At 63.4% G+C, this 52,386-nt stretch overlaps 4 protein-coding genes across 4 annotated transcripts in view; 2 read left to right on the forward strand and 2 right to left on the reverse strand.

The window, feature by feature from the left end:
* Positions 1-4,736: 4,736 nt before the first annotated feature.
* Positions 4,737-11,405, reverse strand: CDK5RAP1 (CDK5RAP1 mitochondrial tRNA methylthiotransferase). The gene is made up of 13 exons (XM_086474634.1): positions 11,177-11,405; positions 10,410-10,513; positions 9,918-9,952; positions 9,168-9,268; positions 8,794-9,004; positions 7,844-7,964; positions 7,330-7,560; positions 6,975-7,072; positions 6,827-6,882; positions 6,580-6,710; positions 5,569-5,718; positions 5,062-5,202; positions 4,737-4,917 (listed from the first exon to the last, which is right to left on the reverse strand). Exons 1-13 carry the CDS (start codon positions 11,403-11,405, stop codon positions 4,762-4,764), a joined length of 1,764 nt encoding a protein of 587 aa, XP_086330760.1. The 3' UTR covers positions 4,737-4,761.
* Positions 11,406-12,124: 719 nt separating this feature from the next.
* LOC104353160 (bactericidal permeability-increasing protein) lies at positions 12,125-21,447 on the reverse strand. Its single transcript, XM_086474673.1, has 15 exons — positions 21,333-21,447; positions 20,293-20,407; positions 19,590-19,718; positions 18,746-18,901; positions 18,207-18,270; positions 16,172-16,235; positions 15,594-15,685; positions 15,252-15,428; positions 14,943-15,002; positions 14,653-14,820; positions 14,170-14,237; positions 13,916-13,958; positions 13,475-13,538; positions 12,860-12,936; positions 12,125-12,178 (listed from the first exon to the last, which is right to left on the reverse strand). Exons 1-15 carry the CDS (start codon positions 21,445-21,447, stop codon positions 12,125-12,127), a joined length of 1,446 nt encoding a protein of 481 aa, XP_086330799.1.
* Positions 21,448-30,103: 8,656 nt separating this feature from the next.
* KIAA1755 (KIAA1755 ortholog) lies at positions 30,104-40,330 on the forward strand. The gene is made up of 15 exons (XM_086474675.1): positions 30,104-30,185; positions 30,606-30,673; positions 30,793-30,990; positions 31,464-32,751; positions 32,861-33,025; positions 33,700-33,823; positions 34,074-34,167; positions 35,160-35,246; positions 35,892-36,008; positions 36,372-36,470; positions 36,689-36,837; positions 37,799-37,937; positions 38,223-38,345; positions 39,070-39,261; positions 39,344-40,330. The coding sequence occupies exons 1-15, from the start codon at positions 30,104-30,106 to the stop codon at positions 40,328-40,330; spliced, it is 3,912 nt and encodes a 1,303-aa protein (XP_086330801.1).
* Positions 40,331-50,171: 9,841 nt separating this feature from the next.
* The window catches only part of TGM2 (transglutaminase 2), a 13,084-nt gene continuing 10,869 nt past the window's right edge, over positions 50,172-52,386 (forward strand). The window contains exon 1 of the mRNA XM_086474990.1: positions 50,172-50,196. Coding sequence (XP_086331116.1) covers positions 50,187-50,196 — 10 coding nt within the window. The 5' untranslated portion in view covers positions 50,172-50,186. The remainder of the gene's footprint in view (positions 50,197-52,386) is intronic.

The raw sequence follows: 52,386 nt of genomic DNA on the forward strand, positions 1-52,386 counted from the left end.
CAATGCCTCTCGTCACCTGCCACCGCTTCAGCAGGGCCGAGGGCTGCGGCTGACCTAAAGCAAACCGTGCTCACGAGCTGCTGTCAGGGAAAACGTCGCTCTTTCCCTCCAACTTCGTTGGTACGCAGAGGGAAACCAGATCATGGACCACTGGGGGTTCTGGGGAGGGACACAACACGCCGCAGCCAGCCCTGGAGCCGGGAAAAACCCAACTGCTCGGCCCGAGCCACCAGAGAAGGGAGCAAGGCTGGGCAGGGGAGGGGTAGATGGCGAGGGGCGTCTGTGTTGAGCTTGTCTTTAGGCCAACACGGCAGCGATGAGCAGAGGAACGCTGGCTCAGAGTGCCCGCTGCCGTCTGTCCCTCCTCTCCATAAGCCCGGCCAAGACCTGAGGACAAACGGATTTGCTCTTTAGGGCCGTGTGATGGGGTTCCAGAGAACAAACGGGCTCTTGTTCTCTCTGTCTCCCACGTGAAGCTGTTTGTGTGTTCGTGGTGGTGTCCAGCCTCTCTCCACCCACCCTGTGGGCAGCCAAGGAAAGCCCCAGGTTGTGCGTTATGAAATCCCGGGGCCAGGAGACGCCTCGGGGCACGGCTGGTGCTGGAAGTAAACGTCATCCCAGCAATTTAGATCTGTGCTCGGAAAACTGAGCTGCCAAATGCCTCATTAGGTGTTTGCCCATGGGTGCAACCAAGGCACGACTGGCTGGATGGAGGCAAAAAAAATGTTTGTGTGTTTTCCAGAGGGACTCTGGGACAAGCGCCTGGGGAGGAGAGAGCTGCTGGAGAGGCGAGGCTGGGCCGGGCTCTGCTTGCCCCCGAAAGGACTGGCCGAGCCCTCCAGGTGCCCCTGCACAACGCAGACTGTCCAGCACTGGAGACAGGAACCACACCAGTCCTGACCCTTCCAGCGGTGGGACAGGCTGGAGGGACTGATGGGCCTCATGGCTCGTGCGAGCGGCCGTGGGACAGGACCCAGCGCGGGCGCTGCCGTCGCTGGGAGCTGCCGTGTGACACTACGACCCGTCTAACGCGCACCTACAAGCCCGGCCCCGTCCTGCTGTGCATCAGGGGTGGGTGAGGGAGTTGGGGTGTGAAGGAGAAGGGGTTCCCAGAGCTGATTTGCTCCGGCAGCAGCGGTTGGGCTCAGAATGAGACTCCGCTTTAATCAGAAACTGGATGAAACGAAGCGAGTGGCTGACGTGGCGGGGCAGGGGCTGCACAGCCCGGCAGCACCGTCCTGCGCCTGCGGCTCCGTCACTGCGGCCAGCGGGGCTGGGCAGGGGGGACAGCACAGACCTGTTCCCAGCAGCACTAAATCCCAGGTTTTGTCGCCACGTACCGGTAATGCTGGACTGGGCTGGAGCCGCAGTGACGCCCCGGGGTCCCCGTGTGCGGCTGCTTTGCCCACACAGCTACGGCCGTGACCGGACTCGGTGCCGCAGCCCGTGCCCGGCCCGGCAGGAGTCAGCAGGAGCATCCCGAGGGCTGTTTGGTGTCTCGCTTGTGCAGCCCCAGAGGCTGGCGCGGGCTGGGGGCTGCCTTTTCTCTGAGCAGAAGGAGTTCAATCTGCTTTTCCAGCAGGTTTGGTCCTTTGCTGGTGAGCTGCCACCTTCCCCTGCAGCCCCCTCGGCACCCAGCCCTGTGGAGGGCAAATGAGGGTCCATCACCTCGGCCACGGGCTCCCCCTGAGCCTGCTCCGGTCCAGCACGCGGCAAGGGTGGCTCTTGGGCTCCTCACGGAAGGTGTTTCCACCGATGCCCCGGGCATCTCACGCACATCCCATCAATCCCCTGGCTCTTACCCAATCTGCCCCAGCAAAGGGCCAGGACGCAGATCGCTGCTGTCGCTTTTCCTGCGCCCTTTCCCGGGCGTGCCCCGAGCACAGCATCTTGTGGGAAGGGTTCAGGGCAGGGTTACAAGGCGGTTGGTCTCCTGCACTTGGGAAATCCACTCTGCCCAATTCTGGGACTATGAACTTGGAATCATAGGAATATAAAGAGCAGAAAGAGCAAGCAGACACCCCCGAAACCATCCGAATAAAAACTTCCATTGCTCTGACGTGGCTTTTTTCCCTTTTTTTTCTTCCCGAGGCTGGTGACTTCTGGTCTGCTGTTGCTCTCGCCAGCAGTTTCCACCCCAAGCAAGTGGACGCAGGAAGGCTGAGCACACGGAACAACATGGGCTGCACAGGGAGGAGGGATTTAGAGTTGTGGTTCTGACCTGAGGAAGACTCCTGAGACACCCCTAAAACAAAATACCATCCACCCGGTCGTGTTTTGCTTCTGAGGAGCTTCTACACCCAGAGGCACGTGGGACCTGGCAGGGCCTGACTGAAGCTCTTTTCCAAAAGAACAGCACCAGGATCCAGCTTTCAAATTACAGCAGGGCCGCTGTCTCCTGGGGTGCCCCAGGACCACCCCAGAGCTGGTTCCCAGAGTTTGGGGTACTAGAGGCGAGCACTGAGCTTCCTTACAAACGTATCTCATGAGGACACTTACAAAATTGGTTGAAATTAAGGCTTCTAAACACCACACTCTGGATAACAAAAGCTTAGGAGGTCTCTTCACTGGCGGGCATGTTCCTGCCAAGGCTGGGTGCCGATCCCTGGGCCCGTGTTTCTCTGCAGAGCAGAGATCAGCGCATGTTCCCCCAACCAGTATTTTGGTTTGGAGCCACAGTCGTCTTACAGCGGCAACCCCAGCAAAACAACTCCCTTCCGTCGCTGAGGAACGCCGCAACACGTCAGCTTCCAGCTGCAGAAGGCACAGGTACAAACCAGCGCGCGAGGTTTAAAGTCCTGCGGAGCTCAGGACTCCTGCTCAGGCTGGGAAAAGAGACGGGCAGGAACGAGCACGAGGCAGAACAAGGCCAAGACACAAGCTCTGCCTTCGCAGCAGCCAGATTCAGGGAGCAAACCTGACAGGCGATACAGACACCGCATCCCACCCTCTGCCCTCGAGAAAAAAAACCATCCCTGCTTCCAGGCAGTGCGGAATGAGGAACGCGGCCCCCAAGGTCACTGTCGGCACTTCCTAACAGACGCTTCGCTGCCTGAAAGCCTCAGCCTCCATTGCCGAGGCCTATAAAAGCTAAGGAGGCGAGGCAAACGGCGAGCGCTACGGCTCCTTGGGGACTCTGTGCAGCGAGTGGCATCACCCTCTCATCAAAACGTACGGCCCAGCTCTCCTCCTCGTTAGGCTCTTGCTCGTAACGTAACGGCTGCAAAACGACGGCAGCTGGCCTGGAAGCCGGACGGAGCCGGGAGGGCACAGGGTGGTCCCGCCGCTCACTGGGGATGGGTGCTCGGGGGAGAGGGTCACAATGAGCAGCCAAGGGTGGGTGTCAGCCCCGTGCAGGGGGCGCTGGCGGTTTGATGGGAAAAACGAGCCCAAAGAGCCGCGGCAGGGCAGGTAAAACTGGGCCACTCACCCGCTGCGGTAATTAGCCAGCCCACGCAGCTTCGGTGCTGTCGCCTCTGAGGGACGACGCTGACACCCCCCTCCTTCCTCTGGCACTGCAAACCAAGCTGCTGCTCACCGCCTCTTCCTTAACGACCCGCGGGGCGAAGGCTCACGCTGACCCGGCAGCTGAGGTCCCAGACGCGGCTTGTGAATTTGGGCCTAGGGCACCCTCCCGGTGGGAGGCAGGAGAGCAGAGCGGCCCGTGGGCTGGCAGCGCCTCAGAGCCCCCGCGGCCAGCGCTGACGGTGCAGATTCGCCTCCATGAGAAGAGAACCGGCTCCGAGACAGCAAGCAACGGGTGCTTGTTTCTTTAGACCAAGGTCTAATGAATATTCAGCGAACCACGCTGTTTTCAAAGAGATACAATAATATCCCAGAAAGAGCTGAGAGAAGACTTTCTAGCAAAACCCTTTCATGTTTATTTAAAAATTCTCCAAATTCATGTCGTGACTGCTCTGTTAAAGCTGGATCAGCTGTTCCTTCAAAATGCATCGCCGGACAAAGCCTTTTGCAGTTATTTCTTTTAACAACGTGGCTACCTCTACCAAAAGGGGTGGCTCCTTCTCACATCTCCTAAGAGAGTTTCCTCACAAGTGAGGGTTACAGGGACTCGTTTGAATTTAGCAGACCAGGCTGGAATATGGCACAACGCCACAACCTCTGACCCAGACCCAAACGGCCCGGCACAAGGGCGAGGCTGCGCGCCCTCGGCCTCGCACACAACAGACGAAGCATCACCCCTGCACTTCATCACCCTTTTACATTCCCCAGCTCAGTGCCACATTCCAACACGTGGGCACGGTGCAGGTCCTCACTCCCCTTTTCCAAGTATTTTGCAGACAGGGAAGTCACCAGCATTCAGAAAGAATCCACCACCATGTTCTCCTGCCTTCCAGCTCTTCGCCCCCTCCGGCACTACTCCTGCCACCTCCAGCAGCTCCCGGAGCTGTATTTGGTAGGCACCACCAGTTTCTGCAGCTCCTGAATTCAGCTGAGCCAGCAGGAACGACCCGCTCTGCAGACACACATTTCTCAGGCCGGGCTGCTTTCGGGGACGTGACCGAAGCAGCGGGCAGAGCTGCAGCGCGGCACGGGCGGGCCAGGCCTGAGGGCAAGGGAAAACACAGGATCACAGAGCGCTGGGGTTTGGCAAGTCCGCGCACAGCTTCCATCTCTTTTGCCTACAAACTTGCACAGATCTATGAGGGGAGGTTGTTGCCAAAAGAGAAATATACATATTTGATTATTATTATTTCATATATATATATCTCTATCTATCTATATCTGCCTGTTCCTACCCTATCTCCTGACCAAACTTCCTTGTTCCTTCCCGGAGAAAACGTGCTGCTTCTGTCCACTGGCAGCAGGAACACCCTGATGAGAAGCCGCGGGGCGGGAGAGGGTGGTACGGCAGAGCAGAACTCCCTTCAAGGTCTGAGAGCTGGCAGCGGTTACCTGAAAGAGCAGCACAACAGTCCTCAGGAGCAGACAGGCTGAGGAGGACCCACTCTCATCTCAGGCTCTCCTGGCAGCAGCTGCTCTGGAGAACAGCACCAGACCAGCAAAAGAGCCCGAGGAAACCCAGATGGCAGAGGTCACCTTCACCAGCACGTAGTCCCCCGGCCGGGCTCTGACCAGAGCCCTGCAGCCCGCAGCATCCCCGACCTCGGCATCAGGGAAGATCACCTTGATGTTGCCGTCATTCCTCCCACACAGCTCCGCGGCAGAGCGCTTGCTGGGCTGAAAGCAGGACAGGGAACGTCACCGGCATGGCAACAGCTCGGATTCACTGCGGGGCTTTACGGCCTCGGGAGTTAACTGAGCCCTGATGCCAGAATGAAAACCCACATTCCGCGCTCAGAGCTGCTGGGCTCACACCCACACGCCACAGCCAGCGCTGCCAAGCCTGCACGAACGCGGTGCTGGGCAGAGACGCGGCTCCATCCGTCCCAGCCCCTGGGCTCAGCTCAGCGCTCTGGAGAAATCAGCCTGTCTGCTTAAGCGTGAAGGCACGGGGAAGGCGAGAAGGGGAGGCAGAGGCGAGGATGGCTGCGTGCAGCCGAAGGGCCTCTTGGCCGGCAGCAACCCTGCGCCAGGCACACTCACCCCCTCCACCAGCACCAGCTGAGACTGGCCCACCATCGCCTCGTTTGCCCTTGCAGCCTCCTCTCGAAAGACAGCGATGAGCTCCTCCAGCCGCCGCTTCTTCACGGCGGCAGGCACGTCATCCTGCAGCCGGTGGTGCGCCCGGGTTTTCTGCGAACAGACAAAGCGCGTGTGGCTCCTCCACAACCCGACAGGCTGAGATCAGCACCTCCTCTGACCCCAGCCAGCCTGGCTGCTCTTCGGGCAGCAGCTTTCCACACATCAAGTTTGCATCTACAATCTCAAGGACCGCTTTCAGGTGCTAAGCACCAGCCACATCCTCGAGCTCCTCATTCTTTCTGCACCACCCTTCTGGCAGAAGGTCTGACGTAGGGCGCTGAGCATCGGCGGCTGCGTGCCGCAGTTCTGCGCCTGCCGCCTGTCTGCCGCAAGGACAATTGTGCTGCTTCTAGTCCCACGGGCTAAGGGGTGATCCGAGTGCCTTTGCTTCCCTGTTTCCCAACCTCCTGCCCTTCTCCCCCTCAGCATCTCACACCATGGGAAGCATTCTAAAGGAGATGTGTCAACTATCCACACTTCTCATGGAAATACCTTGTGAAAATTCCCCAGTTCTCTCTAGACTCGATTGACAGAGCCCCTGTAGCTGGAGCCCAGCTACCTCAGCACCATTTCTCACCAGCACAGGACAGTGTGCCTGCAGCCAGCTCTGCAGACACGGCTGCTTCACTGCAGTCGCTCCGGAGCACCTGCAGCACCAGGTCACCCCATCAGTAACCAGCCCTGACACAGGCATGAGGGAGCTGGAAGCCTTTCAGGCACAAAGGCGGCTCTTGCAGCACCACGTACCCTTGAAGGGCTGTACACCAGCAAAAAATCCTACCACTATAACAAGCCTTTAGGTATTATTTTCAATAGATTTCTTTTTTTAGCATCTTATTGTGAGAAACAGCACTCAGGAGCTCAGCGAGATGCCCGGCGTTAAGAGTCTTCTCCACCAGGTCCTGCACTCACCTGCCTCATGCTGTAGGCAAAGAGGAAGCCCACGTTGTAGCGGACTTCCCGCAGCAAGGACACGCTCTGCTGGTGGTCTTCTTCCGTCTCGCCACAGAAGCCGGCAATGAAATCGCTGCTTAAGCTCACCCCTGTAACAGAGACGCAGCTTTACACCTCCCCCAAGGGAGAGGGGAACGCTTCGCTCAAGGAAGGACAGCAAGTGACAGCGGTGCTGAGCTCCGACCAAGGCAAAGGGAGCCCCTACCTGGGATGGACTCACGCACGTGCTGCACAAGCTCCAAATAAGCTTCTCTTGTGTATCTGCAAGGCACAACACGTGGATTCGCTCATCAGAAAACTGTGACTCCGGTGAGGAGAAAGCAGCGCCCGGGCCTGGCCAGGCGGTCCCTCACCCTCGCCGCATGGCCTCCAGGACTCGTGTGCTTCCGCTCTGGGCGGGGAGGTGAAGCTGTTTGCAGATGTTGTGTCGCTCCTGGATAAGCTGTAGGACCTGTGACGGGCAAACGGGAGACAACGTCACAGACAGCTCAACTCCACCAGGGAGCCGAGGGGAAGAGTCTTCCCTGGGCAAACGCCAGCAAACCACAAACCCGCCAGCTTCAGCGCAAGCACTCCCCCTCCCAGGAGCTGCTGTTCCCATCCCGTGATGCCTCGCTCCCTTTGGGAAGGAAGCGCAGCCCACACCCGGCAGGTCAGAGCTGCCGGCCCGCCCGCAAGCACAAGTCCAGGTGTTTATTTCACACTTGCCTCGTCGGGAAAATCCTTGGGGTGTGGCGACGTGAAACGGATCCTCATTTCTGGATCAATTCTAGAAACCTGGTCCAGAAGATGGGCAAAGCGCAAGCCTCCCTGTTTAGCTTTGTAGACTGTGCTAAAGCCACGACTGAGGCCTGGGGCAGCAGCTGACTGAAACTGCACCTCAGACATGTCCCGAAAGCTGTTGACATTCTGACCCAACAGGGTCACTTCTTTCACTCCCTACAAAAATAAACAGAGAGAAGAAAACACAGCTGGGTCCGGACGGCCAAGCTGCCCGGGCAGCCATGGTCTTACTCTTGCTGCAGGGAGCAGCCTCCAAGGGAAGCCCTCCCTTCCCTGCCGGTCTCAGGGTATGACAAGGGGGATCTGAAAGCCACCGGTGGAGCCCTGTGGCAACCTCCTCTCCCAGACAAAGGCAGCGCCATCCGTCAAAGGCGCCACCGAAAACACTTTCACCAAGAACCACCCTTCCGCCCGCGGTTTGGGACAGGCCGTGCCTCACCTGATCCGAGAGCATCCTCACTTCCCGCAGGATGGAGGCGATGGGGCGGCTCCTCTCACGGCCGCGGGTGAAGGGCACGATGCAGTAGCTGCACATGTTGTCGCAGCCCCGCATGATGGACCTGCCGGGGGGCGAAGCGCAGGTCATGCTGCGATCGCTTCGGAAGAACCACCCACGCTGCATCCCGCCCTGCTTCCAGCTGGCCCAGCACCGCTGCCTTCGGCCAAGGCCCTGGGCCTGCCGTGCCCCCAGCACCGGCTCCGAGCTCAGCTCTGCTCCTTCCCCTGACGCGCCGCGCCCGCAGAGCTGGCTTCTCTTTGCCCCTGGCTAACACCCGACCTTTCAGGCCCATCTCCAAGGAACCTGGGAAGCAACTAACGAGGCACAGACTCGCACTGCGATCTGGCAGGGATGGAAGAGCCTTCTGCACCCTGTTCCTGCAGAGGGTGACACTGCCCTGCACTCTGCGACCACACTGAGCAGAGCCCGGCTTCACATTTGAGAATCTTCTTATCGAAACTAAGCAAATGGAAACTAAAGTGACAGAAGCCACCATGCAGGGAGGAGGAGAAGGATGAAACAGGAGAACCTGAGGCAGGGCATAGCAGAAGGCAGGGGATGAGAGAGGCACAGGCTTTAGAAAGGCACAGATGTCGGCGGGACAGAAATCACTCGGTGCAGCGTCGGGCTTAGACAACCAACGCTCTCGAAGGGGAGAAGCCTGCAGACAGCCAGAGCACGGGGCAGACTCTCCAGGGCTCAGTCAGACAGCGAAGCAGCAGCAAGAGCAGAGTCTGGTAGACTCACGCCTCCGGGCTGCCGGGAGCGAGTGCAACCAGGCATCGCATCTCCGGGGTAGCTGCTGTCACTGACATGTCTGTTCCGCACAGCAGGACTTCCACGCCAGAACCACAGAAATGTGCACAGGAAAACAAAAAAAAGGTACTTACACAAACGCTGTGGTGCCTCCCGCGCTAGTCTGGACAGGCAGGATATCTGCGTAAGTCTCGTCCAGCGAGAGCAGGACGTTAGCAGCTTGCTGGCCAGACTCTGCCACGGCCAGCAGCCGGGGAAGGTCACGATAGGCATCAGGGCCTGCCACAACATCGACCAGCTTCTCCCTGTGCAGAATCTCCTCCTTAAGCCTCTCCGCCATGCACCCTGCCGCCAAAGGAGAGGGTCCTTGTGAGGAAGCGCCCACCCTCCGTTACACCCCTTCACCCTTGGAAAAGGCCTGGTGCGGCCAGAGGGGAAGGGGAAGGGCAGCACGGCGGGACTCGGCAGAGCAGCGAGCGCCGCCCGCCGCCGCGCTCCCGCCCGGTACCTAGAAGCCCGATGCGGAGGGGGGAGCGAGCCTGCTGCCGCCGGGCCTTCAGCGCCTTGAGGTGCCGCAGGCGGTTCCAGATCGCCTGCTCCGCCTTCTCCCTGGGAAGCCAGGAAAAGAGCGGGTGTTCCGACCGTCGGGCCCAAGTGCTTTGGGAGCAGAACTCGTCTAAAGATAGGGAATGGTCCCGCTGACGGATCTGAGGGAGAGCGTGGTTTGTGGTGTGTGGATTGTGTCTTGACTCTGTCCTATCTGCTACGGTTTCGCTCGCTTGGGAGCACCTGCACTGCAGGAACAACTCCGGGGCCAAGCTCTGGCGGAGAAAGCGTCTGCCTTAGCCAGCCGACTGGAGCTACCTCGCAAGCGACGCCTTCTGCGTTCAGAAAAACGCAAAGTTCCCTTCATATGTATATCCCAGATGGCCCCTAAACGTCTTTCCCAAACTTTCGAAGTACAGGGCCTGCACTAGAGAGGCAGTCAGTTCCAGAGAAGATGGATTTTTAAAAAAATAAAATCATTAAAGCACAAATCTGTGCAGGTCTAACTGCCCACGGCACACACACGGAGCTCACACTGCCACATAGCACAATTCATGTTGTACATCGCAGCACCAGCTAGCTCTACCCGCAGCTAACAGGCACTTTCAGATCTGCACGCTCTTGTCCTCACACAACACATTTATCGCCTCTGTTTTCAAACGGTAACTCCTTAAAAACTGTCCAAAAGCAGCAGTGACAGAACATTCCTTACCTCACGGAGCAGGTGACGAGGAGAATCACATCTGCCTAAACCACAAACAACAAAAAAGGAAGAAGAATTTGTAAAAGCCAAACGGCGAGCACCCACGCCCTGAAGAGGCAGACTATAAAACTCGCTTAACTCAGCGAAAAAGATCTGCCCAAGCATGCGGTGGGTTTCAACAAACAAAGGTGCAAGAAACGAAGAGAAGCAGAGCCTTCCACTAAAGGACAGAAGTAAACTCAGACAAAGATGAGCCAGGAGCATCCCGCTGTGCCCAATCCCTCTCCAACTGAGAGGGAACCCAGCAGTTTAAAGAAAAAAGACAGCCCACAGCTTTAAGCCACTCGTTAAGTAGCTTCCTTTACTCCACAGAGCTCAGGCTGCAAAAACGGCAACGTCCTGCAGGGCTGCACTCCAGACAAGAGCTGGGACTCACAGGCACGGCAATCGTGTGACGCCCTCACAGGCCTGCGCTACAGGGGAGCTGCCAAGGCGCCTTACCTCCTCCAGCTCCCTCGTCCTCGTGTAGCCGCTCTTCTGCAGGATGGCCCAGGCGATCTCCGTGTCGTTGACGTTCATCTGGCAGCCGTACGTCTCCAGGTACACTGCAACAAAGGCGGTGTGACGCAGAGGCCTGCCTCAGCGCCCGGCTACAGCCTGTCCCTATGACCTTTTCTATCGGGAGGAACCGTCAGTCCCAGCACTGGAGAGTCAGTTAAGCAGCGCAAAGGCTGCCCTCGCCTGCAGCCCGCACAGAAAGGATAAACCCAAAAATACAGACGGGCTCTGGGGAAGCCGAGTGCCTCAGAGCGCGTCTCTCCAACACGACAGGTCTGGGCTGGGGCTGGCCGAGAAGCAGAAGCTGTTACTGAGACACAGGGCAGGGAAACCCCCCTCCCCTGGGCACCACGGCCCGAAAGCTCTGCCACAGCCCCGGCCGGCACCCCTCGGTCTGCGGAGAGGTGCCAGAGCAACGCTGCCTTCACGGCGCAGGGGGTGAGACCCACCAGGGAGCGTGTGGCCAACGCGCCGGCCTTCTCCTCACGCCAAAATCCCCCTCAGGGCTCCCAAAGCCCCCGAACGACTCGCTCCCCCCCGCTCACGCCGCACTGCCTCTCCGCTCCGGCTGCGGGGCCCCCACGGCAGCCCTCGGCCCGGCAGCACCGCCACGGCGGCGGGGCACGGCTGAGCCCCCCCAGCCCCCCGGCACCCGGCCCGCGGCGCAGGGCTCAGCCCCGGAGGGCGCACGGGAGACGGGACACACAGACCTTTCCCGGCCCCGGGGGCAGAGCCCGGCTCCGGCTGCGGCTCGGGCCGTGGCTCCCCCGCGGCGGCGCCTCTCAGGAAGTGCCGCAGGTCCGGCCCCGGGGGCAGCGCGACCCCGCGCCCCACCGGCCGCTCGCCCGGCCCGCAGCGCGCTCGGCGGGCGGCCCCGGGGCGGGGGAAGGCGGAACAGAGGAGCCCCGCCGCCCGCTGCGCTCGCCTCCAGGGCAGCATGGCCGCGCTAGGCCCCGGGGCCAGGCCGCGTTGCCACGGCGACGGCCGGCGGGCCTCTTTGCGGGACGGACGAGGCGGGAAGCGGCGCGGACGGCGTGGGGGTGTGCGCCGCCAAAGCGGTCCCCGCCGCCTCCCCGCCCCTCGGCGCGGCGTTCCGCCCCACCGCGGTTCCGCCCGGCCCGCCGCGCTACCGGGCCGAGCCGGGGACCTCGGGAAAGTGCCCGAAGAACGAGAAGGGAGTTTTCCGTGGTGCTTCGCCACGACCGCACCCATCGAAATAGCCGAAACGGGCGTTCCCGGGCGCCTGCCCTCCCTCGGGGGGCGGTGCTCCTGGCACCCCGCGGCCGCGCCCCGGGCCCGGTGCGAAGGGCCCCGGGAAGGTACCGGCGGCTCGGACAGTGACAGCGCCACCACAGCCGTGACCCCAGCGCCGGCCGCCTTTATTGCTGCCAACAGCCCCCGGCAGAGGGGACTCGGGAGGGGGCCAGGGTGGGGTTGGGGTAGGGGACCCCCAGCTCTCAGCAGCGCCGGGGGAGGCCCCATGGGGGGACGTGGGGTTCAGCCCCCGGGGTGGCTTCTGCCCCCGGCCGCGGTCCAGGCCGAGGCGGGGGGTGAGGGGCACTGTGGCAGAACCGGTGGTCTTCAGCTCCGGCGGTGGGGCCAGGGGGAGGGAAGGGGTGACGGGGGCATTTTTGGTGCTCGGGGTCCCTCTCGTCGCCCTATCGCCATCCCCGGGGCTGGTAGCGAACGTCTGCTCCGAGCAGCAGGAAATTCTGGGAGGAAGAGAGAAAGTGCGGGGCTGCGACAGGCCCTGGCAGCCGCGTTCTGTTGCGGGCGGCCGCGCTCCCCCAGCACCCGCCGGGGGGTCTCGGGCAGGGGGTGGGCACGTGTGGTTCTGCCACCCCTGTGCCTGATTTTAGCCCTGGAAGGGCTCTGAAGGCGTTTCACGGCCGCGCCTCGCAAGCGTTCAGCATCCCCGCCATGGCACCCCTCCGGGGCTTCCCCAAGGCCCCCCACAACAGGGGCTTCCTCCGCTCCCCGGGAGCTGGCAGGGCTCCTTCCACCGAGTCTGGCAGGGCTGCCTGTCCCGCCGCAGGCAGATGTGTCCGGCAGCAGCTGCTCCGCGCCCACACGGGCCGGGGAAGGTGGGGGCTCGGGGCCGACGCTGCCGCAGAGCCACGCGGGCTACAAATAAGCGTCGTGGGAAATTCAGGCCCCGGGTTTAGGAACGGGAGGACGATGCAGTGCTGCCCCAGGGGTGCAGGGCCCAGACCCCCACCGTGCAGGCGGGATAAGCGGGGCTCTGGTTTTGCAGCGGCGCTGCTGGGACCCCGGCTGAGCACACCCTCCTGCCCTGGGTGGGGGAACTGGTTCTGTACGGCACGCTGGCAGGCGGGGGGCTCGGGGGTGGCAGGACAGGCTCCAGCTGGCGCTGGGTGCTCCCCCTCACTCACCTGGTGAAACCTCACGAGGATGTTGGAGAGCTGTATTCTGTCGGGCAGTGGCAGAGGGAAACCCTGCCCTAACCTGCCTGGAAAAGACAACATGCACGGCCGTGTTGGGATGGGAGCAAGAGGGATCAAGGCCGTGCAAAGCAGGCGGCCACCTCCTCCTCCCCCCCTTTCTTCGTCCCTGCTGCTCCCGGGATAGGCAGAGGAAATTCCTCCCAAGCTCCACAGAAGGGCTGGGGGCTGCATGTTTTGCTGTGCCACCCCCCCCAGGCCTCCAGCAGCCACCAGCCCCACTCTGGCCCACGCTGCTGGGGAGTCCTGAGAAGCAGCGAGTGGGGGAGAGGGTCTGGAAAGCATTAGGATGTGCGTCGTGCTCATTTTTTCCATTGTGTTCACTGCTGGATGCATGTCACGGCGCCGAGAGGCTCCCGCACGCTGCTGCTGCCCGCAGCCTGCCTCCGCCGGGTGCTTTTACTGCCGTCTCCTGCGCTCGCTGCAGGCTTTACCCACCGATCAGGCTTGGCAACAGGGATTTAATTAGTGAGCTGGGCTTGCTTGGACAGAGCGACCTGGCCGGTGACTACTCCAGCACCCCCATTCCCCCCAGCAGGTTCTCACCATTAACACGTGGGAGCAGGATACTGGAAGCATAGATGTTCATTATGGACTGCAGCATTCGCACCTGGGGAACAGGGAGAGGGGGAAGGAAAAGAGCTTTAGCCTGCAGGAGAGGAGGTGACCAGGCACTGGAGGATAATTAGGAAAAGAAAAAGAGATGAGGAGCTGGGACAGGCACATCCTTCACCAGAGACCAGCAGCTTTGTCTGGCTGTGCTGGCAGGGTAGGAAGCGCAGGGGTGAGAGAGGCAATGGCATCTGGCTCTGCATCCTCTCCCAGTCTTGCAGGCTGAGGCAGGAGGTGTCTATGGGGTCAGCATGGGGTCCTGGGTGCACCCCCAGGTCCTTTGCTGGGGGTCGGGGGGAATGAGCCCACTCCTTGGCCCCCAGCAGGCTCTCGCCCCCATGCTGGGGGCTCTGGTCAGAGTCAAGGATAACTTACCTGGAAAGTACCAACATCCGAATGCTTCAAAGAGAGCTTCATCCTGCACAGAGACAGAAGCCGTCTGAGGGAGCACCCGCCGATGGCCGTGCAGATCCCGCTCCCTCCAGCCCCAGCTCACTACCCCGGGACCTCCCCACCTCACCTCTGTCCCCGGGAGCCCAGAACAGAAGCCCCCCCAGCCACCCCTGCCCGGTGGTGGCTGTGCTCAGGGCAGTGGGCAAGCGAAGCCCCGTGCTGCTCCCCCTCCGTACCTGCCCACCTTCAGGCTCCCGACGATGTGGCCGGATTTCACGTCGATGACGGCGGACACGTTGCCTGTCTGGGGAGAGAGTGCAGAGCTCTGGCCGTGCTCAGCCCACCTCACCCCAAACCAGGCACCCGGGGGAATGGCTCCGACCAGCTGGAACGCAGTGGGACTGCTGCCCATCCAGGGGCGTGTTCGCGTGCAGCGTTAAACCTGGCATTTGTCAGCTCGGGTATTTTTCGGTTGGGAACACCCCCGCTGCTCCAGGACTGGGCTGGTTCTGGCCAGCAACAGGCACCTCCCCTGGCAGGAGCTCCTTAGCAATGGCTCAGCGTTGCTGAACGCAGCAGGAGGACGATGCACAGCTCAAACTCCCATCTTTGCCCTGGGGAGGTGCGGGGGAGGACTCCCCGACGCACCGCGTCAGCTAGAGCTGTGGCTGCACCCGGAGGTGCCCAGCTGGGACTGCGGTCACTGTGCCCAAACTCACCAGGCTGAGGAGGAAGAGGGGAGCCAGGCTGGAGCTGGGAAGGATGGCGTAAGCCTGGATATCCACGACAGGCTTGAGCGAGAGTCCCTCTGGTCCGATGCTCAGGAATGGGGCCGAGGGGGCGGACAGCCTGAGCTTCATCAGCATGTTTGGGTACATCTCCTCTAGCTGCAGAGGAGCAGGGAGAGGGTAGGGACAGCGGCACAAATCCACGTTCCTGGGGGAGACCACCTTGCACAGAGCAAAGCCTGTGCGGGGCAGGAGCTCTGTGGAGGCGCTGGACCACTCACCTGGGGAACAAAGGCTGAGAAGGTGGAGGTGTTCAGGTGGAACTCAACGTCTTTTGGGATCTGCGGAGGGACAACAGTCACACCGGGGTGACGTGGCATGGCCGAGCCCACGGTGGGATCAGCCCTCCCGCCCCCACACACTGCCGTGCCCGGCGGCCCCGGCCCCATCCGGCAGCCCCCAGCTCGCAGCCCCCGGGTAGCTCGCTGCGGGAGTCCTGCGGGGCCGCAGCTGCCACCGGCGCTCCTCTGCAGACCGAACCCGCGGCCCAGAGGCGCAGGGACAGCCCCTGTCCCGCCTACGCTGCTCACCATGGAGTCCGTGATGTCGAAGACCAGCACCCCGGCTGCGTGGTAGGCGAGGCCGGCGGTGTTGAAGAAGTAGCTGGAGGCCCCGAAGTAAACCATGCGGTCGTGGTCCGGGGGGAAGGCCAGCGGCAGCGGAGGGAAGGGGACGGCGGAGCGGTGGGCCAGGGAGAAGAATTCGCCCTGGGAGGAGGCGAGAGAGGTGAAGCAGGAGAGCAGAGGGTGGTGGGACTCGCCCGCGGACGTGGGCTGGCAAACAGCGCTTGCAGGAGGCGCCTAAACCTGGTTCCCCACCCGCCCGCGGTGATGGCGTCAGCCAAATCGAGCTTCAGCGGCACAGCCTCTCACCTTCAGGTCCGCGTCCAGGGACTGGGCGGTAGCCGTTGGGGGTGCCACCAAGGAGTAATCGATCCCAGCCATGGCATCTATCCTGGCCGTGACTGTAAAACACGAGGCAGACGGATGAGCGAGAGGGAGATGGCGCGGGAAAGCCGGGAGCCGATTGCCTCTGCCGACGTGCAGGCAGTGCCGTGCCCGGGCTTCCTGGTGCAACGGCTTCATACCAGCTTCATGTGTGCTCGCTTCTGTTTAGAAGCAAAAATTCCCGTTTCCCTCCTGACTCTGCTCCTCAGCCGTGCAGCCTAACTCCTGGACCCGCGGAGTGGTCTGGGTCCCCAGGCCAAGCCAGCCCGCGCCCCCGCCAGCTCCAGGGCACGGCTCGATGGAGGCTGCGCGCAGGCGAGCGGTCCCTGCAGCCGGACGGGGTGCACAGGGACAAGTCTCTGCTGATGTGTGCTGCCCAGCTCCCAGCTTGGGTGCCGAAACAGAAGGAAATGGGGAGCGGGCACAAGGTACAACGCTGTCCTTGCGGCTGGGAAATGTGAGGAAGAACTGCTCCTAACACCCTGTGCAGCCCCGCCTGGTACCTGGCAGGGTCCGGAGGTAAGGCTGGAGGTCGCTGCGCACAGAGCTGGCCGCGGTCTCACAAACCTGCGGGCGGGAAAGGCAGCGAAGCTGAGCAAGGGCAGCTCTGCCAGGGGCGGCCAGTTCGCATCCCCCGGGTCAAAGCCTCGGCTGCGCTCCCTGCTTTGCTGCACGGTGCTGGTTTTATTCCTTGCAGAAGCCTGCGTAAATACAAGAGCACACGGTGGTGTTTGTCTGCTCGTCAGGCAGCGCGTTAATTAAGTGTCCCAGATAGAAGCAAGGTTTATACCTGCCAACGCCTGCTTGCAGCCAGCTCCCCATGCACGGTTCAGCTCCATGGAGGCCCTTGGAGGGAATCTCACGTGTGCCCTCAGAATTTTCCTACAGCCCATGCTGGAATGAACTGTGCTGAGCTGCCGAGGCTTAGCCGAAGCAGAGCAACTGAAAGAGTCAACCCAGCCCCGCAGGGGCAGGAGCACTGATGGCACCGACAAAGCAGAGCTGCCCCGAGTCCCTACACCTCCGTGCTGCCGGGACGCAAGAGCAAATCCCTCTGCCACTGCCATCCACGGGTGAAGCCTCGGCAATAGTGAGGGATTTAATTGCAGGCTAGACACTTGCCCAGGAAATTTACTGCTGGGCACAGTCCTGCAGACGGCTGAGAGGATCTGCACAAGCTCTCTTCCAATGCCTCCCCCGTAACGGCACAGAGAGCACCCGGCAGGGTCAGGCCATCATCTGTCTGACCGGGCATCCAGCCTGCAGCAGCTGACGGCGAGACGCGGAGCTCCGGAGGAGCAGCGACCACGCTGACACCAATGCAGCCGCTGGCTGTGCAGCGCCGGGGAGGAAGAGGAGGGTCAGAGCCCTGGGCAGGGCCTTATCGACAGCGGGTGGCTGCTGTTCCCTGTGCCCAGCCGATATCCGTCTGCCTGTGCTGGAAACGCCCCATCGCTGCCCGGGAGGACGGAGCTGCAGATGGGCAAACGCAGCCTTGATCCCAGTGACTGGGATCTCCCAGTGACTGCGTCCCCCTGGCACTGGAGGCACGAGGGCTGCCCAAGCGAGAGCAGGAGGCACACACGGGCTGCCAGGGCTGGCTTGGGACTGGGCTGTGCCTCGGGGTGCCGGTGCAGTGCACTCCCACCCCTGCCCTCTCCTGCCCTTCGCCCCTCGCACCGTCTCACACACCGAGAAATGTGCGGGGGGCAAAGGGGGCTCGGAGCAGGTACAGAGGGCACCAGGGGTCCCCTTGGAGTCCCAGAGCTGCCCTCCTTCCAGGAGACAAAGCAGCAGAAGAGGCCTTCGAGCCCCGGTCTCCCTCCTGCTGCCAGCCCATCTGCCGCCACAGCCCCCAAGGGTCTTGGGAGAGCCACTACATGGCATCGGGAATAGCGCCCGGGCAGGACGGGGTCTGCTGCGGGAGTGGGATTTGCCTGTTCTCCAACTGCCTCCTTCCTGAGCAGGGTTCACATCCAGGGAGGCTGCAACTCGTGCCAGTTAGCCTTGTAGTAATTATTGCTAACAGCTTGTTTCCATGTCTTGTTGCAGTCTCCTGCATGTAGGCTGTTGTACCGGGCGGCCGGCACGGGGCCTCCCTGACGCACCCCATTAAAACAAGACGGGAAGTGTCTGAAAGCCAGAAATGAGACTCTCCCCCCGCAGTGCTCCCCCAGGCACACAGGAGTGCCGCCGTTCCCAGGACAGCTCTGGTCAGGTTTCCTCTGTTACAGCGAGTTTGGCCGAGGCATAAGATCTAATTAACTGACCACATGGAAAGAAAAGCCTTTGTTAATTAGGAACCAGTCAGGCTGGGCTTTGGCAAAGGCTGCAGGTTTCAAAGTCAGCCTGAGCCACACGATGCTACGGAGGCTGCAGTTAGCGATGCCCGTTCCTCCGTTTTTCACCAAACTGGCAGCACCCCGCTGTGCTCTGGCTGTAGTTAAATCCCTCCGTGTGCTCCCATCCTTCCAGCACGTCAGCTACACGCGAGGGCTGAAGCCCACCAGAAGAGCCCTGCACCGCTTCGCCTCGTACCTTTCTCTCCAGGATATTCCGGAATCTGGACTCAACAGCGCCATAGAAGAGGTTGTAAAGCCATCTGCAGAGGAGAACAGAGAGGAGTCCTTCTGGCTTTGGCTGAGAGGCTGCTGCAGAAGGATTTACCCAGAAAAGGGAGGCACTGGAGATGCGGGACACTGGGGGACATCATTCCCATACCAGTTTGGCTCTGGCTTTGCCTCAGGGTTTACATTTGCAAACAGACCTGCTTGTCAAGTACATGCACCAAGTCTAGTGACCGCCTTATCCCTTAAACGTGCGGCCACAGCAGGACAAACCCAGGCTGGATTTCAGTCCCTCCAGGTGCACATCTGGGTGAGAAGGATATCACAAGAACCCAGAGGCAGCTGACCAGCGGTGTGCCGGTGCAGGCAGCCCGCGGGCAGGACGGGCAGCCTCCAAGGGACCGCAGACGTGCCAACACCTTCCTCCTTGCCCCAGGGCCTGGAAGCCGCGCTCCCATGGCAGAGGGGCTAACACGCAGCGTTCCCAGGCCTCGCAGTGAAGTTACGTACCCAAGCTTGCCCGAAAAGTGTACCCGGACTTTGGAGATGCGGGTGCTGCAGTCAGAGGTGTCAACGGTGGGTTTCCCGGAGGCGTCGCTGCCCAGCTTCAGGTTGATTTTGATATAGACATTCTCCACCTTCAGGTCAAATGCACCGTGGTCCCGGCTGCAGGGGGGGGGAGGACGAGACGGGGACACTTCTCAGTGCTGGGTCCTGGGGAAGGGACCCCAAACCAGCTGTGGGATGGACCTATCTAGCTCAGGCTCTCCCTTGTAGTGAGCACTCAGAAGAGTTTTTAAACTCGGGGAACCCAAATTTCACTGGAACATAAACTAGGAGAGGTAACCGTTAAACAGAGAGGATCAAGAGCAAGCAGGGGGGATGGAACAGAGACAGGAGAGTTCATGCACCGCTCCTCCATCGTCCACCTTGTCCTCGCCTCCCTCCCTGCTTGATCCACCTCAGCGGCCGTACGAGTGGCACCTCTGCCCACCCCCGGTCCCAGCTCAGGTCTGTCCCTGCGGGTGCTCAGGAAGGTGCTCCCCAGCGCGAGCAAGGACGAGGGACCGTCCCCCACACCCCAGGTGCCACAAGAGGGGAGATGGCTTTCACCTTGTCTCCCCAACAACCTGCAAGCAGGTCAAACCCTGCCTGGCCAGCTCCGAGGGCTCCTGGTGTGCACCAGGAATACAGCGGCTCCAGCCCGGCTGCAGGAGAGACAAGTCAGCACATCTGGAGAGAGCAAAGCAACAGCTGCCCAGACACAAGGGAGAGGAGAAAAAAACTCTGTCCAGACCCAGAGAAGAGGCAGAGCGAAGCGCCCGAGCAGGGAGAGGGGGAGCTGGGCACGCACATGAAGTATATCTTCACCCGCCAATTCCCATCCACCTCGGCGAAAGCATTGGAGATGGCGACCTGCAGGCCCACGTTGGGGACCAGGGAAATCCATGAATACGGCAAGTGGAAACTGCGAAGGTCCAAGCTGAAGATAAACAAATAAAAAATAAGAGAAAAGGCACTTGAGGCGGGGTGCCTCGCCCCTGGGCACGCGGCTGGGGAGGGAGGAGCAGGGCCACCACCCTGGCAGCATCCCCAGCTCCCATCCTGCCGTGGCGAAGCGATGCCTGGCAGGGACACGCAGAGCAAAGCTTTGGAAACGGGGTCCCTGCAGCCCCCCGGACAGCAGCGCGAAACCCCGCGCAGCCGGAGTGGAGAGGTGCAACGGGGCAGCGAGGAGCTGGGCTCTCCGCAGGGGCTGGGCTCCTGCTCCACGTGGGGGACGGGCACCCTGCTCCCGCCGGCAAGGCCACCTCGGCTTCGATTGTGCAAAATCCGCCCGCACCCAGAGTGCCACCACCCCAGCTCCCTTTTTCCCCTTCAGGCAGGGAAGGAGCAGCGTCTCTGCCTGCACTGATGACAGGGCCAACATTTCTGGGAGCTGTGGAGGGGACAGGATGGTCCTCGCTGTGCCGGGGGCTCCTCGTCCTCCCCCACCCCCCCTGCCCCTCGCGTGGGCTGGGGGGCAGCGAGCCGCTCCGGGGTGCCGCAGGGCTCACCTGGAGATCTCATAGTGCACCTTGCCCACGTGCCGGATGCGAAAGTCACCCGAGATGTCTGGCAGCTTCAGCTGGGCCAGCTCCTTCTCCAGGACCGCGATCCCCTGCTGATGGGCTGCAGGGGCAGAGGGAGAGCGTCACGGCCACGCACGTCCCGCGGGAGCTGGGAGCATGTGCCAGGCACGCAGCGAAAGGGTTAAAGGAAACCTCCAGGCAATGCCCTGGCTGCTTTCCACCTCCCAGGCTATCGTTAAAGCTAATCTCGGTGGGCAGAGCCCTGTGAGCACATGGGCTGCCCGACACCTGCCCGCTTGCAAGCCCCAGGGGAAGGTGGTGGCCAGGCAGGGGAAGCGGGATGGGGTCCCCTCTCGGTGCTGCGCGGTGTTCGGGAGGTCCTGGGCACTGCGCCACTCCGCACCCAGCGCCGGCGGGCAAAGCTGGATGGAGCACACGTCCCAGGGAGCAGCACGGAGCGAGCGGGTACTGTGTCCCTGCATCCGTCTGGGAAGGGGAGTCACGTCCTCCTCTCCCGCATGGCTGGCGGAGCTGCCGGGTAAATGAGCTGTTTCTCACACAGTGTATTTCAATCCATAACAGCGCTCCGCCGGAGCCGGGGCTCTGCCCGCCTCAATAACACCGGCGCGGGGCCCATCCATCTCCGTCACTGCCCCCCTGCAGCTCCCCACCCCCTCGCTCCTCCGCAGCTCGCTCCTCCAGGGCGCACGGCTCGGCTGCCTGCACACGTGCCATGGGAGCGGGACCCTCCTGCCCTGCCAGCCCTGCGCCCCCCCTGACACCGCCTGGGTGCAGCCCCCCCGAGACCCCCACAGGGCCGGGCACCCCTGCCTCTCTGCAGGGGCGCCGTGTGGGTGGCGGTGGGGGCAGACAGACGCATCCCCAGGAAGCCCCGGGCAACGGTGCATTCGGCACCCACAGCTGAGGCTTCCCCCACCCTCCCCCAGGACCCCGTGCACTCCGAGCAAGCACCCAACTCCACACCTTGGCCACCAGCAAGGAGGGAAATCAGAAGCCAAACCCACCATAGTCCAAGCCAGCCTGGGTGATCCTCACCACGAAGCCGGGGTTGGTGGCCCCAGTGAGGGCCAGGCACAGAGCCAGCGCCCCGCAAGCCACCGCCAGGCTCTGCACTCCCATCCTGGCTGCCCCGCGGTGCCACGCTGCTGCCAGGCTCTCCCTGCCCACACCGCCTTTATATCCGTGCCAAAACGGGAACCGCAGGCGAGGGAGGCGAGCAGAGCCGCTGCCGCAGCCCGCACGGGGCGTCCCCGGCGCCCCAGGGCTTCCTGCTCGGCCACCACCCCGCTCCTCTGCGCCGGTGGCACCTGCGCCTACGGCACGGCGTGGCACACCTGCACCCAGCGGCACACCCGGTGCCTCTCCTCGCAGGCAGGGAAGGGCCAGCGGAAACCAGGAGGTAACAGCTCCGTTTCCAGCTCTCCGTTGGGTGCAAACGGTCCCTGCCTGCAGCAGAGGCAGGAGCTCGGTGAAGCAGACCCGCTGCAGGCACAGGTTTGGCTCTGCCAAGGGCCTTCGATGGGGCTGTGGCCTCGCTGCGTGCTCTGCCCGCACCGAGCGATGGCTGGGAAGAGCCCAGGCTGCCCCCGACCCCTGTCCCATGGGGCTCCCATCTGCGCTGCGCTCCTTGGCGTTAGCTGCTGCTGTCACAGACCTGCCAAAGGCACGGGGCTCCGTCACGGAGCAGCCACACGTGGGAGGAGACGTCCAGTGCGCCAGGAACAAGCCCCGAAAGCAAAACTCCTGGGGCCCTGACATGTGACAGCTCTTGGGCTCACGAAGGCTGGAGATGGGTGCAGCCAGGCAGGGGCGAGGGGGCAGCACCCCTCGGCCCCCAGTGGGGAGAGCGGGGCCAGACCCTCCCTGCAGGCAGCAGGACGGAGGCGAGGGAAGAAGAAATGATTTAATTTACTCTCATTTCCCGTTGGGCAAGTGGCAGGACCGCTGATGCAGCCAGATCTCATGCTGCATCCAGGGAAGTCCTGGTTGCCAGAGGCAACATCCCTGAACCAGGCACTTGCGAAATGCAGCTATTGCTCAAGTGCAGCAGCCGGCACGGCCCTGGAGCCCAGGGCATCTGTGCTGGAGGAACCTGGCACGTGGCGGATCGGGGCTCTCGGGTCCACCCTGCCTTGCTTCCCCCGGGTTTCAGACGGGGGCACTTGCAGGCTGCCCAGCAAACACCCACCAGACTTGCACACATGGCTACGGCTTTGGAGAGGGGCAGGAGAACAAGGACACAGCAACTCAGCAGGTCTGGTGCCAACGGTGCCTGCCAGAGAGCGACAAACCGCCCGGGGAAGAGCTGTGTCCCCCCAGGCACCCAGGCAGTGTCCAGGGGCTGCGATCCTCCCATCAGCGGTGGCCCCGATCCATCCCCGGGGCCAGGAGCCCACAGGCAAAGCTTATTTTACCCAGAAAGAAGCCAAGAGCAGAAGAGAGTGTTAAAAGGCCAGATCCCCACTTGCAGCCTCCACGGTGCCGTGACCTTGCTGCTGCCTGTTGTCAGCGCTTTGCTGGGTCTTGCTCAGGGCGGAGGAGAAGCTCCCCAAAGCCTCCCGTCCATGACACTGCATCTCAGCAGGGCAGTTTCAGAAACAATATTTAAGACATTCAGGATGAGCATTGAGGAACCAGAAACTCTTCCACGAGGAGAAATGAAATTTTCTGGGTTTGAGCAAATTTTGAAGGGTTTTTTCAGTTCAACTTTAAAACATGCTCAGACTCAGAAGGAAGAATCTTGTATGGAGCAGCACAGAGAGAAAGCAAACCCAGAAAGGCTTCCTTCTGGGATTGAGCAAGCTTTAAAGTTGAACTGAAAAAACCCTTCAAACAGCACAAACCCTGACCAAAGCTTCCCGTGTTTGGCAAGGAACGGCTGAAACTACATCTAATGCTCGATACGTGGGCTGGTCCCGGTAGCGCTTTGTGCAAGGGGTGACAGCAGGGGATTGAACCTGAAATCCTGCCCTGCCCGACCTGACCCTTTGGTGGGGAAAGGGCTTCGCCTGGTGGGCTGCTCTGCCCGTCCTGGGAGCGCGGGGGCTGCTCCAGTGGGGCAGGACTGTGTCCCCCGGGGCTGCCAGAGCTGGGCTGGGGTTTGCTGGGCTGGACAAGCAGGAAAGAGCCACCGTCAGACGGGAGCCAAGAGGCTGGGAGGGCAGGGAGCTGCAGGAGGCCCCTTTCCTGTGCCGCCTGCTGTCCCCCACCCAGGACTGTGGGTCAGGCCACCCTCCCTGCTGTCCCCAGGCCACCCCCCGCTCCCCAGATCAGGGCTTCCTCTGGCCCCGCGCGTTCCTCAGCACGTGTGGGCCGTTCCCAATCCTGCCCGCAGCTCTTTCCGCATCTCTTGCGTGATGCAATGGCCCAAACCACCCTTCAGCTGCGCACTGGGGCTCCCCGGGGTGACCGCGGGGGTTGGGCTGTGGCTCTGCTCCATCCCCAGCAGCCACCAGCTTGGGTCCGCTGGGCTCGCTGCCACCCCGAGCCCCTTCCTGGCTGAGCACCCACCGAGGGCTGGCTGCACCCCAGCTCTCCCCAGGACGGCTTGTGGTAGGTGCAGGGCAGCGTGGGAGGTGTCACTGCTCCCGGGGCTGGCAGCAAGGACACCCAGACACGTTTGCCTTCTGCAAGGAAATCCAGACACGGCGTTTCTCGTGGTGCCCCAACCTCCCCGGGAATTCCTCAGGGCCTGGGCAGTGGGTGCTGGTGCCTGAGGCATTGCCGCTGCCGCTCACCGGGCTTTCGCATGGAGCTGCGGGGCAAATGCTGTGCTGGGGAAAACCCCGGGGACTTGGCAAGAAAAGCGAGAGCAACCTGGCTGGTTTTGGAGGGAACCTGGAAAAAAAAAAAGTCCGCAGCCAGAAATACAACCTCCCCCTATCCATTTTGAGCCAGGACAAATTTGCCACCACCAAGAACTGGGCTCTGACCAGCCACCATGGCTGTCCCCAGACCCGCAGGGACATCGCACAGAGCTTGACAAAACACTGTCAGCATCAAGGCATGGGGCAGCTGCGGCTCCTGCCCACTCCCACGTGTGCAGCGTCGCCGCCAGCGCGGCACTGCCCACCGTCACCGGCAAGTCCCTGACAGCCTTTGATCCAGCAGCATCTGAAAATACAGCCGGGGACGCGCGGGGGCTCCTCCGCTGTTGTTTTCCCAGCTGCGGGATCGGCGTGACCCAGCCCGGCCGTTCCTGGAGCCGAGAGGGCTGTCTGCCAGCGCCGGGTCGCTGCTGACGCCAGTCCTGACCGCGGCATCAAAAACAGGCAAAGGGAAACACCGGGGAACCGAGAGCTCATAAAGCAGGAGCCCCGCCGGCCCGGCGAGCGGCTGCGCCTGGCAGACGGGGACCCTGGGTGCAGGGACACGGACAGCAGCAGCGAGGGTCCCAACAGGAGCCCAGCGCCAGAGCCCGTCCCTAATGCTGGGCTCACCACCCACGTCCTCCCTCCACTCCAACATCCCGGTGACGTCCTGGGGGTCCCCCTGGGACCAGCGCTGCGGCCAGAGCATCTTCTCCACTGGCTGGGGGCTGCCATCGCCCCCAGACAGACGGGCTCCTCTCGCAGCACGCCAGCTCGTGACACGAGGTCTGGGAGCCTCGTGGGAGACAAAAGGGGACGCAGAGAGCCAAGGGGGATGATTTTGCAGAAAAGTAAAAATAAAAATGCAGGAATGGTGACCTCGGGCAGAGCCTGGGGGGAGCTGAATGGTGGCTCTGTGCTGGCGGAGGGACAGGGCGGGAGGCCACATGCAGCTTGTCCCAGCAGCTGCTCGGGACAAACAGGACATGGAGAAAGGGAGCACAAGAGGAGGCTGAGCTCATGGGGTCAGGGGGCCCGGGGTGGCAGGGGCACCCTCCCGCTCACCAGTGCCACAGAGGGATCCTCCTGCTGGTGTGGGACCCAGTCACTCACGCTGCCTTCCTCCCTGCCCACAGCCTCCTCGCTCAGCCCTGGTGCCTGTCAGAACGTACAAGAGCCAAAGCAAGTTCTCGGGCTCATTTCAGAGGTAACCACACAATTAGAAGGTCAGAGCATGAGCTCATACTCTCCTCGCACTCAGAGAAGCTATAAAAAGGCTGAAGCAGAGTACGTGAACTAACGCAATTAAAGGAGCTTTTGGCTGCTGGTGGGGAAAGGAGGAGCTGGCCCAGAAGGCCCCAGTTTGCATCAGGGATCCTGGGCAGACGGCTTGGCCCGGGTTTGAGCCGAGGGCCAGCCCCGCAGGGAGCTGTGGCAGTGCCTGTGTGCCCGGAGCCGGGCGGTGGGTTGGCTCCTCACGGCCAAGCCTCTGCCCACCCGGCACACCCCGAGCCCTCGCAGCACTCGTGATCTCTACCGGTGACGACAGGGCTCTCTAGCTCCCAGGGAAATGGGAAGCAAATGCAAAGCCCTCCCTGGCGCCGTCCTCCCTCCAAACAGGCCAGCAACCCAGCTGTACCTCCTCCTGTCTCAGCTCGTTTTCACAGCGTGTCCTTTGGCTGCTCGCTAATCCCTGGACAAATGTTCGTTATCGAGACTGCCCCGGTGGCTTGCGGCCCACGCTGTGGCCATCCCACCTCTCCCTCGTCCTGTCCCCCATCCCAGCCCTGGTCATGTCCTTGAGCCCGTGCTCGTGAACACGACAGTGGACACGACGTCAGCCCGAGCCGGGGGCAGAGGGTGCGAGAGCGCTGGACGCCATCCCCGGGGGTGGGAGAGCTGCGCCAAGCAGCAGCGGTTTGTGTTAGGATACACCAAATCTGTGGCTTTGGCTCTTACACCGCTTGTTTTTGCATGGCTTCTGGTTGATACATCCCACAATTCTGCCTTCAAGTAGGTACTTTCCGTCGAGGAGACATCCCGAAGAGCCGCAAGAGACACTTTTCTTCTCCTGCGCTTTTAGGCCAGTTCAGAAATGGGAGCTCCGAGCTGCACCGAGCGCTCCCAGTGCGACCGGCCTGGGGGCTCTGTCAGCGCGGGCCCGGGTTTGGTTGGGAAGAGGGACCTGCCACAAACTGGGCACGCCGGCGTGTGCCACACACACACAGGCACACGTATGCACACCCGTATGCACACCCGTATGCACACCCGTATGCACACACGCACACACACACGCAGCTTTACCTTTCCCGGGGCCGGGAAGCATCCCCCGAGCCGGGAGTTGAACCAAGGGCCGGGGGGCTTTTTTCTCGGGGAGGGTCTTGCACACACACACTCCCACACACACACTCCCCCCCCTCCACTCTCCCCAGCCCCCCCCCAACCTCCCCCTCCCGGGAGCCGGAGCCGGCGCCGTCTCCGCCCCCCCCCACCCCCCGCCGCCTCGGGGGCACCCGGGGGGGCGACCGGGGGGGGCCCCAGGAGGAGCCGCCGCCGCGAGGGCACCCGGCGGACGCTCGTCCCGTCCCGTCCCGTCCCGTCCCGTCCCGGCGGCGCTGCCGGGCGCTCCCCGAGCCGCCCCCCGCCAGCCCCCTCCCCCGGCCCGCCCCGCCGCGCTCGCTCTTTCTTCGCCTTTTCTTTCTTTTTCCTTTTTTTTTTTTTTCCTTTTCTCCTCTTTTTTTTTTTTTTTTTTTTCCTTTTTTCCCCAGAAGAGGCGCGGCGGGCGGAGGGAGCCGGCCCGGGGCCGGGGGGGCCGGGGCTGCCCGCCCCCAGCTCGGGGAGGCGCCGGCGGCGGAGCGGGGAGCCGGGCTGGGGCAGCGCTGGGCCGGCGAGGACGAGGGGGGGGGACAGTCGGTGCCCCCCGGCCCCTCCGCCGCTTCCCGCCGAACATGGTAACTCCTGCGGCTTTCCCAGCCTGGACGGGGGCCTTCCCGCCCGCTGCCGGCCCGGCGAGCACCTGCGGGACCCCGGCCCTGCCGAGCGCCGGGTGGGCGGCGGGGCGAAGGCGGGGGTGGGGTGAGAAGGGGGAGGTGGGGTGCGAGGACAGAGGTGGGGTGAGAAGGTGGAGGTGGGGTGCAAGAGCCGAGGTGGGGTGCCAGGGCGGAGATGGGGTGAGAAGGTGGAGGTGGGGTGCAAGAGCAGAGGTGGGGTGTGAAAGCAAAGGTGGGGTGCAAGAGCAGAGGTGGGGTGCGAGGACGGAGGTGGGGTGAGAAGGTGGAGGTGGGGTGCAAGGGCAGAGGTGGGGTGCAAAGGCAGAGGTGGGGTGTGAAAGCAAAGGTGGGGTGCAAGAGCAGAGGTGGGGTGCCAGGGCGGAGATGGGGTGAGAAGGTGGAGGTGGGGTGCGAGGGCGGAGGTGGCCGTCGGCCGCTCGGGCAGGCGCGCGCGGGGCCGCTGCCCACGATGCTTAAACTTCCCTGTGCAGTTTGGCCGGGGGCTGGGGTGCGGGAAGCGGGTGCTGCTGCGTGAGCCGTGCCCAGCAGGCCGGTACGGGACACCCGGCGGATCGTCCCTGGGCCGGCAGCTCGTTTGTCGCCGCAGCCGGCTCGTGCCGTTGCCCTGGGCTCCGGGCGATGCTGTGCCTGGCCTCCCGCTCGGCTGGGCAGGGGCGGTTCGTCAGCGCTCACATCGTGCCCTGCCAAAGCTGCCGACAGCAAGGGCTGCGGGAGAGGGAGGGGAATTGTTATTCTGGACTGGTCCGCTCAAACCTCGCTTCTTCCTGAGCGGGAGGGAGAAAGGAGATGGAGCTGAGTCACCCTGTGGCTTTGAGTACGAGTTAAACAACTTTACAGCACCAAAACACCAAAGCCCAGCTCGTCTTGTTGGTGTAAACCACGTTAAAAAATATGGGTACTTGGGGAGAAATATCAATCTCTATTTAACGGCGCTTTGGCTTATTAAAATGGAAATAGCTTTGCAAATGTAAATCTCCTTCTGCTCCCTAATGCCTTTTGTTTCGGTTCTGTGCTCCCTCGCAGCTGGCGGAGGGACGGGGGCTAATTGGTTGCTCTTGGATTTCTAAGGGCTCCCCGGCCGGCCTGGCCCCAGCTTCTCCCACGAACGCGGAGCTGCCGCACTGTGGTTCCCCCCAAATCCTCCCCCAGTGATGAAGTGCTTTGTGACATTCAGTGAAAACATATTTAGTCATTCCAGGCCAAAATATTCCCCAGCACAAGGCAGGCTGCGTCTGGTGCTTCCATCAGCCGGTCGTTCTCTCCTGGCGTTGGCTCGCGCGGTCCCGGCTGCTGGATGAAGTCCTGGGCGGTTTTATTCCATTGACAAGGGAGCGGCTTTGTTTATTCAGTCGCTCCGTCCTCTGGCGCGTCCCTTTGCTGTGGGCTTTGGGGGTGGTTTGGAAGATTTTCCGTTCCCCCCCCTGCAGCAGGGCTGTCCCCTCCCCCTGAGTTTATCCCAGCCGGTTCACCCGAACTCCAGGCGTTTCTCCCAGCCGCCAAGGTGCGGGACCAGGAGAGGCCAGGGAGCCAGGCTGCGTGTGCCGCAGCAGGGGGCGGCTGCTCTGGGGTTGGGGGGACGCTGTCACCAGAGACGGTGGGTGTGGGATGGGGCGGCTGGAAGGGTGCGCCTCGGCCCTGTCGCTGGACCGCGGTCTGCACCCGCCGGGAACAGCCGGGTTTGGGGCTGCCCGCCACCCCGTGACGCAGCCTGCCCAGAGCGGGGCCTCGGTGGCGGCCCTGGTCTCAGGGGACGTGCCTTCTCTTTATGTGTCCTTGTGCTTCTTGTCAGTGCCACAAGAGCTCGGGCAGTGGCAGTTTAGGCTGGTTCTGGGATGTGCCAGGGCTGTGCCAGGGCGACTCTGGACAGCGGGCGCAGGCAGGGCAGGCAGTGCTGGCCCATCTCTGCTGGCAGCGTTAGGAGCTGGACGGATCCCCCGTCGCTGTTGCAGATGGCGGCTCCTCACCTCCGTGCCGGGATGGGGAAGGAGCCCAGCTCAGTGGTGCCAGGCAGGGAGGTGGCAGGTGCTGGGCCGGGCTCGGTGCCTGGGAGAGGGTGGCTGCGCCAGGGAGCTGGGGTTTACCCTGCAGCAGGGCTTTTCCACAGTGGGGTCTCCTGTCCCTCCTGGGAACGGTGCAAAGTAAGACCAAGGGTGAGAACACCAGCGGTCCAACAGCAGAAAGCCTGGCAGGGGAACGCACTTGCAGATCAGGGCACCGAGAAGGGACTTGCTCTCCTCCTGCCCTGCCCGGCCCCTTGGCTTCCCCTGCCAGGCCAAGGGCAGGAGATTCCTGTGTCGAGGCACGGAGAAAAAGTCAAGAAGAATTAACCAAAGTGTGACTGCAAAGTGCTTTAGCTAAAGCGCATTAAAGCTCATTAAGCTGCATTAATTGAGGCCACTTTGTCCCTGTTTGGGCTCCCGGACCAGGGATTAGCTGCCTGAAGCTAAAACACACCTTCAGCTAATCCTGCCTTCAGCTAATCCCGCTTGACTTCCCGGGTGCTGGTGCAGGAGCACGGAGATGACGGCGAGACGCAGCTGCCCCGGCTGCCAGGAGGATGCTCATCCCCATGGCAGCTCCCCACTGGCTGCCTGCAGCACTGGGCTCCCACCGCCACCAAACCTGGAGCCCAGCCCAGCCGGTGGCAGAACTAGGGGCTCCTCGGTACCCCTAGGTAGCACACACCATGCTCTGCAGGAGGAGGAGGAGGAGAGATGTCCCACTGCAGAGCAGCAGATCCCCAGCCAGCCAGGCTGGGCCTGCCCCTGCACCACGCAGAAACCTGCCTCCCGCTGGCAGCAGCACCCTTCCCGGCAGAAATACCCCCCAAGGAGTTGGAGAAGTCTCTCTCCTCACCACTTGGCCATGGTCTTCTTTTGGCAGCCGTGTCTGTAGTCACCCCTGCGCCTGTAACGCAGCTGGGATTTAACAGGAGCCCTCCCACGGCTTCCCTCCATGTACCCGCCGTGCCAGCCGGCTCCGTGCAGCCGACCTCCCGTGCAGAGCTGGGAGAGCAAACTCAGACCCGCCGGTTTACGTGTGGCACAAAACCAGCATCCTCGTCCGGGGCTGGAAGCGGTGCAGGGGAGGGGGCTGTAACCCCAGCAAGCTCTTCCCAGAAAACACTCGGAGGACTAATTTTGAGTTCGGCGAATTCAGCGATGAGTCTGAAGGAAAACACCCTATCCATCTTCAGATGTTTGTCCTTCCTCCCATCCGCTGCATTCCTGCAGCGAGTTGCTGAGCCCGGACATCCCCACGCTCTCGGTGTCTGGCTCAGCTTAACCCCTTGGCTGCTGCGGCTCCTCCGCCTCCGCACGGCCAGCGTTCCCGATGGGGCGGCAGCTGCACCCGGGGCTCAGCTCAGGCTCCTTAAAGCACAGCCCGACGCTGGGAACAGGACCCAGCCGTGCCCACACTTCCCAGCTGCACGGTGCTTGGTGTGCTCTACACCCAGTTCCTCCCCAGTTTCCAGCCCAGGAAGGTCTGGAGCCCCCCGAGCTTGGTGGTATCGCCAGTGTGGGCGTACCAGGGCCCCGGCAGAGGCACGGTGCAGTGTGGGATGGTGGGCACCGACTCCCTGGGGGGTGATGGCGTCCCGTTGCGGGGCTGCTCTCCCCACCAGCGATGCTTTCCTCCCGCAGGACGCCGGGTCACTGGACGCGGCGGTGCAGAGTGCCCTCCAGGCCCTCTACCCCCCCTTCGAGGCCACGGCCCCCACGGTCCTGGGCCAGGTGTTTCGGCTGCTGGAGACCAGCTACCGGGGAGATGGGCTCTGCTGCCTGCTCCAGTTCCTCATCCCCGCCAAGCGCCTCTTCGAGCACGTGCGGCAGGCAGCCTGCGTAAGCCCCTGCGCCCCCCTAACGCCTGACACCCTGCACGGCCGTGCCCTGCGCCGGGCCGCAGGCTCCCTCTCCGCACATCTCCCTCCCTGTCCCCATCCCCTCCCCGCAGAGGGGACCGTGGTGCTCCCCTGGACGGCTCCGGCGCAGAGCCCGGCAGATGTAGTCCCTGCGATAAGGGATGGGACGACTCTGGGGTCACTTTGTCTTGCCCCTGGAGAGGCTCCAGCGGGGGGTTCCCCTCTGTTAGCACATGGGGAGCACGCAGCACCCCGGGAATGGCCATGGGCTTGGGGTGGTCTTGCAGTGGCCTGCTCTGGCTCAGCTCAGGGACACCCCGCCGGGTCACCAGGCTCTTCAGTCCCCATTGTGGGAAATGCAGAGCTGGGCAGCGCGAGCACGCAGGGCTGGCCGGGAGGGTACGGAGCCGGCAGGGTGTCTTGCTCACGCGCTGTGTTCTTCCTCCCTCCCAGGCTCCCTACTTTAACTGCATCTTTCTCCATGAAGGCTGGCCCTTGTGTCTTCACGAGAAAGTGGTCGTCCACCTCGCGCCCCTCAACCCCCTCCTGCTGCGCCCCGGGGACTTCTACCTGCAAGCGGAGCCCTGCGAGGAGCACTCGGCGCGCATCACCGTCAAGCACCTCTCCCCCGACCTGCGCACAGTGGAGGAGACCCCCGTCCCCGAGGCCGCCTACGCGCTGCTCTTCACCAACGAGTGGCTGGAAGAGGTCAACGGCGACCGGGCCAGAGTGCCCCTGTGCACCTGCCTGGTGGCCACTGAGAACGGCATCACCCCGCTGCCATGGAGCCAGATCGCCACGCCAGAGTTCATCGACAAGCCCAAGGCTGGAGCCAACGGCGCCCAGCACGGCCCCGCTCCCGAAACTGCAGCTGAGCCTGCAGCACCCAGCGCGCCCGCACCCCATGGCACGGCGGACGTCCCGGTGCCCTATGGCAACGTCGCAGGCACCATCCCGGGCTGCAGGGTCACCTCTCGGAAGCCAAGCCAGGCAAGATACCCGGGACTGATCAAGGTGGACCAGACTGGGCTGCAGAAGAAGCCAGCCGCGCTGGCCATGCCCAGCCTCTACGAGATCGTCAGCCAGAACCTGGAGGGGGAGTACGTGGACCTGCTGGAGCTCTCCCAGGAGCAGCTGGACCTCCTGGCCAGGTCCCTGCCACCCGCCCGCCCGGCGGGGCTGATGGGGACTGGGGCTGAGGTGACGCTGCCCTGCGTGAACGGGGGGCCGGGGACAGACGCCTGGCCCTGCGGGGGGGCACCGAGCTCAGAGGAGGGTCCCTGCACCCCCTGCCTGGGGTGGAAGCTGAGCCGGGAGCCGGGGCCGCACGGCCCACGGTGCCGCCACCGCGACTCCTACCTGGCTGCCCTGCAGAACCCGGTGAGCTTCGGCCCCGGGCTGATGGCAGCCATCCTGGAGGAGCCGGATGGCTCTGGCCCCGAGCAACCCCCAGCCGCCCCCCGTGAGACCCCCGCACAGCACGGGAGGGGCGCTGGCAGCCCCACGCTCCTCGCCCGCCGTCCCCGCCGAGCGAGTCCTGGGGTGCAGGCGGAGGCGTTGGTGCGGCAGGGCAGCCCCCGGCTCCCCCCGGGCTCCAGCCACAAGTTCTCCTTCCTGAAGGGCCCGCGGCTCGGGGCGGCCCCCGGGGACGAAAGAGCCACCAGCCAGCACGAAGGGGCCTGGAAGAAGATGTCTGCCATCTACTCGCCCAGGATGGGCAGAGCCAAGCCAGCCGGGAAAGGTACCGTCCGAGCGGGGCTGCGGCGCCTGCCCGGGCTCTGTGGGGGCTTTTGCATTTCTCTGCCTCGTGGCGTGTCACCAGCTCCTCTCTCCTCTGTCCCCATGGGCAGGTACGGACATGGCAGCCACTGCCCCCACGGAGGAACGGTCCCTGGAAAGCACCGGCTGCAAGAACGGCCCCTCCGTGCCCGGCACGGGCACCCCCGGCCGGGAGCCGCCGGCCTGGCAGGACCTGCACCCCGGGCTGCTGCAGTCGGGCATCGTGTGCCTGCCAGGTACCGCCGGCACTGCGAGACCCTCGGGGGGATGTCGGGAGAGGCCTCCGGAGGGAAAACGCCGTGCTGCTGGAGCGGGTTTTCTGGAGGAAGGTTTCAGGGCTTTGCTGGAGGCCAGAAAGCCCCCCAGCAGAAAATTTCCTTTCAGCTGGGCAAAAAAAATGAAACACATAAAACCAAGCAGCCTGCTCCGAGCAGCTGCCCGGTTCCCAGCTGCACCGAGCCCTCCCACACCATTCCTCACCAATGAAGCCGTTCAGCTTTTAGCTGCCAAACACTAAACATTTGGCTTCTTCCTTTTCCCAAGAGCCGAAAAACAGTGACAAAACACATCCTTTTTTTCAGGAAAAATGTCCCCAGCAGCTCTGCCCTGGCATTTCCAGGGCTGGCATGGGTGCCGAGACCCTCGTGGGCTGGCGCTGCCCCTCTGGAGGGACCAGGGGAGGTTGCACTGGGGCGGCCGCTGCGCCACGCAGCTGCACGGTGTAACCCGGGCTGAGCCCCCTGAGCCGAGCCGGGGCAGAGCCCGCTCCCGCGCCCCTCGGCAGCCGTTGCTGCTTGGCGAGCAGCAGCGAGGCTGACAGGAGCCCCGGCCCCTCCGGGGGGTTGCTCAGGGCTGGAGTTTGGGGCCGGCGGGCGGCTGCCAGAGGGGTCACTCACCCCTTTCCCCGCAGGGAGCTCGGACAGGCTGGGCAGGGCTCTCCTCCAGGTGACCACCAGCGGCAGCGCCTGGGGGGCTGCGTGGTGCTCGGCCGCCAAGCTGTCGAGGCTCATCCTCTACCTCTGCTCCCTCCCCAGGTAAGGGCCAGGAGGACCTGCCAGGGACCCTCCAGCTGCTTCCCACCTCAGGGGTCCCGGGCAGCCCCCCAGGCCAAACTGGGATGGATGCCCAGCATCCCGCACGTGCTGGTTTGGGCACATCCCATATGTCCCCACCATGTCCACGGTCCTGCCCGCAGCCACCCCCAAGGGACTCCCCACTTCATGGGCAGCTTCTGACCAGCCCAATCTGCCTCCTCCTCCTCCTCACTGTACTTCCCCTTGCCAGGCGAGAAGCAAAGGACGGCGGGCTGACCGTCGTGGTGGATGCCAGGAAGCAGCCGCCCGCTCCTGTCCTGTTCTCGGCCCTTCGCTCTGTCCAGGTACACCAGGCTCCGCAGGCGCGTGCCGTGGGTGTGCTGGGGGGTGTCCCTGGCCGGGAGTGAGGGCTGCTGCCCTTCGGGGGTCCCGCAGAGCCTCCCCTGCACCCACTGCATGGTGTGAACCCCCGGCTGGCAGCAGCTTCTCCGGCAGCCCCCAGCGCTGCTGTGCCTGGGGCCATGGTTTTTATTTCACTTGCGGATTTTACCTGTAAGTGTCGTGGTGCGGATTTTCTGAGGCAGCTCCTGGCTGCGCCGCGACGCACTGATCTAGAAAACTCATGTCCCTCTTGCTGCTTCCTCCCCAGCCGCCAGTCCTGGCTCCTGACTCCCTGTAGGTCTGGCAGCGCTTAAACAACGGCCACTTTGTTCCCAAACTTGCTGATAAATCACTTCTGAGCACGTCTGCAGCAGCGCAGACCGTCCCCCAACAGGGCACAAAGACCCTGTTTCCCCCAGCCGAGCTCAAACCCAGCGCTTGCATCTCTCCAGCTCCTCGAGTGCCAGCCACGAGGCACCAGCAGTTTGGGACCGAAGGTCCCTTCCCAGCCCCACAGGATCTGGCCTCGGCCTCAGCCCCACTGTCGCCTGGCACGCAGCATGCCCCAAACCCCTTCAGCATCCCGATATCTTTGTGTGTATCTATCTATCTATCTATCTATCTATCTATCTATCTATCTATCTATCTCCCAGCTCACCTGGGAATCAGCTCCGCAGCAACAGTTGATCGTGCTGGCAGAGTTTCTGTGCGAGTGCCGAGGGAGTGAAGGGGTTTGCTCACGAGGCTCTTTCTGCCAGGGAGCCAGTGGATGGGGATGGTATTATGGCCTGAGCAACCCGTTTCCATTCCCACACCAGCGAGCTCAGGAGCCTTTTCCTTTGTAATGAGCTCACCGGCCTCTGCTGACTCGGGCAGCCGAGCCCCGGCATCACCGTGGGTAACGCGTGGGCTGTGTGTGGGGTTTGCTGCGGTGACTCTTCCCTGCCTCCCGCAGAGCGTCTCGCCGGGCTGCATCCACACCGTGCTGCTGCTGGCCGAGAAGGAGCTGGTCGCCCACCGCGAGAGGCTGCCTGGGGTGCAGGTGAGCCTGTCCCTCTCCCCGTCCCCTCCTCTTGTCCCCGCGTAGTCTCCCATGGGAAGAGCAGAGCCAGGGTGAAAGGAGCCTCCCACCTCGGGGAACCCTCCGTCCCCTCACCTGGAGACCCGTTGCCCTGCTGGGGGACCCCGGGCAGAGCAGCACCGCGCTGGGGCAGGACCCCCCGCTCCGGGCGCAGGGTGAGGCCCTGGGGCTCGCTGGGCTGCGCAGGCGGGCGAAAGCTGCCCTGGGGCAGCCACACGCTTTCCCCATTGCCGCCAGCAGCCGGACACAGGCACTGGGATGATAAATGTAAACTTGAAAGGCTTTATTGTCCTTTTAGTGCTGCTCAGTTTAATTAATATAATGGGAAATCTTAATGAGCTTGATGACCTAGCTTGGCTGTCAGGGCAGATTACTGCAGTCCTGGCGACCTCCCGTGCATTCAAACACGGCGGAGCCGCTGGGAGCTGCTCCGAGCGGAGCTGCCGCACTCAGCCCTGCCGGCACGCGATGCTCCTGGGGACACCGTGCCACACGGGTTAACGGGGCAGGGTGGCTTTGGGCCCCTGCTCCAGGCTGTCCCTGGGGATGTTTCTGGGGAGGGAGCTCGCACAGCCCCACAGCGCTCACCAGCCCCGTGCCCCGCAGGTGGAGACCCTGGCGTCGCTGAAGGCTCTGGGCCGCCACGTCGACAGCTCCCAGCTGACCCCGGAGCTGGACGGCACCTTCCCCTACTGCCACGGCGAGTGGGTTCAATTCTTCCAGGTGTCTGTTACCACGCCGTTAGCCATCGCCTCACTTCCCCACGGTGCCCCTCCTTCCCCACCGCGGCTTCCGTGTCTCACAGACATCCCCAGAAAATCGACAGGAGAGCCCAGGAGTGGGGAAGGAAAAGGAGAGCTCTGAGCGCAGGAGGGCGACCCCCTCCTGCCTGCTTCTGCCTGCCCCTGCCTGTTACTGCCCATCCACCTCCATGCTCCCTTCCTCCTCGGCTTTAACCCGGTGCCCCACGGCATCCCCTGCTCTGGCCTGCCGCTGCTCCTCCTCCTCACAGGCAGGCTGCCCTCCCGCCCCGCTGCTTGCCCAGCTGCCCCGGCCCCACTGACCCCCTCTGTGTCCCACCCGCAGAAGCTGCACCCCTTCACGGCCAGCCTCAGGCAGGCGTCGGAGCTGCTGCAGAGCTGCATCCAGGAGCTGCGGAGCGCCGACGCGCTGGCGGGGACGCAGGTAAGGGGCAGGTCGCGGGGCTTTCCAAAGAGCCCACCTGCAGTCCAGCACACGGCGACATTGTGCCCCGGTTCCCCAAAACGCAGCGCAACTGCTCCCAGACTGGCCGCGGGGCTGTCCCCTGTCCCCTTTGCTCGTCCCTCGGGGTGCAGCCCCGGGTGTCCGTCCTGTGCGAGGCCCCAGGTGAGACGTGTGTCCGACGCTCCCTCCCTCCGCAGGACGCGGCCGCATGCATCGGGAGGCACCAGGGGCTGATGCGGAGGGTGCTGAGCGACCCGCAGCTGGTGCACCTGCAGCGCGAGGCGGGGGCCGTGCTGGCCAGGCTGCGCAGGGAGGCCGCCCGGCTCAGCGCCTCGGCCGACGTCAGGTAGGAGGGGGCGGCTTCGCCGGGAGAGGGGTGCCAACGCCGGGGAGCCCCCGGCCTCCTCCGCTGGCTGGCAGAGCCGCCTCCCCAGGGACAGCCCGGTCCCACGAGCTTCTTTCCAGCATGCCCCGGAGCTGGCACCGTGCTCCCTCCTGCCCTGCAAGCTCCCCCTGAGCCTGGAGCTCACGTCTCGGGCAGCCCTTTGCAGGATTTCCCCTCATCCCGGCTGGGAAGGTGCAGGGGTCCCTGGGAGGGTCTCCTGCCCCAGGGCCACGCTCCGGGGCTGCTCAGCAAGGCCTGCAGCGAGCCCTCCGGGCTGGGCTCAGGCAAAGCCACTAGATGGGGCCAAGCCCCGGCGATGCCGCGCTCGTCCGGCGGTGCTGCACGTGTCCGGTGGCGCCGCACACGTCCGGCGATGCACGTGTCTGGCGATGCCGTGCCTGTCCGGTGTTGCCACACGCGTCCGGCGGTCCCTGTGTGCAGGCAGCGCTAGTCCCACTGCTCCCCTCTGCTCCCTTCTCTCGGCTGGGCCAGGCCACACCAACAGCCAACGCTTTCCCGTCCCACATTCCCGGACATCCAGCTGGCTCCGTGGGACCAGGAGGTGTCGGGGCGCCTGACGCGTGCCTGGCGTGCAGGGCCTGGAGCTGCTGCCCAGCGCACCCCAGGGAGTGCCCCCGTGGCCCGGGTGGGCTCTGAGGATGCACGAGGGGGTGGTGAGGGGGTCTCGTGGTTGGCTCCTGACCAGGGCACCTGCCAGGCTCTCGCTGGCCGCACGTGCTGTGTCGTTGCCCATCGGCTCCCTCAGCTCCTGGCTGCCCGCATGGCCACATGCCAGTGCCCGCTTCCAGGGAGCTGCCCCATCCAGAGCTCCTGCGGGCTGGAGAGCTGCCTCGGCCGGCGTCTTCAGCAGGAGCCGGCAGCTTGCCCGGCACTGACGGCCCCTCTCCTCCCTGGCCACCAGGACCAGCATGGAGTCGGCCGAGGGGCTGTACAGCCAGCTGGAGGAGGAGCTTCATGACCTGGTGTCCCAGTCCAACAGCTGCCTGGAGCACCTGGAGTTCCTCCGAAAGGTCCAGGAGCTCGAGGCCGAGTTTGGCAAGGTGAGTGGGGCGTCCCTGGGGTGCCGCTCTGCATGCGGCAAGTTGAAGTTGTCCTCTGCGGTGTTCCCACGGCTGAGCATTTTGGGCACGTTTCCTCGGGTTTTGACGATGAAGGAAGCCCAGAGAATAACAGGATTGCCTGAGCTTTGATTTTAATTATGGGGCGACTGTGTGTAACCACGCCTGGGCCGGGATGCCCCGGTCGGGAAGGAAGGGGAGGTGCCGGGGAAGCGCTGCTGCCGGCGGCCGGTCCTGCCTGACCCTGGTCCCCACTCTCTCTCTCAGCTGGGGCGCTGGCTGGACGGGGAGGCAGCGGCGCGGCTGCAGGAGATGGGCGCCGAGGAGTGGAGCCCCGACAGCTTCCAGGGCTCCACCGAGCAGCTTGAGGAGTTCCTCATCCAGGCAACAGTACGTTTGGAGGGGACTTTCTGTGACATTCATCCCTCGGGTATCGCTGCCAGGTGGCTCCGGCCCCTGCCTGGCGCTCGGCAGAAGTGGAAAATGCCGAATTAGAAACGTGCGAATGTTGTTACAAAGTTTGATGCCATCAACCCAAATCCCCCAGGTTTGGAACAAGGTTTCTGGGCAAAACCAGGTGTCGCCAGGCTGGCTGGGTGAAGCTCCAGTTTTCAAGCCCGGCTTTGCCGGGGCCTTTGGGCAGCCCTGCTCTGGTGAGGGGGCGGGTGTGCTGCTCCTTGGTGCACTTTGGGTTGGGGCTGCTGCTCCCGACTCCCCCTGCGCTCTGTCCTCGCAGCCCCCTTCCTCCCGCAGGGCTGCAGCGCCTGGGCATCCATCAGACCACAAATAATGTGGTGACAAGGGTTTGTTCCTCCCGCACCCGCAGATACGGGGGCCCTTTAGTTCCATGCACCGCAGGGAGGGCGAATGGAGGTGACTCCACTCGGGACAGGAGGATGCGTTTTGTGCATTTTGAGCCGAGCCAGGACAGAGCAGAGATCTGGAGAATCCCCTTCTCTTGGTTTCCTCGCGTGCCCAGAAACGCTTCCCGTGCAGCTTTGACAGCCATGCTGAGTGCTGACCCGCAGAGCCTCACCCTGCACACACGTCCCAGCGCGGCAGCTCAGCGCCGTTTCCCGAGCGTGGAGCTTGTTCCTTCCTGCTGTCCCTGCAGGCTCAGTACCGGCACGGCCTGGCCCTGTGTCAGGAGGCGGCCGAGGTCCGAGACGCGGCTTTCCCGGAGGCAGACCCCTTCCAGGTGGCTGCCGCCCTTTTCCAGACGAAGCTGACGAGTTTCTACAGGGAGGTGGAGCGGCGGCAGGCTGAGCGGGAGCTGCTGCGGGAGCTCGGCCGGTTCTCCAGCAAGGTGGGTGCACGGGCTCTGCTCCCGCCGGAGCTGGGAACGGCTGGGCAGCCGTGGAGACACCCGCTCTTGCCTTCTTTCCTAGGTCGCGGGGCTGAGGCTGGACTGCAGGCAGTGCTCAGCCCGGGTGAAGCGCGGGGAGGGCCAGGCGCTGCAGTGCCTGCAGAGCTCCTTCCAGAAGCTGTCGGTGGAGTTCGCCCTGGAGAAGCTGCAGGAGATGAAGGCTCAGGTGCGCAGGATGCAGAGCAGCCGAGGGCTGGCAGCCTGGACCGAGGCGCGGCTCAGGTACCAGGAGAGCCGGCAGATCCTGGAGGAGATGCTGGCAGAGCTGCAGGAGGCCTGGGGAGTACGAGCCGATGGGCAGGGAGACTCCTTCGCCCCCCCCGGCTCAGAGTCTGCGGCCCCTTGCAAGGAAGCCCCCGTCTGCAAAGCAACCGCCAGCCCCGAGCCAGCGGTGTCGGGGGGCCGGGAGGCGGCGGAGCAGCCGGAGCCCAGCGCCAGGGGGCCAGGACAGCCCCAGGGACCGGGACAGCCTGAGGCCAGCAGCGTTCCCAGCCCTGTGCTGGGTGCAGAGCCGAGCTCCCTGCAGCCCCGCTGCCGGCAGGAGCCGAAGGGGGACCGTGCCTTTCCCCGCCACGTCTCTGCTGCCACCTCCCTCCCAAAACCCGAGAGCGGGGCCCACCTGGGAGCTGCAGGACACCTCGCCCAGGAGCGCAGCCAGCCCCTTCAGAGGCATCCCTTCACCCTGCCTCCCCGGGCGCGTTTTCCAGGAGCTGACCCGTTGTGTCCCACCGCTGTGCTCCACAGGACTGTCTCAGCCCCCAGCACACACCGTCCGCCCGCAGATCAGCGGGCAGAAGCCACCCAGTACTTCCAGGTTTCCAGCCACAGCAGTTTCTCCTCTGAGGACTCGGACTCGCAGAACTCCACCGAAGAAGCCCCAGCAGCGAGCCTGGCTTTGCCCCGGGACCTCCAGAGTCCCAGACCACCTTGCCCCTCCGAAAAGCCCACCCAGATTGTTTACCTGGAGAACCACCACACCGACAGTCCAGCTAAAGCAAATGCCAAGTAAAAACAACCCCTTCCAGTTGGGGCTGTTTCTGTCTAGTTGTGGAAGTCTCAGTCACCAACTGGACGGGACATCCCATGCTCGGAGGTGGGACACTGGGACCCGTTGCCCAACCCTCAGTCCCAGAGTCCTTCAGTTCCCCACACTTAGCGCACACCTCGCGGTGGAGTGGCAGTAACCCCATGACCAGCCTCACGAGGTTCGTTAATAATCTACTAGCTGTGTAGCAACCCTCACCTAAAGTGCATTTATCCCTACAAGCACCAGCTTTGCCCCAGGACAGCGGTGAGGGTTCCCCACAGCCGGCAGCCGCGCTCGGAGCATCCCATGGGAGCGCAAACCTGTGCCGAGGCGTTTCTGCCCACCAGCCCCACCGCGCTCCCCGCTCTGCCGGCAGTTTTACCGTCCCCTGCGCTGCTGCTGCTGCAGCCCTGGCTGAGCAACAGCCACCGGCGTTTTGTTTGCCTGCGCTCATTAACATGGGACTAACGTTATTAACATTAATAAACCTGAAGAGAAGCACCCGGCGTGGTCCTCGTGGAGCAGAATGGAAAGCCGTGTCCTGCCCAAAGCGGGGTGCTGGGCTGTTCGCCCGGGCCCCCTGCTGCTGCCCCAGCGCGGTGCCAACGGGCAGCCGGTGCCGCCGCGAGAGCCTCCCGTGCTGCCCGCGCGGGCTGTGGCCGCAGCCTGGCTCTGCCGCCTGCTGCCGGTGGGATGGTCCTGCTCAGAGCACTGCTGGCTCGTCTCTGTGGTGCCCTGCCCCGCTGGCCCCCGCTGCCGGGCTGCAGCCGTGTGCAGAATGAGTCCCCCTCCATTTTTGGGGGGTTTAAAAGAGATGCCCCCATCTGGTGACCTTCTCACTCCCATCCGATCCCCTCCCCGCTACATGGGCCAGCGTGGTGTGACCCTGCCCAGCCTCCCCTCTCGCTGGGAACACGCTGTCCCAAAGCCTCGGTGATCCAGCTGAGCGGGGTGTGACCTTGCTGATCACCACCCGGAACAGCCCAGGGTCCCCCGGGTTCACCCCACCAAGCTGCACCGCCTGTTTGGGCACCCGGGAGCGGGCAAAGCCAGGCGGGGGACCGGCTGTCCGGGCCAGGGTGCTGCACCGCCCGCCACCCCAGGCAGCCGCACCATGAGCTAATCAAGGGACATCGTAGAAAAAGCAACATCTCACGTAGAGGCCGTTCCAGAAAAACACTCTCCTCCTCCCAGCCGCGGTGCGGTCATGCCTCGGGGCCTGCGTGGTGCTGCGCCTCGGCAAAGGGCACTTGCCCATCCCAGTGTTTGTGAGCATCACTCATACCCCCCTCGGCCTTGTTTGTGCCAAATCCCCGCGCCAAGCCCCGCTGAGCTCCTCTCTGGAGGCTGCAGTCCCGGCCGCCCCCCGCGGCGCTGCGCTCCTCCTGCCCAGGTCATTAACGGCGGAGTTAACGAAGGCCAGTCCCAGCCGGCTCCCCAGGCGCTGCCCTGGGACCTCCTGCCTGCTGTCCGCCCTTCCAGTTCTCTTAAACTCCATCTTCTCCAGCTCCAGCACTGATTTCCCTGGTAGCACCCCTACCACTGCTTCACCGACACCCCGACAGCTGGTCTATCCCCTTCCTTTGGCTTAAAAGTCACTGTCACAGAGTGACACCGGGGGAGGCCCCTGCGATCCATCCCGGGTGAACCCCGCCACCTTCGCTCCGTTCTCCCATCAACGCCACATCCTGAATGTCACCAAGGTCACCCCAGCCGGGACACTTTTCCCACCTGTTCACGTTACGGTATTTCCAGGTGCTCAACCGTCTGGCCCTGCACCGAGTTCAAAGGGCTCCAGAAATGCCCTTGGTGCAGCCGATGCAGCCCATAAATCCGGACGAGGAGCAGATGGACGCGCCTCCTCCCGCCCTGACGTCCCCACGAGCCACCCAGGGCTGGCTGTCCCCGCACCGGCCAGCCGAGCGCGCCTGCCCCCCGTCCCCACACACACGGCCGGACGGTGCCCAGCTCACTGCGTGCGCCAAAAATCTCTTCTACCTCCAAAAGCCCTTGAAGCCCGGCCTGACGGGTCCCTCGCTCGGCTTTCTGCTCCACCGACAGCCGACCTGTGGCGTCCCCCCGCTGCACACTCGCCCCGCCGCGCGCTGAAGCAGCAGCACACCTGCCCCGTTCCTCTTTGGATACCGACTTTCGCCTGGCATTTCACAGGAGCCCGTGGCTTCGCAGCTCCTCGTTATCAGAGCTCAGGCTCCTGCGACCAGCGCCGCACACACGTCCCACCCCGGGCTTGTGCCGGTGCCTTGGCGGGCTGGCCACGCCGCCCACGTTACTGCTCTCCCTTGGGAACGGCGGACTGGTGATGAGCGCCGCGCACACCATCGCCGCCACGGGCACGCCGGCTCCCGGGCAGGGACGCCTCTGCGGGGAGCAGGGCTGCAGCCAGGCGGCTCCAAGCCCGACGAGGGCCGGCAGGGATGGCTGGGACCAGCCGGGGGCTGCTGGGGCCGAGCTGCCCAAAACCCAGGCAGCTGCCTGCATCAGCCCACTGGCATCGGTGGGTGCAGAGCGTCCCCTCCCCGCTGCTCCTGCTCTCTTACCGTGTCCAGCAAACAGGTATTGAAAATGATCTGGTGCATCAATCGAACAAGAGCAAGGAAGAAGGATGGGAATATTATTACCAAGATAATATTGTGTGGAAGCATTTGGTGATGCCATTATTGTGTATAAACTCCTCGCTGCCACGCTGTCACTGGATAAGCATCTCCCATCCATAGCTGAGGCTGCTTTTTATCGCCCTGCAACGCTCCCCTGGTCACAGCACTGCCAGGCTGTGAAGAGACAAAAATGCTAATCAATACTTTTGTCATTTTGGGGACTGATTATTCTAATTAATTCTGGGAGCTGTTCAGCCGGGCTGCAGACAGATAGCTGCTGGTACACAGGGTGGCAGCCGGATTGGGATCTCGTTTATCCCATCGTATAATTCAGGAGGTGAAATCTCTCCAGTTGCCATCAGTAAAACTTCGTATTCATTCCGAAGTGCTTTGCTTGTTTATAGGGATAACGCCTCCAGCGCCCCAGGAGGCGTTTTATGCTTTGCTGTTCTCCTGTGCCACCTCCAGCGGTGGTACGAGGGCAGAGGCTGAAACGACCCAAACCCACGAAGGGTAGAAGTGGCAAGGACCGAGCCTTGGGCTTGACAGCCCAATGTCAGAAGTTGCCTCTTTACTCAGCTGGGGCAAGCAGCATCCATTTCAGCTTCTGCAGCGAGATGCAAGAGTCACTCAGCATCTTGCATTTATTTCACTTCTGTTTAAGCAGCCGCTTTCCCGGGGGCCCTTTGAAAAGGCGCCAGATCCGAGCTGCTCTTCCCTATCACCATCACACACGGAGCAAAACCAGTTTCTGCATCTCAGCATCCCTTAATCTCACCTGGGAAGTTCTGGCACCAGGACCCAGACTGTGCAGGAAGCACCCCCTCACCCCCATCTCCTTTGGCGAGGAAAAAGTTGGGACTTCTAAAATTTTAGCTTTTAAGTTAGGGGGAGCAGCAATTCCCATGGAGAAACAGAATCATCTTCCAAAACAGATGGAATTCAGATTCTTATGAATAAAGCAAACAATGGTTTTCCTGTTGTTTTCTTTTTCCAAAAGAGAAAGAAAAAAGGATATTTTGCAAATCCTGAGATTAACTGATAACAGAAGGGAGAATTTCCGGCCCCTTGCTGGAGGGTGAATCGTCTCCTGGGAGGAGCCCTGTGCTCTCGGCTGCCCTCAGCCCCCACAGCTGGGTGGGCACAGCTGGACCCCTCCTACCAAAAAGTGGTTTTGCAACATTCTGCGAAAATGTTCTTATCTCCCCTGATTCTTTAGCATATGATTTATGACTCCGCGTCTGACCAATTAAGCTATAACCTTTCCAGCAAGGCAAGCGGGGAGTTCATCGGTGTCTCCTTCCCACCCACGAAACGGCAAAATCCTTTGTCACGGGCTGGCGGGGGGCGTCCGGCGGGGCCGGGCTGGCGGGGGTCTGGCAGTGCCGGGGCACGGGGCACCCTGGCCAGCCCAGCCTGTGGAGGGGAGCTCCAGCTCCTTTTCCGAAGGGAAAGAAGGTAATAAATGTCAGACGCAGAAGATGACAAAACCAGCCTGGAGACAGAGACGTGCCGTGGGTCAGGCAGGGACACCAGCCCGGGGAGGCACTGCCCTCCTCTTCCCCGGGGCAGCTCTCGGGGCAGCCATGCCCCCGCAGCTCCTTCCTCCTCCTCCTCCCCCTTGCTCCTTGGTGCCAGGTTCTGGCCCAGCCCTGCCCTGCAGACCGCGGGGGCAGGAGGGACGCTGAGTGATCAGCCACAGCGAGACGGAGGGAAGAGGAAGGAAGGAACGGGCAGAGCAAGAGGCACCGGGGCTGCGGCGCTCCCGGCCAGAGCCACGGCCGTGCCCTTGTCCCGGGCGAGGAGGAAAGCACGGACCTGCTGGGTGACCATAAACCCCCAAAGAACCAAGCAATACCAATGGAAAACAGGAAGGGCAAAAGGTAACGCCAAAGGGTCGAACTGTGAGGGCCAAAGACAACTCCAGTCTGGTCTGAGCTGGCCAGGGCAACGCCAGCCCGGCTGCTCTCCAAAATCCCAGCTGCTCTCCAAAATCCCAGCTGCACCACATCCCGAGGGACTGCTGGAAAACACGAGGGTGCTGGTGCTCGCCCAGGGGCCCGGTGGACGCGCGCCCCCGGGAAGCTGCTGAGGGGACAGACAGGCGCAGGAGACCCCCTGCGCGGGGGAAGCCATCGCTCACTTGCGGAATCGAGCGGCTTCAGGCATTCAAACCCGGACACGTGCCCTCAGAGAGGAGCAGAAGCACGCCACGCAGCACAGCCGTGGCGGGGAGTGCAGACCCCTCTTGTTTACCCCCACAAACCCTGTTGGAGCCCGTCCGCAGCGGCAGCGGTGCAGGGTTACTGGGGAGAGACACCTCAGAGAGCAGGCACCCTGGGAGAGAGAGGGCTGGGGGGGTTCCAGCAAACTGCTGGGAAATGACACTGGGAGACTGGAATTCAGCTCACACCAGGTTCAAGGAATTCGTGTTACAAAACACCACGTCCCCACTCAGGGCTCCCCCAGCAGCGGATACATGTCCGGCCCTCACAGCACCGCAGCCCGCCCTCCTGCACCGCAGGACCCCGACGGCAGCGGGACCAGCCTCATGGCCGCCCCGGGGCCACCAGTGCAGAAAGGCCGGACACGGCTGGAGAACCCATCGCCCCTGCCTGCCCGCAGGTCCCATCGCCCCAGGCCAGTGGGAAAGGGCTGCCCCATCCCCGGGGAGCCCTGCCAGGGAAGCCCCCTCCCCCTGCCCCTCGCCGAGCTCAGAGACCGAATAAATCAAGAGACATGGAGAGGTTTGTGTTTCTCCGTTCTTTTAAACAAAAACACGGACTCGGCCTGACAACAAAGACCGTGACATAACAAATTCCTCCTCAGCCCCCCTTGGGAAGGGGGTTGGAGTGCCTGGCTCCAGGGCTTTCCAGAAGAGCTGGTTATCAGCTGGCTGGCTCACCCCTCTGCAGGCGATGCCGGTCCAGCGCTCCGCGCTGCTCAGTAACAGCCTCTGGCTGAGACCGGTGAGCCAGAGCCCGGGACCATGCCTGACACCGCCGGCACGTCCCTCCTCCTGCCTTGTGAGCGGAGGATGCTTCAACCCCACAGAGCCAGGTCTGCCCTGTGGCTGCGACATCGGAGCACGCTGGGCTCCCCGGACCTGGCTGCGGGGCCAGCCGGAAAAACATTCTGCTTTTCCTTGGAAAAGCCACTTCTCCTCCCAAAGGAAAGGCTGCCCATTCGCTGGGCTGCCTGCCCCGCCGGCACTGCCTGCCGAGCGTGGCCGGGAACAAGAGCCCCTTTGTGCCGGCTCCCGACACCCTGCTGCCGCGGGAGCCCCAGCGCAGTGCCGAGCCCGTCTTGCTCCACCGCTGGCCTGGCACCAGAGCTGCCTGGGGTGACCAAACGCCCTGAAACAGGAGTGATGTCCACACAGAGCCGGCTGCTGCCCCCGCCCCAAACGATGACACCTGCCTGTGCCGCAGTCACCGACCCCGGCTTCCCCGGCCTGTCCTCCCTCGCCCCTACGGGCTCCGTCTGCCACCACTGCCCAGCCCTCGGCTCAGCCCCTACCAGGGACGGAGCAGCTACAAGTTCTTCCCCCCACCACTTTTGAAGCGTTTTTCCACGCTCGCAGCTCAGAGCTCCTCTCCAGCTCTGGCATGTGAGGAACAACCGCCACATCCTACGTGCCAGGATCCCCCTGGTCAGCCACGAAAGCTCCCTGCCGGCCCCGTCATGGCGAGCATAAAACACTTTCTCACCCTTTAACCTTTTCCCAAAGTCACATCCCAGCCCTGCTGCCCCTTTTCCGGACCCACCACCCCAGCGTGGAGCCCAGGGCAGGGACAGGACGATGCCAGGCTCCCTGCCGAGGGGCTCCGGCTGCTGGGGTTGCTGTGCAAGGTGGGGAGCAGACAGGTCACCCCGGCTTTGGAGGGCTGGGGGGGGCAGCAGCTCTCGGCTCTGCCAAGGGCCACGCTTTGGGGAACACCCTGGGGCGGGAGGCAAGAGGCAGATCTGTGAAAGTCAGTTGACAACTTAACAGGGCGACTCAGAGGAAGACACTATCCCTTTTCACGGCTTGTTTATCTGCCTGCACAAGAGACTGAGTCAGGATGTGCGGGCGCAGCCGAGGGCTGCCAGCCTCCCCGGCACACACCCAGGAAAGCAAACAGAGGCTCTGCCTGCGCAGGACGGGCAAAGGCGAGGAGCCAACACACTTTGAAGCAGCTCCAGGACCTGGGTGGGTGCGAGGGAAGCTGCAGTCCTCTGCTGAACACCTTGAGCAAATGAGTTATTTTGGGCACCCAGCAGTGCAAACACCCTCTTAATGCAACCTTGTCTTACTAAGGAGAGTAAAAATAACGCCATCGGTGTGGTTGGCCTCCGTGTGCAGCATTTTCCATTGCCTGGGCAGGCGGATGCCCCCGCGATACGTGGTGGTGAGCGAAGTGGGCACTAAAGCCAGAAACAAGAGAGGTTTCCTCTTGGTGAGATGCTGGGACTGAGCCTGGGGCTCCCCGGACAGCCCTGGGGGACAGCCAGGCACACAGCTCCTGCCACTTCTGATGGAGACGCCAGAGCAGGGACAGACACTGTCAGTCATTCCCACTCCGCGCTTGGCCAGAAAACCAGAAATGAGTCCCTGCAGCCTGACCAGTGCCGGGCACCGCGGCTTGCCTGGCCCTGCGCACCCCAAACACCCCAACACCCCTCGCTGCGATGAAGTGCTCCCGCGCCAAGCAAGGGGAGTCTGTTTCCGATGGCTCTGCAGCAGACAGTGCCGATACGGGCCGTTTGTCACAGGTTACACAGGGCAAATTAAACACATCCCAAGCGCGGGACCTCAGGCTGCGGAGTGCATCCAAAGTTCACGAGGGTAAGGGAGGAAGGGCGGGCTTGTACGGGCAGAGCCGGACCCTACACCCTCCCGTGTGAGCCCAAACACATGTCATCGCCATGACAAAGGCTCCTGTGGCTGGGAAGCAGCCCTGGGAGCGGGGCCAGCTCGGGGTGGCAAAACCAGTTGCTGGTGGGCCTGTGGGCTCCCGCTGCCACCAGCCCTCCCTCAGACCCGGCACCGCAGCCGCTTGGTGGGGGGAGAGGGATTCCTGCACCCCTGATGCCCAGAAAGCCAGGCAGCCCCCTGGACCCCCAACCCCCATAAGCCCTCCCTGCATCCGTGGGAACGGCTCGACCCAGCTCTGCTCCCGGCTGGTGGCCGCGGGGGGCGAGAAGGGCCATGCCGACACCAGCGGTGCCCTTGGCGAAGGCTCCCCCCGCGGCCACCTGCACGCCCCCAGCCTGCACACCCACGTGCTGGAGCGGTGCGTGGATGGTTTTCATCAAAACCAGCTGCCCCGAGGTTTCACTCAGCCAGGATTTGCTGTGCTTGCTCTAATCTCCCTCCCTGCCTCCCCCGCAGATGGTGATGGAGAAGGGGGCTCCCCCGGCCATGGCTGCAGCACCGGCACCAGCCCAGCTCCTTCACTGGGGACGCTGCCTTTCCAGAGCCCCTCTGCCCAGTGCCACATTGCGAAACACGGGGCAGCGCTGCCGCAAGATGAGCCGCGTGCCCCCCATGGCAGGGTTGGGGCCCAGCCGCACCAGGAGTCCCCAGCTCACGGGGCTTCTTCTCAATATCTTCCCTTGGCGTGCTCGGACCTTGCTGTGCCCCTCTCTGTGCCAAGAAGCCCTTTACGGAGCTGGAGGAGTTGCACATCCCGCTGCAAACTCTCCTGGCGTGGTGCTGCGGCATGCCTGAGCAGAAAGCATCGCCCGCAGCCAAGGGCCCCTTGCCAGGACTGCCCCGAGCATCGGTGGAGCCGATCCAGCTGTGCGACTGGGACAGGGCACACTGGGGCACTGGAGAGCCGAGGACAGCGGGGCTTTACCGGGCACAGCCCCTGCATGGGCCCTGTGGGGCGGCTCTGGGTACAGCAAGTGACGGATGCCAAGAGCAGCCAGGACATTGCCATCGCAAGAAGGTCCTCGGCAGCTGCAGCAGCCCTGGAGCGACGCACCACCAACCAAACCTCCCGGGCTCTGGGAGGGGAATGGGGTGAGGGGCCCGGGGGAGCGGGAGGGGACTCGTCGGGCTGAGGAGGGTTTCCAGCGTGCAGCCGCCTCCAGCACAGGGGCTGCAGCGTCCCGCACTGGGGCAAGGGCTGGACAAAGAGGGCTGGCATGGGGGTCCCCCAGGAACAAACCCCATCCTTGGTCCTGGCCCCAGTCAGCTTAAATCACGTGAAGGAAAAACAGTAACTGAAGTCTGCTCCATCTTCTTCCTCACGAGCCGTTCTGCCGCGCAGGTGCCGAGGGTGCTCCCAACCCCAGGACCCCATGGAGGCGGGGGGTCTCTGCCCCTGCTTGGCAGTCTCACGTGTGTCGGGTCACCCTTGGGGTGCCCAGGAGGGCCAGGCCGGGCCGGGCAGCACCGCTGGCAGTGCCATGGGGCCAGAGACCCCTGGGCAGGAGAGGGATGGCCGGTGCACAGGGCAAGGGCTGCCAGGGAAAGCGCCGGTCCCTGCTCCGCGCACATCTCCCCGTGGCACCGCGCCCCGGAGCAAATAGCAAAGTTTCCAGCACGTTTTCCCTCGAACAGCAAAGTTTCCAGCACGTTTTCCCTCTGGTCACTGCGCCGCTGGGGGACGCGTTTACGGGAAGGGGGCCTGGCCGCAGGAGCGCCCCTGCCAGGAGCGGCGGGTACAGCGATAAGGCACGGGGGAAGAGCCCTTTATAAGGAGAAAACATTCCCCAAGTTTCTGGCACCTCGGTGGGAACGGCACAGCCCCTCTCCTCCCCCTGCTCCTGCGGTTTTCTCCCTCCTCTCAACCCGCGGCGCTTCCAGCCGCTGCCGGGGCAGCTCCGGGGCCGGCGCTCCTGGGCGGGGGCCGAACCCCCGGCGGCTTTCTTTTTTTTTTCCCTTTTTTTTTTTTTTTTTTTTTTCTTTTTTGGGTGTTTGTTTTAAATAGGTGGGACCAAACCCACTCCGTTTCCTGGAAACTCTGTTTTCCCTCTTCTTTCCCCCCCGCCATCCCCGGCCGCGGGGGTGTGCGCGGCGGCGGCGGGGCCGTATAAATGGGGCGAACGGCAGGGCCGGGCGGCCGGCACTGAGGGGCAGCTCCCGGCACCGGGACCGTAACCAGCACCAGCACCAGCACCGGCACCGGGACCAGAACCACAACCGGGAATAGCACCGGGACCGGGACCGGCACCAGAACCACAACCGGGAATAGCACCGGGACCGGCACCGGGACCCGGTGCAGGGCACCATGGCCGAAGGTAAGACCGCAGGACGAACCCCCCGCAGGTACCGGGGTTCCTGGCCCGCGGGGAGCCCTGACCACCCGGAGCCCCCCCCCCCCCCCACCTGCGCGGGGCGCCCCGGAGCGCAGCGCTCCCACGGCCGGGGCGCGGCGGCAACTTCGGCCGGTCGCCGGTGACTTTCCCGAGCTCGCCGGTGCGGCGAAGGGCGAGAGGGGACGGCAAGGCTCAAGCGGCGGACGGAGCGCGGCGTCGGGCCGGGTCCGGTCCCTTCCCCCCCGCTGCGCGGCTCCGGAGCGACGCCGGTGTTCGCAGCGCGGAGCTCGGCGCTGTTTGAAGCTTTCGGCGCGCTGGAGAAGCGCGTTGGCAGCCGGACTGGGAACGGGGGCCTGCGGCCCGCCCGGGTTTAAGGAGGGTTTCAGGCAGAAGCAACGCTCCTGGCCCCCCGCCACCCTCCGCGGGGGCTTTGCAGGGCTCGTGTGAGGGGGCGCAGGGACCCCCCGCCTCCCAAGTCCCGGGACGCGGGACGATGCCGTTCCGATGGGCGCAGGGCCCACCGGGTGGGATGGCATTGCTCTGCTCCGGTGCCCAGCAGTGCCACGGGCTGTCCCGGCTCATTGCGGTGAGACCAACGCGGGTCCCTCGGGTTGGGTGCCGACACGGGCACCGCCAGCTCCCGGCACGAAGCTGAGCCGCTACCACCGGGCAGCTCTTGCTCCCGTGTGGTGGTACCTGGGCCTCCGCTGCTGCCTGCACGCCCTGGTGGCACCGCAGCCCCCTCCCTGCCCGTCTCTTGGCACTGACCACTTTGGGAAGCGGCACCTGGGCTTTGAAAAAAATCTGCTTTTTGCTAAATCCGCTGAGGATGATAACTCTGCGTGACTGGGACGAGGAGGAGCCCAGCCCTGCTCTCTTAACCCGCTCATTTGCGACCAGTTTGGCTCCGTGTCAGCAAGGTTCACACTCACGCAATCCGTGTGCTGTAGCACAGAGCCAAGCTTCTGCTCGCACAGGGGGAGGTGCAAGGGAAAGGACCTTTCCAGACTCTGTCCCCACTCCAGCGTCCCGACAGACTGGCTGGAGGGACCTTGCTCTTACTTAGGACAGTCCCAGCTGTCGCAGCAGCTCTCACAGTGCGGCGGGGACCGGTGACGAGCCCGACTGCCTCCCTGGGATGCTCGCTGCAGGCTCCTCATGCCCGGAGAGCCAGGAGCAGGGTTTCCATTTAGCTCTGGGAATGGCAAGCTCAGAGTCAGCTGTTTCCATCTGGCCCTGGCCCAAGGAGGGCTTGGTGACCACCACTGCTGGCACCAGGAAGGGCACAGCCAGGAGAGCCATGGCACGGGGGCGGCGAGCCGAGCATCGCCCCTCCGAGGCACCCCGGTCCCTGGCACCCCAGTTCCTGGCTGGTGCTGAGCTCGCTGCGTGCTCTCCTGCACTAAACACTTTTGCTTATTCTGGCAACGCACCCGTCCACCAGCAGAGCAGTCAAGGGTCACTGGCCTTGAGCGAGGATGAACAATATCGCATCGCTCCAGCGCAGCGCCTGGGGTGGTGGGAACGCGACCGCCGGCTGCTCCGGCACACAGCCCTGCCCGGGCTGGGAGGCAGAGGAGGCCAGGGAGTCAGACACCCTCTTTGTCACCAGATTTACAGTCAGTCTCACCCATTTGTCAGCAGTCATGCAGCAGTAAAGCTGCTGGAGAGCTGCCCTGGGCCTGGCTGAGGCGCAGAACCATCCCTGGCACTCCCGGGGGCTCAGCGGTGCTCGTTTGGGGTGGGGGCACACACACAGCGCTCCCCCGCCGAAGGGCCCCACGCTCCCAGAGAGCGGAGATGAGCGCTGGGCTTTGCTCCAGCGCTGGGTGCCAGGAGCCACGGACCTGGCACGGCTCTGGCAGCCCAGGGTGCCCTTCCTCTGGGGTGAAACTGTGGAGGGCAGCACCACGGCACAAGAAATAGAGCACAGAGCTGGGTCGGGAGGGCAGCGCTTCGCTGTGAGCTCGGCTGCAGGACCTCTGCCCCTGCCCCGGGGGGCTCGAAGCGCCTGATGTGAGCCCACCCTGCAGAGCCCTCCAGGAGGGACGCTCGGAGCCTGGCACTGCTGCAGCGCCCAGGGCTGTGCCGGGCACGCCAGGGGAGGACAGGGCAGCTGGGGCGGAGGAGGCTGCCAAACCCCAGCACCACCGAGGTCCAAAAAAAAAAACA

Source organism: Leptosomus discolor, chromosome 17, assembly GCF_034619465.1.
Source record: "Leptosomus discolor isolate bLepDis1 chromosome 17, bLepDis1.hap2, whole genome shotgun sequence".
Taxonomy (NCBI): Eukaryota; Metazoa; Chordata; class Aves; order Leptosomiformes; family Leptosomidae; genus Leptosomus; species Leptosomus discolor.

Coding starts and splice junctions, on each gene's coding strand:
- CDK5RAP1 (XM_086474634.1), bottom strand. CDS start 11,405: ATGCTGCCCTGGAGGCGAGCGCAGCGGGCGGCGGGGCTCCTCTGTTCC. Junction 10,514..11,176: donor TGCCCCCGGGGCCGGGAAAG/GTCTGTGTGTCC, acceptor CCTTTGTTGCAG/TGTACCTGGAGACGTACGGC. Junction 6,883..6,974: donor CTGGAGGCCATGCGGCGAGG/GTGAGGGACCGC, acceptor TGTGCCTTGCAG/ATACACAAGAGAAGCTTATT.
- LOC104353160 (XM_086474673.1), bottom strand. CDS start 21,447: ATGGGAGTGCAGAGCCTGGCGGTGGCTTGCGGGGCGCTGGCTCTGTGC. Junction 20,408..21,332: donor CCAGGCTGGCTTGGACTATG/GTGGGTTTGGCT, acceptor CTGCCCCTGCAG/CCCATCAGCAGGGGATCGCG. Junction 19,719..20,292: donor GTGCACTATGAGATCTCCAG/GTGAGCCCTGCG, acceptor GTTTATCTTCAG/CTTGGACCTTCGCAGTTTCC.
- KIAA1755 (XM_086474675.1), top strand. CDS start 30,104: ATGTACCCGCCGTGCCAGCCGGCTCCGTGCAGCCGACCTCCCGTGCAG. Junction 30,674..30,792: donor GTGGTATCGCCAGTGTGGGC/GTACCAGGGCCC, acceptor TTCCTCCCGCAG/GACGCCGGGTCACTGGACGC. Junction 39,262..39,343: donor TCGGCCGGTTCTCCAGCAAG/GTGGGTGCACGG, acceptor CTTCTTTCCTAG/GTCGCGGGGCTGAGGCTGGA.